This window comes from Phytophthora infestans, genomic scaffold, assembly GCF_000142945.1.
Source record: "Phytophthora infestans T30-4 supercont1.22 genomic scaffold, whole genome shotgun sequence".
Lineage (NCBI taxonomy): Eukaryota > Oomycota > Peronosporomycetes > Peronosporales > Peronosporaceae > Phytophthora > Phytophthora infestans.
This window is the reverse complement of record NW_003303737.1, coordinates 1,070,643-1,140,538: the sequence shown is the minus strand read 5'-3', so window position 1 is coordinate 1,140,538 and position 69,896 is coordinate 1,070,643. Positions and strand designations below refer to the sequence as shown.

Here is a 69,896-nt window from a genome sequence, read left to right as displayed (position 1 = left end):
AAACGAATATTTTTAAATTTTGGCCAAAAAGGATTTTCCCTTTATTTAGTAAACAAATGTACTTAGGTATTGTCTTACTACAGTAGTAAAATTGTGCTTATTCACGTACCTGTTTAGAGATTTTTTTGCTTTACATGGAATACCTGCTATTTTACGTTATTGTAACATACAGTACTAGTGCGGAGTATTACATGATGTAATGAGATGTATTACATGATGTATTAATAATGAGATGTAATTTCCTTCTCGACTATGATTTCTTGATTTCTATAAATGCCTTCAGCCCAACTCTCTGGTTTCAGTTGCTACATTCGTATTCGGGTAAGTATTTGACCAGTCAAGATGATTATCCTCAAGACCTTCAATGGAGTCTAAATTGCACGTTTGATCTGCCTCACTACTTGTCATAGACCTGTAGCTTCCGTCTTGCTGCTCCTCGTCACATTGTTCTCGCAGCACACCGACCAACCGATCGAAGCTAGACTGAAAGCCCATGCCATTTGCCATGAAATGAAACAGCTCACTGCGCACGAGTGAGTAGCGTTTGTCCAATCCCGGGCTCAAGCAATCGGGAAGATCGGTCGACCCTTGTCTTCTGCGAGCGCCATCTGATCTCGAACCAGCTCGTTACTCATTGTCTGTCTCGATACCAGCACCACAAAGCCCGAACAGCGCAGAATAGTCTCCTGTGCGACCTGGATGCGCGCGTTGAAGTCTTGATCTCCGACGTTGCGATCGATGTAGCAGGCTACACCTGCTTCTCGCAGTTGAGATGCCAGCTTCCGCACGAGAGGGATATGTTTGTCTCCGTGAGAAAAGAATACAAATTGACCCTCATGATGAGGGTCAATTTGTATTCTATGAGGCTCATGGAGGTCGTTAGGACTGGACAAGCTGAACGGATCCCACGAACTTGAGACTGGAGATAGCCGTGTATTGCCTAACGTCTGCAGCATTGTCCCTCGACTGCTCGATCTGGCACCGCCCTCGGTGCTGTCCCCATCGAGATCCAAAGTACGACTGCTAGCGACAGTATTTTGCTTCGTAAAGTCACGACGCTTCTCGACCTCATCGCGTACACCGTCTAGAAGCAGATGGAACTGAGATCGATATCTGGTTTCATCGTAGTCGTACTCGATCCTGCCTCCATTGCGACGGAGACCTACGATGGCAGGCTCGAATGGGACGATCTGTCGCGTGTACAAATACACTTGCAAGTTCTCATCGACGATGGCGCCTTCAGTCGAGACAGCCAAGATGGGAGTCCCCACCTGTTTGGCCAGTGCCAGTTCCTTCAGACACCACTCGGACGACGCGTAGTCTTCAGTCAAGATACACAACACTACCGACGCGTTGGTGATCCCTCGAGCGATCTCCTCACGCCACACAGCTCCGCCACCAATGCCGCTGGGGTCCATCAGATCTAACCACGTTGTCACGTTCGCTTCCTCCAGAGACTGACGCAGCTTTCGAGCAAACGCCAAGTGCGAGTGCGTGTAGCTGATCATGACGTCTCGTTGACCGGCAGCTCGCTTCAACTCGAACAATAACCTGGTGGACGCAGTGCAGTCCAGTGGACGTAGCCCTTCGTTATTCATTCGCATGAGATCTCCACCTGACGCCAACACAGCCAGCGCAGACGCCTCATTCTCCTCACGGACGGCAACGTGTAGCGCCGTGTCACCTGTCGTTGGTAGTTGATAGCCAATGTCGCCTCCCGCAGCTGTGAGTTCACTGACGAGTTCACCTCATGCGGCATGAGGTCGCCTCCGTTCGCAAGAGCTGCCAGTGAAGATGACTGATTCTCTCCACGGACGGCGATATGTAGCGCCGTATCGCCTGTGGTGGGCAGCTGGTAAGCGATGTCACCTCCTGCTCTAGTAAGCTCGCTAAAGAGTTCTTGAGAACCATCTAGCGCCAGCGCAGCACACATGAGTGGCGTCATGAACTCCCCATCGGCCAAATTGGGCTCAGCGCCAGCTTCAATCAATGAACGCACAGCGTCCAGCTTGTTGAGTCTTGCTGCCCAATGAAAGGGGGAGCGTCCACGTGCGTCCTGGAAGGCCGGGTTAGCTCCAGCCTCTAGAAGCACATTCACAGCCTCTGTCGAGCCGCTGATGGCTGCCCAGTGCAAAGGCGTCCTTCGGTTGAGCCCCACATACCCCATTTCGCCCAGGCAGTCGATATCAGTCTTTCGAGACAGAAACTTTCGCACGGCCAAGACGTCGTTACGAGCTGCTGCCAGGTGGAACGGAGTGAGCGCAACATCGCCGCCCCACTCTTCGAGTTCTTGAGCCACAGCATACTTTCCTCGAACATACGCTAGCTGCAGTGGTGTCATGGTATTCATGAAACCTGGGTCCGGGATAACGAGGGGGTCGGCACCATGAATTAGCAACTCGCGAGCGATTTCGGCGTGTTCGGCGAAGAATAGCGGGGGCACGCGGTTGGATCTGAACGAAGCTTGCGTCAATGTATTTGGGCAAGCACCGTGGTCCAAAAGCCATCGCACCGTTTCGGTCTGGCCCGTGGATACAGCACAGTGCAGCGGCGTCATGAGAGTTGTCTGAAAGACAGACACAGCCATGTTCTCGAGACTATTACTCGGTCGCTTAACGAAAATCCGAGCAAAATACCAGAAGAGGCTTCCAGTCGAGAAATGTACGCTGTTGTACTTGTCCTGTGCGGTCATGTCGAAGCCATACTCCTTGAGCAGCTCAAGTGCTAGAATATTGCCATGATACGCTGCCACGTGCACCGGGTTTCGACGAGTTTTGGCGAAAAATTTAAACTTAATTGTTGGTGAAGCGTAAAGTTTGCCAAATTCGGTGAGTCCTCTCGTTCCAGCGCAGTCAAGGATTGCTCGCATTTCTGGAAGGTCTCCTCGGCGTGTAGCGTAGTACAGACGAGTCCGTACAACAGACAGCATCTTCATGGTTTTATCTTGGCTTAAGTCCAAGTCATGCTTGCGAATACCTTCCGTCTGATCGCTCTCAGTAAATGCTCCCAGCTGCATCTTGATGTGTTCTCGGTATCGAGCAAAGTAGTAGATGACAATAAACAATCCAACGTAGCAGACAGCTCCCCCTACTGTAAACAAGTGCATTGCGTAGCTGTCACACGCGTAAATCGCTCCCGTAAACAGCACGACAGGGAAGTAGAATACCAGCGCTGCGTCAAAAACCAACGCACAGACCGCGAGCAACTCGCATAACTGGAAAACGAGCCGGCGTCTGATCTTCGGAATGCTAGTAGAACCACGTTCTCCCTTCTCGAGATCTACAGCTGCGTCACCACGATCAGCATTCGTCCAGGTCGCTGTAGCAGATTTCGGCTCCAGTACCTCTCGCTTGAACGGCTCGAAGCTGCGCAGACCCGACCCAGGCAAGAATAACAAGACTGCAACGGGCAACATGTGATAGATGAGACCAGAGAAGATCACCGTCATTCTGCAGTGCTCGAAGTCTTCGGGGTTGCTGGCCTTAAAGTCCGCAAGCCACTGTAGGATCTTGATATTGTACATCGATACTCCCCAGGCGAGAGCGACGCTGACCAAAAAACCTGCAAACACGAGGCGTTTGGCGAAGAAGGAATTGTAGAGAAACCGTGGCCAGAGCCAGAATCTAGGCACGCGGGAGATTTTGCCACGCAGCTCACGGAAATTCGCATAGTGTCGATGGCGGAGCCGTAGAAACGTCGAAGGCGCTGACCCGGCCGACAGAGTTTGTGAGGCGATACTACCGGTCGGTGACCTGTTGGTGGCACCACTGGAAGCCAATAACGGACTGCGAAGTGTGCGGTGGGAATCATCTTCGCGAAGGGCGCCGTGGCCTATGGCAGGCCTGCGCCGTTGACTTGTCAAAGTTTGAGTCTCGGCGTCGGTGGAGGAGAGTTCCACGACCATGAGGATGCTCGGTGAGCAGGTACCGGAAACGTTGACGCGCTGAAAGCTCTCCTACGTCGGACGAGATGGGAACGACGACAAGAGTGTTCGGTATGGAAACGCCAATGCTTGCCACAATTGAACAATGATTATCCATGACCTCGTGAACCATCTGAATTATAGGTATTCATATTTTTGTGTACTGAACCATGATATAAAAGCGGTACATGTACTGGTACAGCTGTATAAGTACAAAAGTCGCTTGAACGACAGTGGTCGAGATCGCTTTTTTGTGTAGATGGAAATTAAAGACCTTTTTTGATGGCTGAGCAAAACTTATGCTGATCCTTGTAGGTAAGAAACGGCTGTGAAAAAGCATAAGTAATGAGCGTACAAATTGATTTTGTAGCTTGCGTCCTAGATTTCCCCCTGTTTTAGCCAGTACAGTAATGTGTTTTATTTTTTCTGTATCGGTTTATGATATCTCATATTTGATGACACTTTATATTTTAAAATAAAGGTTTTAGGATTTAGACTTGAATACAGTCGTGCACCTCCAATTTGACACCGGTATCAGTCGATACCCTGCCAGATTTTATGATTACGCGAATCAGATGCGCAATTACCTTTGCCCATCACCACCTTAGCAATTAGCCTCAACGGTTTTCCCCTCCTCGTCGAGGGATGACACGCCGCATCGATCTGATTTTAAATTTTGGATCGGACGTCTTCATACAAACACACACTTTGATTTTTACCGCCAAAGACAATGGGACATCGCCCTTCCTCCTACATGTCTTACAAAAGCAGTCTTTGTGCGAGAAGCACAAGTCAGATCCTGCATGCTCTCACCCCGAACTTGCTCGTTGGGCAACGGAGCGCTTTAAGACCCCCCGAGCAGTAAAGCGCACTCCCGTCCTTGCCGGACGCCAAGATTATGCAGAAGATTGGCGTAAATTTTGTACTGAATTAACAAATAAAATATCAGTGCACTGGATTTGCGTTTGTTTTTTTGCTTTACGCTGTGCACTTATGCCCTGGCACTGTTGATATGGTCCGCCCTGTCGAATTGGAGGTGCACGACTGTAAAAGAAAGATCAGTCTTAGCTGTGTTTTGAAACAACTACAACAGATCGCACTAAAACATACACAAATAGAATCTGTAGAGCAAGAGCTCTCGATCGGTATATTTTAATGCTAGAGTAAAAAAGCGTTCTCGACGCTGTCGACACAGTCGTTAGACCAGGATGGCGGTGACAGCTTTGGTTGCTTAAAAGCAATCGCTGTTATACACATTCACATAGTTTCCCACTGCTCGAAAGGCAGCAAATTGGTACAGTAAAATCTCACCTACAGTACCTGATTTGACCGATGGACAGGAGCTCTATCAATTAAGACATTATATCAGGTCGCACAAGTTATACACAGTACTGTGCGCTCTTCTCAAAATTTCCATGCGCGGTTCTTTGCACGCATTCGACGAGCACATGGGTACACGAGCAGAAAGACCCAGATTTGTGAGCTCGGGTGCTTTGTGCGAGCTCGAAAACTGCGGTTCAATTGCTCGCGCCATTAAATACGAAGCACAACGCACGCAATCGAACGTTGTGCTCGCTCCACGTATCTGACGTTCATGTTGAGCTCGCGAAGGCGGCACTGTATTGGCACATATCCACTACTCCACTTGCGCGTTTGTAAGTACCAGCACCTTCCCGGGTCCAAAGCACCAAGAGCAAATGAGCCATAGTGAACAAACAGCGCGGAAGTGCCTGAGGACTCTACGAGCGCCGTGAACAAGTGCAGATAGGGCGTGAGCACGAGCACGGCGAGTGCTGAGACCGAGTACGTGACTAAGGACACGGTGTGTGCTGAGACCGAGCGGATTTGTTTAAATGGCGTTAGCCTCCTGTTGCGGTTTGAGTAGCTGTTTCAAACTTTGTGGTACCTGCTGACTTTCAATTACGACCACCGACTGCTTCTAAAAATTCGTTCGTCTACGAGTGGGGATTCGCGTGGAATTCGTGGAGAATGACAAGGCACACTTAAGCTGGGTATGCAGATGCTAGTTGCCGGACATCAGGCACAAATCTTTTCTTACTTTTAGCGGGTCGGACTTCAAAGGCAGCAAAACATCTACGAATGGCTCACGCAGTCGTATTTGAAAAGATCTCCGCAGAAATGGATTGGAAGCGCAAGCGTGATGTCGTGATTAAGGCATTGCGATCGTCGTCATTATACAAGAGCAACCCTGCACGTGTGAATTTAGTCGTTGAAACTCTTTGAGTGTCAACAATAACTTATCACTTTGCTGTGGCGAATATGACAAGTCGATTATTAAAATAAACGAATTGTGGGAGCTGCAGTCTGTTCTGCTTGGAACTCGAGAATTCAGCTTTCGTATAGTGACCGAGAGCGCGGCATCCAGGGCCCATTTCGAGCGTGGGTTGAACCATATTATGGAGGACTTCAATTTGAAAACCGAGCATTTTTCGTATATACTATGTAGTGACAAAGGATCTGACGTGAAAAGTATGCTGGTGAACGCACTACAACTGCGTTGGAAATGGTGCATTGCACACATGGCACACGCGGCGACGAAATATGCGTGTGGGATGGCCGATGGTGCAGGTAACCCTGATTTGACTCGGTTGATTTATTGGGTCAAGAAAACGTTTTACCGCGCTGGACTTGTTGAAAATGTGGAGATATTTTAAGGCTCTTTGTAAGAGTCACACAAGCACTGACACGACACAACTACTTGAGTTTCCCCGGCTCGAATTCTTAGCCTCACTAGTTCCATTCGACGAGAGCTCGACAAATGGGAAGTTGCTGTGGCCTGGTACATGTATCAGGAGCGGCGACGCCAAGCCGACCCCGCAGGACTTCCTCCATCTACATTCCCTTTTGAGAGTGACCAGCAGAATTTATTACAAATTCTATCACTTTTGACACCAATCGATGAAATCAAACGTACCACCACCAAGCGGAGAAGTCAAATCAAGTGGATGTTCTCTTCAAGTTATAAATCGCTCGGTTAAACACGTTAAATGTTGACAAAGCTCTGCAGCACTACATGTCGACAAACGCGCAGCCTGGGTGGATTACCATTGGTGGATTAACTCCTCTTGCTGCTTTAACGCGCAAGCGTCTTTGTGTGGCACTGGATCAACGGTTCTTCTCACGATATTTTAACCCTGAAGCTATTCGTGTAGCAGCGTACGTGGTTGAAATGCAGCAGCATTTGCATCCTACCTACTAGTGACCTGAGTGATCCTGGCACCGTGTTGTTAGATTGTGTGTACATCAGAGCACCAAACCAACAAAACAGGAAGTGGAGAGCGGTAAATCTATGCCAATGGATCAACGTCGAGTGGAGATTGTGTCTGACAAGAGCAAAGAAAAGCTCAGGGTGTTTTGATGAAGGCTACGGATTCAAGCGACTATGAAGCCCAGCAGTAGCTTCCTCATACATACAGCTTTTCAGATGAACTGGTTGAAAATATTGCTCCACCAGTACGTGAACGACCAGTTACAAACAACATAGTAAATCGAATTGATGATGAAATTTCTCGCTGGATGGACGATCCTACCGAGCTACGCGTTATTGAGGAAAAACAAGAGTCGATTTGGCACTTTTGGAAATGGATGGGGCAGTCAGGAGGAGATCTTAATAAACCGAGAGCAGTCAAACTTCTTTATGCTGTTCCAGCCTCTTCAGCTCACATTGAGCGAGATTTCAGCGTGGCGAGGAGTATGGTAACCTCGCAGCGCACCAGACTGTCCCCGCAAAACATTGACATGATAATCTTCTCAAACAGGAACAGCAACCTTGTTGACCTTGCTCAGTGCCAAGCAATTCCTCTAATCAAATTTTGGGGAGCACGTGCCGGCAAGTATGACATTTCCAATTGAAATGGTACCTGATGAGTTTGGAAAAGATTCGATTAGCGATCTTTTTTCGAGTATAGTCTAGATAGGCTGTGACGATTATATCCTCAGCCGCTCCTAGTCTTGCGCACTCGGCGTGCAACTCGTATTCATCGCCGCGATAGCTGCCCAAATAGACACGATAAAAGGTTATAAGGCCTTAGTGACGTACTTCAGTTTTTCATAAATTAGTTCTTACCACCTAATCGATGAGCTTGAACTCTGTGACCACGAGCAGCCTCTTCAGCTCTATAACGTTGCTCCTGAGCGATACTATCTTTAGTACTATCGATGGTGACTCTGCACCAGAGCGTCTCGACGCACGTGACCTGGTTAGGACAGCCCGCGTATGCGCTGATCTTTCACGAAGCCGCTCTTCTGCCAGCGCAGCGACTTTGTGGTTAGCCGCACTGCTGTTGGTGATTGTGCGAACACTTGCGGTAACCACTTTAACGAGCCCTCGCAGCAACTCCTCTATCTACTCATATAAATTACCATCTCGGCTACCATGTTGCGGTATTGATAAATGCTCCTCTGCCACTTGTCGATACTTCAGAGATTGAGCGTCGCTCTGCTTAGAACCATCGCGCTTATTATCGCCATCTGTTCTTAGTTTGCGCTCTACCGTTGTCCCCCGTACCAACCGCCTAGGCGTTCAATTTTAATACAACGCACAGTGTGCTTTGTATTTGTTTAGAGCGCCTAGGCGTTCAATTGAAGGGTAAAGGTCAAAGTGAGACGAACGCAAGGCCCATTGACCCAAATGTATTAGATGTGCATTCCTTCCACTTGCAGGCAGTAGTACAGCCCAATTCTAGCTATGGAAATCGTTCTAGAAGCGTCGTCTACGGAGTACGTGAACGTCGACACGACCTTGCAATTGTAGTTGAGTGTTTTAAGCTCGATGTTGCATCCATGGTACTGAGCTGCTGCAAAAATCGCGAGTTCGCTTCCGTCACTCTGTTCATTCCGGATGGACACAAGGTAGTCCTCGTCAAACAATCCGCTGAGCTCTTCGAGTTCTTGCATATACTGCGTCAGATCGGTAAGGTAGTCATCTTCATACCTAGCAAACGCGTGCCTAAGACAACAGAAAAGGCTCGAGCGAATATCTTCAGGCGTGTACCAAGCAGGTTTTTGGAGACAGAGTCCCTCCTTGTCATCGTCGCTGTCGTCGTCGTCGAACAGGTGCTGGTACCGGAGGTGCCATTCGTGCATGTCGATGCTAGAGTCAAGCAACTCTCGAAGTGGCGGGTGCAGCTCCGACTTGTCAAATTTGGAGCGCTCAACAATGCCACAGACCCGAAATGCCTTCCGTGTGTCCTCAGCTGTCCTCGTAGCGATCCAGTTCAAAACCCATTGTGCAACAACAGAATATTTTGGGACCTTGGTGTTTCCTGCCTTAGTCTGCAGCTTGGGGTCATCAAGTGCGCGTCCAATGTATTCGTCATACTGGTCAGAGTAAAAGGCTTGGAAGCTACGATTCACAGCCACATCAAGAGGCTGAAGAAGACTTGTCAGGTTAGGTGGTACCAACAACACGTGGATATTGTATCCCTGAAGACACTTCTCGCTGAACAGCGACACGTGGCACGCATACGAATCAACTATGAAAAGCACGTGCTGCCCGAAAAATCGTGTCTTCTTCCTGCTGCAAATGACAGTCTTCGCGTAGTCGATGAGAATTTTGTCGTTCCACATGCCGGTACTGTTAACATCCACAATAACGCCCTCAGGAACCGTCGGCTTGTGCTTTAGTTTTGAGAAGAGAAGATGAGGAGTTAGGAATTCGCCTTCACCAGTGATAGCGAACGTTGCTGTGAATCTCTTGTGGCTGCTTCCTCCTTTCCGAAGAAGCACTTCGGGTTCTCCACGAGTTGCAATGGTCCTGTTCGGCTCGGTTTCAAAGTACCGAGGAACTTGGTCCATATTAATCACGTTGCAGGGCAAAATGCCGTGCTCCTCAATCAATCTCTGAGCTGATTCGATGAATTCCAAACAGGATTCCTTGGCGTTTGACGGGATCGTTCTTGTCGTTGTATGGCGCCTTGACACGAGGTTGTATCGGGTCTTAACGCGATCTAGCCATCCTGTTGAAGCGACAAAATTCTGCTGCGGTATGTCCTGCTGGGAACGGTGGATGTTCAGGGCTTGAAGTTGGATGTATTTGTCTTTGACTCGTAGTCCCTTTTTGTTTCGGGCCGTTATCCAGAGATGGAGCTTCTTCTCGAGTTTGTCGAACTCAGGTTTACGTCCGGCAACGGGAAAGCGACGCTGCATGCGTGTAACAACTTGGCGGTCCCTTAAGGCGCCTTCAAGCTTGTCGAGTTGCTCCACCCAGCTGCGTACCATAGACGAAGACACCTTGTACTCTAGTGCCAGTGCATGATATCCGTCTCCTCTAGTGTTGGGCTTGTACTTGCTAGCGACTTATCGCTTAAGGTGAAGGCTGTAACTGTTCCGCTTTTTGTCAGGTGACATTGCGGTCGGAGCAGACAATTGAGGAATGCCGTCGAAGCCCAGGCCAGGCTCGCAAACCAAGCCGACGACGATGGGTTTCGTAGAACGGTTGGTCGAGCGCTGCTGATGAAGCCTCAGCTTGCTCTTGCAACCAGCAATTTGGTCGGGAATAGGCAGCGACTGTTGATGGTTAAGGTTCGTTCTATTTGACCATGCCTTCAAATCGGGAGAGCCGCAGCAAAAAAATAAAAAAAATACCTCGAATTAAGCGCTTAGGCGGTTGGTACGGGGGAAGACGGTAGTGCTATCACACGAGCTTCCACTTCCTTCACATTAACGTCCAGAAGCTCGCATTTACGTACAAAAGCTTCAATGGCTTCATCCTGGTGATGTAATGCTGTGCCGAGCCATTTCGTGTTTTCTACTGCATTAGTGCGCATCAGACCATGCAATTGCCTCTCCAGTCGGAGCTCTGACTTTTACGTCTCTTCGTAAGTTTCGTGGTAGATGCGCTCGTGCGCTGACTTAAGTTGCTTGTCCTTTCTCTGTGTAAGCTCGCAACCGCATTTTAATTTCCAAGCTATTAGTCTCCACACCGTACTAACACAATGATTTTTTATAGCTCAACTTGTTCACCGACTTTTGCTTCAAGGTGCTTATTCACGGACTCGCTTGCTCGCTTCGATTCTTTCCCCATCCAATAATTGCCATGATCTACCAAAGAGTCATGTACTAGACGCTCAATGTCCTGGTAAGTTGGTGTAGGTTGTGGAGGTAGAGCCGGTGCCAACAACTTTGTCAAAGCATCGTGCGACTATATTATAGCAGATTCTAACTGCGCTTTAATGCGTTTCACGTCTGCTGCTTGTTCGTGAATGCCTGCACTTGCTTGTCCCGCTTCATGCAACACATCACGACGAATGCTCTCTATTTACTTATTGTGCCTTCAAGCTGCTCAGCGTGTTCCGAATTACCTTCGAGCTGTGACTCCTTGGCAAGTGCTTGATCGGCTGTCAAATTTGCAGCTTTTTTTTTATTTGTTGCCACTATGTAGAGTCAACGCTCGCATGCTCCATACCATATTTTGCGTATTTTTAAAATGCAATTGTAAAGTGTGCCTCACTTTTTTTCATCAACATTGTAATACCGGTATACTAAAAGGCACTTTCAGCGGCTACAATTTTGAGCATGATTGCTCATTTGAAGATACTGCTGTTCAAACGCTCTTCGAAGAAGGCTCTGTAGCTCACTTGCGGGGACCTCTGTAGCATCTGGGTACGTTTGCCGCCCCATAATCGCCAGAAAATCATAAACGAATCACCTCATTGAACCAGTCGAACAGTCAGCGATCACACTTTATCCCGACAAGCATCGGATGACGCTCAATTGCTGTCACCATCAACAGTGCCATGATTGCACCCTCCTCGTGAAAACGTGATAAAAAAATGATGTCACTGGCAATGAATGAGCTGCATAATGCTTGATGTTTACACTCCCGCCCGACGGGTGGGAGACCTGGTGCAGTCCCCAAACCATTTCCAAACTTCTTCTCGCACCCATGGCCAGTCGCTTCGACACTCTCAATATGCCGGTTGACCATTTTGGCCAACCCCGTTCGAAGCTTAGTGATACGGTGATCGGCCACGTACTTCCACGCGGGCGGGCACGGGACTACCACTCGGTCAGCGATGGTACATGCAGACCCCACTTGAGACCAGTCGAGGTGCTACCCTCGCCATTGAAAACACCACAGGAAGACCAGGCCGCGTATCCAGCTCGTCGACTGCTATGAGGCCTTTATCTGATGCCACTCAGGTCGCAACTTCCTTTCTCTCTCATGCTCGCAAGTCGATGCGAGCGCCTGTAGACAACACGAGGCTCTCCGGTCATAAGCGTCTTCGAGACGTCGAGGATATGGACAAGTTCGAGAAACTCGAGATCAAGAAGGCCATCCGACGCGAGCAGTGTCGAAACAACCAGGCACGCTACCGTGATAGACAACGTGTTATCCAACAGCGCATGCAGCACGAGGTACAGCAGTTGCACGAGGAGCTGCAAGGATTGAAGCTGAAGCGTCAACGTCTACACTTCGAGGAAAAGACCAACCGCAGTTCATGGAGCATCGTGAGCGACGTGTTTCGCCTACTTGAAACCGGTTTGCGCTCTCCGTGGCTTATGGCGGATACAGACGAGATGATGAAGCATAGTGAGATGCGGCAGATTCTGACCGACCTACAGCGGTCGTTCGAGCACGACGTGGGTATGGGGGCTCTGCATGGCGTCGAAGCGCTACTTGAACAGCCACGACGTTACTCACTGTACTTTAGCGACCCCCACATGCATCTGCAACGAGTTGAGGAACAGGTTCCAGGCGTCGTGACGGCTACAGCCCGCCTCAAATTGACGGTGTTGGACTTCACAATACGCTGTGTGTTTCCTCACCTTGAGAAGCCGAATAGCATAGATGAAGACGTGAAAGACATATATCGGTCTCTGCGTAAGAAGCTGCTCGGTATGCGGCTTGACTGCCGCGCTGAAATGACGTTCTTAATGAACGAGGAGAGTGGCCGCGTGAGTCGTTTGGAGGTCGGTATCGACGTGGCTGAGTCGCTGCTTCAGTTGTTAAGGGATATAACTGATGCGTCGAACGTACTCAATAACGCGCTAATCACGCAAGGCTGCGTCGTAGGCGATTTAACAGACCACCCGCAGTTTGGGAGCTTTGTTGTCAAAAAATAGTTGTCAGGGACTTCAATGATGATAAAATCATGTACTTTGATAATTGGGGCGAAGCCCCCTCTATAATCATGCAACTAGTATTTACTTGTGCTCTTACCCTTTTTACAGTATAAGTTTTGAAAATAGGTTAGGGTTACAATTTATCATTGCGCTTCCGGGGGCCAAAATATCGCAATTTTACTTCTGTTTACGAACCAGGATGGAGGAAGAGCTATAAGCTTAGAGTATATAAATAGAAGGCTGAGGTGAATCACCTTCCGGGAATGTGCTAACAGTCGCTAAAATGAGGGTTATTTTTATAGCGACCCGTCGGAGGTCTTCAAACAGGCGGAGTAGGATTTGACCTAAAACGGTACTTTTGTAGAAGAATTAGCGCAAGGAATTCTGTAGCCATCCGGCTCTGTGCCAATATTTAAGTTCGAAGCTACTCACATATATGGATGTACTCATACTAAATGAGACTAATTCATTGCAAGAGTTTATACTGTAAAAAGCCGGCAGGGTTCGAGGCGGCCGTAAAAAGTGAGGGAAAAGTACTGACGCTGTGAGTTGCTTTATGTTAATATCGGCATGTTGAAGCCGCATGGGTCACGCTGGCACTCAACAATGACAGCTCACATGCTTCAACGCGACTCAGCACTAATGTTTTAAAGATGAGGAGAAGACAAACATGTCATCGTGTTCATAATGCGGTGGCGGATATTGCACCATGATGAGATGATGCGAATGGGGCTAGACACTTCTAATAGAAAGCAAGGACAGCAATAATAGCATACATAGTAGTGATGATGCCAAGAAGATCGTCCAGTATCCAGTTGTAAGCTGTACAGACCGGCGGGGTGCGAGCCTGACCAATCCATTTTCGCTGCGTCGGTAAAATGGTGCGCACGGTTCAATGCCATGGAGATGAATCGTATCCTTTTCACACACGTGCGCCTAGAAGTCGAACACTTCAGCCCATCGGGCACAACTCTAGCAAATCAAATGCTGCCGTGTTGGTCGAAGTAGTGCGCAGTAGTGGGTGCTACAAATCTAGAAGTCGGATGTGTATGCGGTCGGCTCAGAGCTCGCTATGACTCAAAGCCACCAAGCCTTCGCACAGCAAGCTTGCCCTGCGAGCTGGCCGAGAAAGCTCTTACTTCCGCTTTTGCAGCGTCGAGCACAACCTCCACCCATACGACTTACCCGAAAACCCAAGCTTCTATCACCACCATGGAGTTGCTCGACAATTTGCGCAGCGCAGTTTTGCAGCAACGAGAGGAAGAGGTGACCAACTTCTTCACCAATGTCAACGAGTTGAGAGAATTCATTTCTGCGCGTGAACCTCCTGCTGGCGTAAACATCACCGTCAAGATGTGCTGCTACAATGCCGAGCGATTGAGCGCGGACAACGGGTCGCGCGTTACGCTGGTCAGCTCCAGTGGTTATGCAACGTTCTACGATGTGCAAGAGGCGTTAAATGAGCTGAATTCGGTGAACCGAAAACCATTTATTGCCCAAATTACTGTCTGGGATGCTAAGAAGAAGATCGGATCACCGAGAACTGGGCGCATGCACTTCCGTGTCGGCGCCGTGTACGAGTTCAAGCAAGTGCACAGCGTCGGCTACTATTCCGACATTGCCAAGGGCAGTGTTCAACTTGACGAAAGTGCTTCGGATCGGGTCGTGGAAACGATGGGTCCAGTGCTCATACGAAAAGTTGGTCAAGTATCGTCGGGACGCCACCCCAAGGCTCGTGCCCTGCTACAGCACGACGAAAACGAGGAGCAAAAGGATGATGGCAGTGTAGAGACTGTTGCAACAGCGACGGCGCCTCGGAAGCGTGGTGCTGTAGCGTCGCGTGGGTAACGCAAGAGCAAACGGTGTCAAGGGTAGTACTGCCGCCTGGAACAATGCCGACCGCAATTCAGCCCGAAAAGTGCTGGAGCAGGAGCGCGAAATTCGCACGCTGGAGTGAAGAACGACGTGATGAATCAAGCGCGATTCATGAAAAGTTTAGTTTCGCAATGTGAAACGTTAGGATGGTTAGGAGAAAAACGATACTCGCAGATGTACATATGAATGTTGGAAAGCTCGCACTTGCATGATTAACATGATGATAACACGACACGAACATAAAACCACACTTGTAGTATTGAAGATCAATATGAAACATAGTTTTGGGAGGTGTGCTGATACAAATGATACGGGGATTATGGAGTCGTTAAAGCTCTTAATCAAAGCAGGTCAGAGGTACATTAGTTTTAGATCGCAGCGAAAACACCACCTGTCGCAACCACTTTGGAATTTGACCTACTCACGAAACGACAGGCATGATGCCGCGTCGGCAGTCCACCATGGATAACTTTTTGGTTGGTGGTGAGGCTGCGGCAAACTTTAGGCGCGATAGATGGATTGTCAGACCTGTGAGTTGATCTCGAGCATTTAGGTCCATTGCTGTGGTATATCTCGCTAATTTATGAAGAGAAGTTGGTGGAAGAGCGAACTGTCTTACAGGCCCTTACCGAGTATGAATGTGCGGACCAGAACCAATTTTCCTGTAGACCACAACGACTTCTTGACGAGGTAGGATGCTGCAAAATTGCCTCAAATGTCGGTCTTATCGAACGGTGTTTGTAGGACGAAATCCCTGAATGCAAGTGCCAGCCGGGGCAGGACTGGACTCTGACTTGCGATATCGGTTGTGAAAATCGTTCGGTAAGCTTAGAATCAACAGACAATTGACGAATCGTGTACAAAATTAATCATTGTGCAGATGCAAGTCGAATGTGTACGTGGAAAATGCGTCACGGGAGGTCACTGTAGCAATCAGCAAATACAGGATGGCAGCAATGTTTTGCTGTCAGTAAAGAAGCTTCCCGACAAAGGGATATCGCTATTTGCTTGCCAGCAAATTTTACCAGGAACGTTTGTGTGCCAATACACTGGTGAAGTAATTCGCACGTCAACGTATCGGCGCCGAGAGAGGGTAAGTCACAGCTTATAACGTCTTACAGAATCATGAATAACTTTTTGAGTGTTTTTGAAATTATCTAGGAAATGAAGATGACCACCAACTTCTACGGCATGGCCGCCGCAAATAGCGAGGTTATTGATGCTCGTGCTATCGGTGGTCTGGCAAGATTCGCGAACCATAGCTGCCGGTCCAACTGCGTGGTCGAACGCTGGGAGGTCAACGGCGAAATTTGTTGCGGGTTTTTCGCGAAGCGGCTTATTAATATTATTGAGGAGGTTACGATCGACTATGGAGGAGGAAACGCAGCAACCAAGGTGAGAGAAAAAAATCAATGCAGAATAGATGGTGGGTTTACTAACATGACTAAACTGAAGCACACGAAGAAATGTCTGTGCAAGGCACCTGATTGCCGTGGGCTGATACCGATGTAGTCAAGCTTTGACTTTGTAGTCCGATGTAGTCAAGCTTTGAATTTGTAATACATTCCAGATTTGTATTGTTCACGACCTTTTTGCACTACTCGGACATCTAGTACTACTAATATTTCAAGATTTCCTATTAAACACCGATTCACTGCAGGGAAGCATAATTGAAGTACACACGGAAACGACATCACCTCCCGACATCGTCATCATCGAATTAATACCGAGTGATTCAAGGCAGCTGCGTCCACGCCACTGTATATCTAGAAGAAAGACAACTTGGACTCATGCCTCTCCGTAGGGAAGCATACTTGAAGTACACACGGAAACGACATCACCTCCCGACATCGTCATCATTGAGTTCTCACGGAGTGATTCAAGGCAGCTGCGTCCACGCCACTGTATATCTAGAAGAAAGACAACTTGGACTCATGCATCTCCGTAGGATGTGTGTACGGGGATTCAAGTACGCCTCAGTGTAGTGCAAGCAGTTCAGGGGGGTTATTGGCCATGGTCTTAACTGATGCACGCTGTGACATACTTGCTGGGAGTCAAGCGTATGCGTGATCCGAATCTAGAAGTCGATGCAGCAAACGCTATCGTCTCACACAAGTAGAACTTGTAGTACTACGGTATCGACTTACTGGGTGATGTCTAAAATAGTTTCCGTGCAGGTGTGCGTCAAATTGGACGCTGCTGAGGACAAGCTGCGCAGCATTTGCAGATTCGACGCACATACAACAAACGTTGCGTGCCGTTCTAGAGCGTGTGGTGCTACATCATCAACTTCTTCGGGTACGTTAGTAGTATTGGCCACTAAACATGATATACTAGAGAGCAGTCCTAACTAGATATGCTCAATGGAAGATGATAAAACCAAGCCAGAATTCTCGTGCCGCAAAGGCCGCGAGGCGGGCCCTCGCAGCATTGGGAACACCACGAAAAAAACGACGAACAAATGCAGCTCCCGTCGAAGCCGTTGAAGCTGAAGACGCAAGGAAACGGCTTGCACGTCACGAAGAAACTATGAAGCGGAACGCTGCTGCTCAACTGCAGCCCCGTGGTGCGAAGCGTAGCAAGACAAAGACGAAGGATCGACCTATCGATGGCGACCGAAGTGAAGATGCAAAAGGTACGCTTCGCATACTAAAAGCGGGTTTTGTGTCCAATCGGAGTAACAAGGCTCCTGTTGTGTGGGTTTTGCAGCGTTTTACGCTGCCGTCGATGCTCCCTTACGTATGCGGTAGTTGTGGTGAACTCACCAAGTCCGAGCATGCCTCAATGAAACGATTTGATCCGCGTGCAGATCTGTACCGTCCCCTTTGTAACAGCACTGGCGAATGTGAGGTCATACCAGAAGCACTTGTGAACGACGAACATTGCGGCACATCTATGATTTGGTTTTGTCGACGATGTGAAACTTCCTTGCGAAAGAAAGAAGTGCCTAAATTTTGCAGGGCTAGTGGTTTCCGTGTGGCTCCTGTACCTCACGAACTTGCCGTGCTGAACCGGATGGAGGCACGTCTTATCGGTTTGGGTGTTTCCTTTACAACCTGTGTGAACCTCTATTGCGATGGCCAAGAATTTACCGTGGTAACTCCATCAATTACTGGAAGAGTGCTGTTGAAGTTGTCCTCGATCTCCCACGTCCCCTTCGTAGATGCGGTGTCGTTTTTCTAAAGACCAAAACAACGGAATCGTCTAGTTTTTTTCGCGTTCGACCCGACTTACTTCGACGAGCGCTATGTTGGCTTATCGAAAATAATCCTCTTTACAAAAATGTTAGGATTTTAGAGGAGAATCTAGCTGCTCTGCATCACTTCGACGCTGTAAACGACATTCCAAGTGTATCCATCACTGATGAAGAAGCCCAACAACTTCGGATCGACGAGAACCAGCTGAACCGTGAGCCAGAGCAGGAGATCCTAACGGAATCAACACCATTAACGACTTGTGAGGCCACAGCACAAGCTTCCAATTCCTTATTGTCACCTTGCGAAATATCAAACTCTGCTTGCGCTACTCGTACAGATACTATCAACAATAGAACAGATACATCTAGTTCCGATCCTGATTGCATTACTAATTAGCCCGATGTGATGGATAACTTAATTAAAACATTTGAGCTTGAGTGAGACGAGCAAGATACTCAAAGCGAGTTAGAAAAAATAGTTCAAGCTGCTAATCTAGCTTGTGGAGAATCGGATTATCCTGTACAAGAACTTCAGTGTCGTACGGATCCTATAGATGAATACAAAACCAACACTTTGATGCAGAACTGCTTTCCAACTCTGTTTTCGGATGCGAAAGCGGGACTGACTCCACTCGAAAGCGGCGAGAGTCGGATACACGAGTATCACCTAGCTGAATATTGCGCCCACCTCATGAAATGGCACGATCGCCGTTTTGTTATTCACAGCAACTTAAATTCTTCTGCCTCAACTTAATTCAAAGGAGGCAAATAGATGGACTGGTGCGAAGAGTGAGTGATACAGAACAGCAAAATGACTCACCGCAGTCGAGCTCTTCCAATGCAGATACAGATGCTGCACTACAAATATTAGAATCATTGAAGCCTTATTTTAGGGGGGTTAGAGGAAGTGGTTTGTACTGGAGCAACGTTCGAGACGATCTCATGAGTATGATAGGAAGCCGAGTTCTGCCGACACGCTGGCCAACATTTTTTTTAACTTTGAGCGCTGCTGATACGATATGGCCTGATTTTTTCAAGGCATGCAACCCGCAACTCACCTTTGATGAGTGCAGACGCTTGTCTGCGAAGGACAGGAGAAGATTACTAAATGAGAACCCCGATATCGCTGCTCGCTACTTTCATCACCGATTCAAATGTTTCTTTGACAACGTATTGTGCGGGAGCGAGAAACCTTTGGGTGAGATTGATGATTTCTTTTGGCGAGTCGAATTTCAGCAGCGAGGATCCCCTCACATCCATGCATTGCTTTGGATTAAAGATGCACCCGACGTACTAGAACTATCCAAAACGGATGAGGGTAAACGCGAATTAGTTGAATTTGTTGATCGCAGTATTTCGGTTCTTTCAAAAACCCGTGCAGATCTAGATGCATGTAATTGTTCGACTTGTGCCGTTTTCAAAGCTGAGAATCTGGATATTTTGACAGTTCGGCCTCCTGAATACGGGAGTGATGCCTGGGAGTGTGATTTGTCTAGAATAGTGCATCGCGTACAACAGCATATTTGCTATCCGGGTGCTGCATGCAGGAAAACAAGTAGCGAGTGCAGGTTCGGCTACCCCAAAGAACTCCAGCCTCACACTGAAATTGATGCATCAATTGCTAGCGATGGCACACCATCCTTCAATGTTAGATTAAAACGAGAGATCACAAGTACCAATAACTACACACCGGCCTTGCTGTCCACCTGGAGGGCTAATATGGATGTGCAACTCATCGGCAGCGCCTATGGTGCTGCAGAGTACACTGCTGCGTACGTGAGTAAAGCAGAACCGGATACAGCGCGCTTTAAAAAGGTCATCGCGGCAGCGGTGAAGCGCTGTGATGTTAATCTACCCCACCATGCCATTTTAAAACGAGTTGCAAATGCCGCTTTGTCCATAAGAGAAATTAGCGCCCAAGAAGCATTTTTCATTCTATTGCGCGAGCTACCATTGCATGGGAAGTCGCGGACGGTTGAACGTGTGAAAGTGTTACGCCATCACATGCGTTGCTATCGAGTTGACACTCGCAAGCAGCAAGAACTTGCTGTGTTTGCTGATCAAGCCCGAAGAACAACTTGTAGGTTAGAGCCTTTTGAACGAGCGTATATAGCCCGCCCAACAAATGACGCCTTCGATTCAATAAGTTATGCTACGTTTGTTGAGAACTATGATCTACATGACAAGGTTAACTTGCTCACAAAAAATCAGGATTGCTGGAAAAGAATCGATGGATGCGGTTATATTAAAAGACGCGCAAAACCCCGAGTTATTCGTGCATCTCCTTGGAAGGCTCCAGATGTACATGACCCAGATTTCTGTTACGGGGAGTTATTCCTGCATGTACCCTGGCGTACACTTGACGACGTTCCTCAAGAGGATGATGAATGCATCGAACGCTTTCTTCATGAGCAGGAGAAGAATCTTGATAACGAGTTGCTGCAGGAATCTAATGCTAAAATAGCTCGCCAACACTCGTTGGATTTGCTCAGACAGTCACACGCCTCTCCATGTTGTGAACAACTTCCTCCCTCCGAGTACGTCTTCGTTGAAAACAGTGGGGTATCTATGCAAGACGAAGATACCTGTAGATTAGAAGTAAACACAGACGATGTTAATAGAATAACTACGTGGAGCAAAGCATAAATATTCTGAGGAGGATGTTCAACGAGCAAAAACCTTCATGAAAGATTGCGTTAAGCCTTGGATGAAGGAGAGAGACAGTTTGGCGCACTCAAACCCAAGTGGACATACGTTTTATCGCTATCCTATTACCGATGATGAGGACACCTCAGTACCAAAAGAAACTATGTCGGAGTCGCAATGGATACCATTTACATTGGCAATGAAGCAGTCGCGGATTAGATTGAAAGCGGTGATCGAAGGTACGCCTTTTACGCCTAAACACATGATTATAAACGGGGAAGGCGGTAGTGGGAAAAGTTGGCTTATTGATCACTTGGTAAAAGATACCCGCTGCGTTTTCAGGGATCTTCCTTCAAGTCACTCCCAACGGATTCTCCTACTTGCTCACCAAGGTACTGCAGCTTTTAATATTAAGGGGCAAACAGTGTGTTCTGCACTAGGGTTTTCATCATTTTCCCGAACCGCGTTTTCAACCCCTTCCACGTCACTCACCTCGCAGAAGCACGGTGCAAATAAGCTTAAAAACCTTCAACAGAGATACAAGGATGTACATTTAGTGATTATCGATGAGTTCAGTGTCATATCTTGCGGAATGTTATACTGGATTGACCAACGAATGCGGGAGATTTGGCCTCAGCAGCGCAGTTTGCCTTTTGGTGGACGCGATATCATTTTTACTGGTGATGCCGCTCAGTTAGACCCCGTTGTTCCGTACGCACTGGCTACACCGCTAGAGCAGGTATACAATGAAGTGCAGCGTAAAGGGCGTGAGTTATGGGAAGGAATATCTAACGTTTGCCTGCTGACAGATCAAAACCAAGGAAAGCGTGATCCTGAGTGGTTCAATGCTTTGAGGCGCTTGCGCAGTCGTAAACCGACCGAAGCTGACATTAATTTGTTTAATTCACGATGTAGCCCTTCAGCGCACGAACCATGCTGGTATTTAAAAGCTAAACACATTGCTCACAAAAATGTAGATGTTGATGCAGCTAACGCAGAAAGCTTACTTGCCAATGAGGTACCCATCGTTCATATCAACGCACTGCATCATGTCCAGCAAAAGCGTCTCCACCAGAAACGCGATATACCTGAAGGAATAGTTAGCGCCCTTATTAGTGAGGCTAAAACGACGAGCAATGAAAGAGATAGAGTTGTCGCAACCAAAATGATGTTGTGTGTGGGTGCTCCTGTCACGTTGACTTTCAACCTTCAACAATTAGCAGGACTTTGTAATGGGACGAACGGAATCATTTATGACCTCATTTTTTATACAGGCAGCGAACTCCCAATCATTCTCATTAAAGTTACTGATTTATATCTCGGTCCCTCGCTCTTGAAAGATGTTCCTAATATCGTACCGATTGTGCCCAGGGAAATCACTTGGGGAAAGAAAAATAGCGACCTTCGAGTTGTCCGTCGCGGACTCCCCCTACGGCTAGCCTATGCAATGACAATTCACAAAGTACAAGGCTTGACTTGCGACAAAGTTGTATTTCATACCAATTCGATTCCTACTGTATCATTTGCGTATGTAGCACTATCACGGGTGAAGCACCGAAACTCTATTTTCCTGACACAACCTCTGACACTAGCAAAACTCAATACGCGACCTGAAAAAATATCTACGTTTGAAGCAGAGGAATCTCGCGTTGCTGCCGCGGTCTCCAAGACACTGGAGACTGCTCTTCCGGTGATCCAGGCGATGAAGCTGCTCGCGCAGCTTCACAACTCCGCAGTTCTCCCGCGTGCCTAGACGTAGCGCGAATAATCAGCTATAGCGCTACGCATTCCACCAAGTCGATCACGTGTGAATTCATGCCATCTCGGCTACGCTCGAGACTGCGACAGAGCATATCTCCATCAAGTGCCTATCGGACAACATGCCCTAGAAATCATGGGGCCATACAAGCACATCTTGTCGAGTGGATGAAGAGCAGAGAGGACTTGGATACAGAACGCAATATATGTACGCCAACTAATTTGTGGCACCAAATGCTGCCCACAACTCTTCAATGTGTTTGAGAAACAACTGATCAACTTGGATTCGACGAACAACTTCGTCGCGATGAGCCTTGAATATACTCAGGAGTGGCTCCGATATCGCAGCTGCATGGACCGATTCACTAGAAGAAGCATCCTTTTTGCTGGGGTGCACATTGAACTGTTCCTTGAAATAATCCGTTCTTCCAGCTCGATTGCACACCTGCGTTGCTGACTCTGACGAATTGGTGTCTTGCGTCACGGTAAGTTCGCTTCTGAGGTTGAGCATACGACGCGCAGCTGATAGCTGCCGTCGCCGCCTCCGTTGAAGGGCATTTTGCTGTTCACGGTGATGGTCACACAGCCAATGGAGCTCACCGTCATTTTTTAGTGCGCGTGGCCGATGGCAGATGCTCCGATGTCCACACTGCTGTTTCTTCTCGAGAGTTCCAGACTGCGCAACTGTCGGAACCACGACTTCATCAGTCGTTATATTGTTACTTGCACGATACTGAGACTTGTGAGATGGAGAATCACGTGGCGTTGCCTTTGCACTAGAAGAATCAACGCTGTGTAGATCTTGTTCCGTTGTTTTCCGTGAATTGGCAAATACCTTCCGGCGCTGGTATCGTTGGCACTGTTCTGCATTCTGCAGCTGGCGGTGCTGCTCGCATAGCCAGTGGAGCCCTCCATTTTTCTTTATAGCCCGCACTTCGACACATCGACTCGGATGCTTACATAAATTCTCTGGACAGTGGTGCGTCGAAGTAACTGTGGGCTCGCTAGAAGGTGCTGCTGATACATTATCAATTCCGACATCTGACGCGTGATCATGACGCGGACCTGGTGCTGAGGAGTTCAAGCCACGCCGATGCTTTTTACTCACGCGAGCTTGCCGACGATGGGTCTTGCACATGGCATGTATTAATAGCTGTCCGTTGCGAGCCGAGAGACCTGCACGCATAAACCTAACAATCAGTATTGCAATCTTCATCAACTGAACACCCGCGACTAACCTGGTATTCCCTTTGCTTCTCTCTGGCGAAGGATTCGTGTAAATGTTTCCATGTAAATGACTTGATGTTTGTAAGGGCAGATTGATTTGATTTGAGGAGAGAGGGGGCGTCGTTGGACCGGTGATAATACCGGTTTGCGTCGCCCCCAAAGCAACGATGCTCACATACTCGTATATAAATATTCAAACATGTATGCCACTATTTCTATGTCGCGTGTTTTGGTGTTTTACTTTTTCTTCCTTTTCTGTATTCTAATATTTTGCATTATACAATAGTACTTCTTTTATAATTCCTTTTTTATTATTTGTTTTAATAGGGGATAAATTGAGAAGGCCACGTAATATTCATATCCGACGTTTTGCGCTTTGAGGCAAATGAAAGTCATCTGGACCGCATATATTATAATAACTATCTGTATTTCAGTTCAATACTTTTCTAACAAAGGTTTCCTACATCCTAACGCAAGTACTCGAAAGATCAACTTGGTCGTCCTCGAGTCCATCGATAGAATCCAAATTACGTGTTTCCTCCGTCTCGCTACCAGTGACCGATCCAGCTGGCTGGATAGCGTTACAATATCGACGAAGCTCGTTGATCAGCTTGTTGGAGCTCGACTTGAGGCCCATTCCGTTGGCCATGAAGTGGAATAGCTCGCTTCGCACAAGAGTGTATCGCTTGTCCAGTCCAGGCTCCAGGTCGTTCAGCACCACAGGGAAGATTGGTCGTCCTTTATCTTCGGCAAACGCTAGTTGGTCCCGCACCAGCTCGTTCGCCATCGTCTGCCTAGATACCAACACGACAAAGCACGAACACCGCAGGATTGTCTCTTGAGCCACTTGGATTCGTGTGTAGAAGTCTTGTCCAGTGACGTTTTGGTCGCTGTAGCAAGGGATGCCCGCCTGTGACAGCTGGAAGGAAAGTTGACGTACGAAGGCGGTGTGCTTGTCTCCATGTGAGAGGAAGACGAACAGTTGCTCCTGCCAATCACTTGGACTGGATGCAGTCGGGTTCCACGTATCTGATGCCTGCGAGAGATCGGTGGCACTTAACGTATGCATCATCGTTCCTCGATTGCTTCGCACTGCAGCCCCATCGTCCCCAATAAGCGCCGACAGACGGCTGCTGGCCACGTTCTTTTGCCTTGTACTGAATCGGTGCTTCTCGACCTCATCGCGAACACCATCCAGTAAAAGGTAGAACTGAGATCGATATCTGGTTTCATCGTAGTCGTAGTCGATCCTGCCTCCATCGCGACGGAGACCCACGATAGCAGGCTCGAATGGGACGATCTGTCGCGTGTACAAATACACTTGCAAGTTCTCATCGACGATGGCGCCTTCAGTCGAGACAGCCAAGATGGGAGTCCCCACCTGTTTCGCCAGTGCCAGCTCCTTCAGACACCACTCGGACGACGCGTAGTCTTCAGTCAAGATACACAACACTACCGACGCGTTGGTGATCCCTCGAGCGATCTCCTCACGCCACACAGCTCCGCCACCAATGCCGCTGGGGTCCATCAGATCTAACCACGTTGTCACGTTCGCTTCCTCCAGAGACTGACGCAGCTTTCGAGCAAACGCCAAGTGCGAGTGTGTGTAGCTAATCATGACGTCTCGTTGACCGGCAGCTCGCTTCAACTCGAACAATAACCTGGTGGACGCAGTGCAGTCCAGTGGTCGTAGCCCTTCGTTATTCATTCGCATGAGATCTCCACCTGACGCCAACACAGCCAGCGCAGACGCCTCATTCTCCTCACGGACGGCAACGTGTAGCGCCGTGTCACCTGTCGTTGGTAGTTGATAGCCAATGTCGCCTCCTGCAGCTGTGAGCTCACTGACGAGTTCTCGTGACGCATCCAACGCGGAGGCAGCACACATCAGTGGCGTCATGAACTCCCCGTCGGCCAAGTTCGGGTCTGCGTTGGCTCGAAGCAGAGAGCGAACCACCTCCAACTTGTTGAGCTTCGCCGCCCAATGCAACGGCGACCGACCACGCACATCCTGGAAGTTCGGGTCGGCTCCTCCTTCCAACAAGGCGTCCACAGCGTCTGTGGCTCCACTGATAGCAGCCCAGTGCAGTGGTGTCCTTCGGTTGACTCCCACGTAGCCCATTTCCCCCAGACAGTCCACATCTGTCTTCCGTGCGATGAATTTGCGAATAGCTGCCACATCGTTGCGAGCAGCAGCCAAGTGAAATGGCGTGAGAGCGACGTCGCTTCCCCATTCTTCCAGTTCATGCGCCACAGCGTAGTTACCACGAACGTATGCGAGTTGCAACGGAGTCAAAGTGTTCATAAATCCTGGATCAGGGATCACCAGTGGGTCAGCGCCATGTAGCAATAATTCTCGAGCGATATCAGCGTGTTCGGCCAGGAAGAGTGGAGGTATCCGGTTCGACCTGAACGAAGCTTTGGTGAGCGTACTGGGGGGAACTCCCCGCTCCAGTAACCAGCGAACCGCTCCCAATTGTCCCGTCGCTACCGCGCAGTGCAGAGGCGTGTGGAGGTTCGTGTGGAAGATCGAGTCGGCCGATTCCGCGTCGCTACCTTCAGGTCTCTTGACGATTAGTTGAATAAAGTGCCAGAAGAATCCCCCAGTCGAGATCACACAACGCTGCACTTTATCCAGCACGGTGAGGTCGAATCCGAACTCCTCCAACAGTCCCAACGCTCGGATATTCCCGAGTCCTGCCGCGATATGCACGGGATTCTCGGTGGACCTCGCAAAGAACTTCCATCTAATCTTCGGAGGCGCGTAAAACTTGCGAGGGAATCCGATCTCGCTGTTCATCAGGCCTCTCTCCTTGGCGAACTCGAGAATCTCGCGCATTTCATTGACGTCTCCTCGTCTTGTGGCGTGATACAGTCGCGTCTGGATAACATCCAACCTCTTTTTCGCTGTGTTGAGCTTTTTATCCGAGCGCAGGTCCACGTCTTTCCTCAAGTCTCCGGTCTGGTCGTTCTCCGCAAAGGCTCCTAGCTGCATCTTGATGTGCTCCCGGTACCGTGCGAAGTAATACAAGACTGTAAACAGCCCAAAGTAGCAGAACGCAGCGCCTATCGTGAATATCTGCGTGGCGACACTTCCGCACGAGCTGAGCGCGCCGATAAAGAGCACGTAGAGGAAATACAGCACCAGTCCGATGTCGAAAAACAGCATAAACACAGCCAACACCTCGCATAGCTGGAACACGAAGCTGCGTCGGATGGTCGCCACACTAGCGGCCTGGGGCTCTTCCTCTAGCGTTGCGTCACTGTCGCTGCCGTTGTCGCTCGTACCTTTCGGCTGTCGAGAGTTCAAGGCGGTGCGTTTGAAAGGCTCAAACGCACGAAGGCCCGAGCCTGGCAGCGACAGAATGATGGCGGCCGGGAGCGCCTGGTAGATGAGATTGGAGAACGCGGCCAGAGAGTTGCAGTCGTCGTAGTCGTCCAAGTCTCTGTTGTCGTCCAGCCACGTCTCGATGAACGCGCTGTGGAAGATGACGCCGCCTACTAGAGCGGCTGACAGTAGCATCCCAGACCGCATAAGTCGACGCGCGAAGAACGAATTATTGAGGAACCGGATGAAAAGCCAATGCCGCGGCACGTCTGCGAGTTTGCCGTGCAGTTCTTCCATGTTGGCCTGATGCCTCCGCTTCATTTCCAGCCAAATTGGTCGATCGGTGGGCGACTGTGCGATATGGTACGTTGAGTGTGACGTGACGCTGGAACTGTCGTCTACAACGAGCGGTGACCGACGAATACGTCGAGAGGAGGTGGCGACATGTTCATCCGGTTCACGAGCAGCTCCATGGCCGCCGGAATGAGGCCGTCGACTGGTTTCAGTGGCAACGATCGCCTCGGTCATTAAGCAGACAAGTGTGTAAGTGGATCACTTTACTGTACGGTGGCAGATGGAGTGTGCAGACAGCAAATCGCTCGTGCTTTTGGCTCTTATTCAGGGAGGACGTTGAAGCGAGGATAGGATAAAGGAGGTAGAATAGTTCAGCTACAGAGAGAAAGTCCTTGAAGCGAGGATTACAGGATTGGATTACGTCTCCGATTTGACGGATTGTGCCCAAATGTTGATGAACTTCGCTGAGACTCTCAGCTCAGTTCATCAACACTGGTGAGACGGCCGAGGTGCGCGGCGCACTGCGCCGTAGCCTACCAATCGCTGTCTCCGCCCGCCCAGGCCCGGTCCTTTGAGTCACGGTGGCGGAACAACTCCAGAGCGAAGTCCGTGACGGGTAAGCACTAGAAACTCGGCGGTGCAACATGGCTAATAGCCATTGGCTTTCACGTTGAATTACATTAAAAAGGACAAGTGTATGGAACAATTTTATATTTTAATACATGTACGGTACTGCAGTCTTGGACCAGACTGGAGAGCGTTTAACTTACCGCGGCTTCATCTGTTTTTGTTCGGCAACCCTCGTCTGACTCTTACTCATTGAGTCATTTGGTCACGTAGGTGACTAGTACACCCTTCAGCTGCTGCTAGTCGCGGCCACCGACTGCCAGTCAGTATTACTTTTGAAGTAAGACCAACTCCAAGACTTCATGTCGAAGACCTGTTACCACAACGCACACTCCCCGTGTCGACCTCCCTGTCGGCCACACCGGTCAGGAATAAATATGCGGTGGCGCAGTCAGTTGTGGACGTTTCCGTTCCAATGGCGCTGGCTTCAGATCGTCAGCAATTCCTTTTTTGCGGGTCGACTCCTGTGCTCCGGGCTGATGCTTTCGCTGGGTCTAACAGCCGGACTCCTCGACCATAGCATGTTGCACTTTGACACAGAGCGTAGCTGTAACACGATGGTGACGCTTTCGCTTTCTATCTACAAGACGTTGCCTTTCGTGATCGTGCTGCTTTTGCCTGTGTCCGGTTTGAGTTGGTTTGAGCCGTTCAAGAAGAGTTCACAGCCTGCTGCCTACGGAAATCGTGGCGCTGGCGTTGCGCAGCTGGGAGAAGAGGGTAGTTCCTCCATGCTCTCACAGCCTCCTCTGAAGCGCGGCCTCGTGTTCCAATTGACAGAGTTATTGGCGGTGTTTGTTCTACTCCACGAGGTCACCTCTGTCACGTTCATCCCTGGTTCCCTAATTGAGTCCATCTCTTGCAACAGCTTCGTGCCGCAAATGCTCGCACTTGGAGCTGTCGCTTGTTACTCGGGGCTGTTTGTGGTGCTCTACTACTTGCTCGGTATCGAAACCACATCATGATGCAAATCGGAGCCTTCCAGGAAAGCGACCACGCCAGTAACTTCAAACGACAGGCAGCAGTCAATTCCCTCGACAATTCCAGCTCTACCCGGGAAGTGATGGCTGTCGTTCGCACCCGACTCTTTCATGCCACGTGTCGAGGTGATCTTAATGAGATGCGACAAGTACTCGAGTACGCCAACAAGGCAGGACTACCGACGATATATCCTCGAAACTACTACGCGGCCCCCAAGATCCGACTCAAGTTCTTTGCGAAATCCCGTGCACGTAGCCGCCTACCACGGTAACACCCGCGCACTGGAACTTCTGGAAGAGTACGGCTTCGACCTGGCGGCTCTGGACAAGTTTGGACGCGTGCGGTTCTCGACAGGAAGTTTCTTCTCGTACTTCTTTCGATTCTTAGCCAAACGTCCGAGTAATAGCGACGATGACAAGTCAGTGTCGATCTTCCACTCAACGCTCGTCACGCCACTCCATTGTGCTGTCGCCACGGGACAACTGGAAACGGTACGATGGCTACTCGAGCGAAGAGTACCGCCGGGAACCCTGGCTCAAGCCTCGTTCCGATCCAACCGCGTGCCCCCACTGTTTCTAGCTGAACACGTAGAAGTCGCTCGCGAGCTGCTGTTGCACGGCGCCGACCCGCTTGTGATCCCTGATCCAGGCGCCATGAACACCATGACGCCACTTCAATTGGCGTATATTCGAGGCAACTCAGCCGTGGCACAGAAACTAGAAGAATGGCGAAGCGACGTCGCTCTCACGCCATTACACTTGGCTGCCGCTCGCAACGATGTGGCAGCTATACGCAAATTCATCGCACGGAAGACAGATGTGGACTGTCTGGGGGAAATGGGCTACGTGGGAGTCAACCGACGGACACCACTGCACTGGGCTGCTATCAGTGGAGCCACAGACGCTGTGGACGCCTTGTTGGAAGGAGGAGCTGACCCGAACTTCCAGGATGTGCGTGGTCGGTCACCGTTGCATTGGGCGGCGAAGCTCAACAAGTTGGAGGCTGCTTCGAGCCAACGCAGACCCGAACTTGGCCGACGGGGAGTTCATGACGCTGTTGTCTTGGTGGGGAATTGGAAAGTGAATTGATGAATTAGACTGGACTAAAGGCTGAGAGTGCACTATGTTGAAGTAGAGGAGCGTATACGTCAACACTTCCCCGCAACATGTGCACCGACACTGCCTACCTTTTGATGTCTTGCAGACCGATGAGCTCCAGCATTTTCTTGAGTCGCAGCCGATTGAGAGCTTTTGTCAAGAAGTCGGCAACCATTTCCTCAGTAGGGCAGTAAGTGATGACCACCTCGCCTCGCTTGAAAGCATCTTTCATATCAAAAAAACATGCAGTCCACCGTCTTCTGCGCTTCAGAGCTTTTACCGTTCACGATCCGAGCTATCGTGGATTGATTGTCAACGCGGGCAGCGATGGCAGTGGCGGCTCTTCCAGATAAGGACTGTAACAGCATGCGTGTCCATCGGGCTTCCTCAACTCCGATCGAGGCTGCGATGAACTCGGCAGCTGTTGACGACTTCGCTACAACACTCTGGCGCCGAGTTACCCAAGCGACTGCACAACCGTATACTCGCACGACGACGCCACTGATAGATTTTCGGTCCTCGGTGTTATTTGCCCAGTCTGCGTCGGTGAACAACTCTACTGGCTTAGCACTTTCGTCTTGTTTGTAGACCAATGCCATGTGTAGGGTACCTGCAACGTACCGCAAGATCTGCTTGACGGCAGTCCAGTGCGAGACCGTCGGTCGATTCACGTGCGCAGCCACTTGATTGACTGCGAAAGATATATCTGGTCGAGAAACTCTACTCAGGTACAGCAGGGCGCCTACCGCGGCTCGGTAGGGATTATGGTCTGCCAATTCGTCCTTCTCGTCGCCCGAAGTTAAGAAACCTGAATTTAGGGGAAGGACGGATGGCTTGCAGTTCTCCATCGCAAAACGCTGTAGGATCTCCGTTGCGAACTGGAACTGGTCGATCGTCGTGGTGTTGGCCTCGGTGTCGACCTTGATGCGCATGCCGAGGAACCAAGTGATGTCTCCCAGGTACTTCACGTCATACTTGGCGCGCAGGGCCTCGACTAGCTTCGACATGGCCACTTGGTCTGAGTATCCAATGAAGATGTCGTCCACGTAAAGGAGGACCATCACGGAGTTGTCAGGGAGGACATATACGCATGCGTCTTCGCGGGTAGCACTGAATCCGTAGTCAATGAAGAACGCATTTATCTCGTCATGCCACTCCTTTCCAGCTTGCTTGAGGCCATATAGCGCCTTCTTCAGTCGCCACACCGTTCCTGGCTCGCCTATCTCGAAGCCGCGGAGCTGGCGCATATAGATTACGGTATCCAGCGGTGCCTTCACGTACGCGGACGGTACATCGCATTGGCACACGCGAAGTCCGAATCTCGTGGCGAGGGCGAGGAAGATCCGTACCGAAACTAGGCGGGCCACAGGCGAGTAGGTTTCACCATAATCGACGAGAAACACTTGAGAGAAGCCTTGAGCACAGAGTCTGGCGCGCAGCCGGTCGACGTTGCAATTGCCGTCGCGCTTCACCCGGAACTTTACCGTGCAGCCGATGACGTGGGCACCAGCCGGAGGAGTGACGACGTCGAAGGTGTTGTTGGCTCGCAGCGACTCGATCTCCTCCCTGATGGCGGTCTCCCATAAAGGCCAGTTTGGCGATCTTCTCGCCTCGGCTAGGGTGATTGGTTCTTTTACAACTTCACACAGGACTGCAAGAGCGTGGCCGATGAGTCGACTTGATATTCGCTCTGACCGTCGACGTCTGGTAAGCTCGGAGGTTCCGTTAATTTGTTCGACAGCAGCGTTAGTCAGATCGTCTGCATTTCTGACGACGTGCGGAGCTGGGCTTAAGTCGCTATCTTCAAGGGCTCTTTGAGGTCCACCTGCAGATTGTGGGTCGGTCACAGCAGGCCTTGTGGGGCGGCTTCCCCGTATTGAAGGTTCGGTCACAGCAGGCCCCGTAAGGCGGCTTCCCCGTGTGAGAGTATCGGTCACAGTAGGCCCAGTAAGGCGGCTTCCCCGTGCAAAGGTTTCGATTACAGCAGGCCTCATGGGGCGGCTTCCTCGTAATGCTGGCACTGCCGCGGTGGGTTTCGCTGCTTGCATTCCCCGCGAATCCGTCTCAGCTCTAAGTGGCTCGATGAACGTACGTAAAGTAGTGTCTGGAGGGTTTTCAGCAAATGTGGGAAAGGTTTGCATGAAGACGACGTCGCACGTCCGCTGAATGCGTGGGCCACCGGCACTAAAGTATATGAAGTAACCTTTGCGCTCATTGTCGTGCCCGATGAATACACCGGCCTTGCCTCGCTCTCTAAACTTGTATCGAGTATTTCTCTTTGAGCGAGGGATCTTCGCCACAACGCGCTCTCCGAAGACGTGAAGCTGGCTGACATCGGGAGCGTGGCCATAATAGCGCTCATACGGAGTTGCATTTGGATAGCTGCGGGAAAGGACTCGGTTTCGGACGTATACTGCATGGCGGGCAGCGTACTCCCAGAGGTTGTGAGGCAACCCGGAATGTACTAAAAGCGTTCTTGCCGTCTCCGAGATCGTCCGATTTGCGCGTTCCACCACCCCGTTCTGGTAGTGAGCATGGGGCTCTGAGTATTCACGCTCTATACCGGCCGCTGAGCACACACTTTGGAAGGCCGTACCCTCGAACTCTCCTCCATTGTCTGACCTCAGGACCTTGATTAAATGTGGCTGATTGTCGGACCGGCGGTTGACGATTGCAAGGTAATCCTCAAAAGCTGCAGCAGCGTCTGACTTGTTTCGTAGGAAGTAAATCCAATCCACTTCAGAGCGAGGAAGTAATGATTACCGTGGATACTTCTCTGCATTGGGCCAGCGAGATCTGCGTGGCACACCTCGTCTTTGGAGAGTTGAGGGCGAGTTGCTTTCTTAAGCGCGGAGCGAGCCGTTAACTTGCTTAATGCACACGCCTCGCATTTGTCGTTAAGTACACGAGGGCCAACTATTTTTAGACCCTTCACCTTGCCCGAGTTCTCCAGCTCCAGGATAGAGTAGTGCCTTAAGCTGTATTTCGGCGCTTGGGCGACCAGTGCAGATGCTGCCGCCGACCGGCTGGTGCCTCCTTGCAGCTCGTAAATACCACCTCGAACCACTCCAGAGAAGAGCAGTCTCCCGAATACTTCACACTTGTGCCCACTGAAGCTTACGTGCATGCCGTCTTTAAACAATGCCGCCACTGAGATGAGTGTGCGGGTTATTCCTGGCACGACTACGACATCGTGGAGAACGGTGCCGTTGTCCAGTCGCAGGCTGCCACGTGCGGTTGCAATTAATGTGCGCTCGTCCGCCACCTGGATAACGTGTTCGCCGCACGGTTCGGCGTCGTGAATGTCCGCGCAGCTTCCCATGTGGAAAGACGCACCTGAGTCGATCACAGGGGCACTGTTGGGTATACCTGGGTCAGTTATAAAGTGCTCTCTCCCCAGCAGTGCCCGTGGTCTTCATTCGTGGTCCTCCCAGTCGTGGTCCTCGACGGGCTCTGCAGCGCCCGGATCTGGAGCTTGCTGTGATTTTCCCTCTTCATGATTTTTCGTGACTGTGGTAGCGATTCTGGCCAGGCGGGCTTGCACCACGGTGCCTTGTCTGGTGGACCACTGGTCGTGGTATCCTGTGGTGTGGCCTCGCCGTTGGCAGACGCCGCACACGGCGTTTGAGTAGTCGCGTCGCGGTGCCTTGGACCGACGGCCACTGAGCTCAGAAGGACTATGGTCATTTCGCTTCATTCTCCCCACTTTGTCGCGCGGAAAATTGGGGGGTGCGCTGGACAGTTGTCTTCTCCCATCATGGCCAGCAATCTTTGCGAGGTACTTTACGGCTTCCTCCATTTCATGCCAGGGATTGTTCGACTGCGTTTTAATGCAGCTGAGTAGAGAAGCACGATGCTGCGGCCACGCTTTCTTGATGAACGGTGATAGCGCGTCTTCTGCAGTCGCTTTGGTCTCTTCACCGTCGTTCATCGTAGCAGCTATGGTGCTTAAGCGATGGGCAAAATCGGCGTAGGACTCGTTGGCCTTCTTGATGGTTCTGCCTAAGGTGGAGCTGATCTCGAGGCGATCAAGCGGGCAGCGGAACTGCTCGCGAATCGCGATGCACAGGGCATCGAAAGACACACCTTGGAGCATATCAAAGCGTCGTATGAGCCACGTCGATGCAGCACCTCCTAAGTGTGCAGCCACGACCATCATCTTGATGCTGTCGGGCCAAGCTGCCTCGTCCACCATTTCTCCAAGTCGAATCTAGATCTTGAGGCGCTTGATCCAGTCGCCGGCACCAGCGTCGAGGAAACCTTCTTTAACTTCACCGGTGAAGTTATCAATTTTCACCAGCTTCGTGCTGTGCTTCTTGGAGGTTGGGAGTTCTGGGTCCGGTTCTCTGTCTCCTAAGTTCGCCATAATGTGGGAGTGTCGATGCGGCTGTTAACCTGTTGTCTTGGTGGGGAATTGGAAAGTGAATTGATGAATTAGACTGGACTAAAGGCTGAGAGTGCACTATGTTGAAGTAGAGGAGCGTATACGTCAACAGACGCGACTGATGTGTGCTGCCTCCGCGTTGGATGCGTCATGAGAACTCGTCAGTGAACTCACAGCTGCGTTGGCTATCAACTACCAACGACAGGTGACACGGCGCTACACGTTGCCGTCCGTGAGGAGAATGAGGCGTCTGCGCTGGCTGTGTTGGCGTCAGGTGGAGATCTCATGCGGATGAATAACGAAGGGCTACGGTCACTGGACTGCACTGCGTCCACCAGGTTATTGTTCGAGTTGAAGCGAGCTGCCGGTCAACGAGACGTCATGATTAGCTACACACACTCGCACTTGGCGTTTGCTCGAAAGCTGCGTCAGTCTCTGGAGGAAGCGAACGTGACAACGTGGTTAGATCTGATGGACCCCAGCGGCATTGGTGGCGGAGCTGTGTGGCGTGAGGAGATCGCTCGAGGGATCACCAACGCGTCGGTAGTGTTGTGTATCTTGACTGAAGACTACGCGTCGTCCGAGTGGTGTCTGAAGGAGCTGGCACAGGCGAAACAGGTGGGGACTCCCATCTTGGCTGTCTCGACTGAAGGCGCCATCGTCGATGAGAACTTGCAAGTGTACTTGTACACGCGACAGATCGTCCCATTCGAGCCTGCTATCGTGGGTCTCCGTCGCGATGGAGGCAGGATCGAGTACGACTACGATGAAACCAGATATCGATCTCAGTTCCGCTTGCTTTTGGACTGCGTGCGTGACGAAGTTGAAAAGCACCGCTTCGTTACCAAGCAGAATAATTTGTCTCGTAGTCGCCGTCTGGCCCAGGATTTGGACGGAGAGCGCAGCAACCGAGGCACGATGCTACAGACATTGAGTGACATGGAGCTCTCCACCGCTTCACGGGATCCCAGCCGAACTAACGTCACCAATCCAGACGACATGAACGAGGGTCAATTCATCTTCCTCTCGCATGGCGACAAGCACGAGACGTTCGTACAGCAGTTCACAGCACAGCTCCTGGAAGCCGGAATTCCTTGTTACAGCGACCTAAACGTCATCGGACGAGACCTCTACACGCGCATTCAGGTCGCCCAGCAAGCCATTTTGCGCTGTTCGTGCTTCGTGGTGCTGATATCGAGACAAACCATGGGGAACGAACTGGTACGTGACCAACTAGCGTTCGCCGAGGACAAAAAATCGACCAATCTTCCCTGTGGTCTTAAACGACATGGATCCAGGGTTGGACAAACGCTACACGTTGGTGCGCAGCGAGCTGTTCCACTTCATGACGAACGGCATGGGCTTCAAACCGAGTTTCGACACGTTCGTAAGAGCGTTGCGACTGCATAGCACCTTTAATGACGGGCTTCTTGGCTCGACTCCGGGAAGTGAAGCTGGTCAAACCCGCAACTTGGACTCCATCGAAGGACTAGAAGACAACCAACTGAACCTCTCTGGTACCCGTGTTCGTATGTAAATATAATCCTACCTGTAAATAAAGCCCAGGAATAGCGGATACTTCATTGATGGTCGCTTGATATAGCGCTGATATTCCCGGGCTTGTCATTCTACCTCCAGGTCTCGTTCACTTGCGTTTCATAGGCGACTTTGACGATGCAGAGTAACTTGGCACCGTCCGTGACGCCGCGGCCCGTCAAGCCGTCGGCGCCGGCAGCTCGAGGTGGTCGGACGTATTTGCTCTGCGCGTCTCCCATCAAATTCTCGTCCGGCGATGCCAAAGCTCAAGCGGTGATTCGACCAGCCGAGTCGCCCATTCCCCCGACAATGCGGAAGAAGCCGCTGATCTTGAGTGGTGACATTCGCAATCTAGGGACCAATTTCCAGCTCGCGACGGCGCGTGAAACCCTCTCGCTCGCCCATTTGGGTGACGTGTTTGCCGCTCACGGCATCGTCATCACCCGTGCAGAGGCTCAAGCGCTCCGTCATGAGTTCGAAGAGAACAACGAGCGAGGGCTTAGCTACGTTGATTTCGTGGATGAACTCGCCCGGTCCTGTCGAGGTCCCGTGACGGGTACGGGCGACACGGGCCGTCCGAATGGAAGCAGTGGTCTAGTAGCAGGTGCTGCCGGTCGAACGCTCGTAAAGAAACCACAACTTGTCGAACATTTATCACGATTGAGTGCGCGTCATTCACAACTCGTTGGCGAAATTCGAACGCTGTTAGGTGCCAATTTACGCGTTTCTTGGACTGCTGTGCGAGACGCTTGTCGAACAGCAGAAACCAGTGTTACTGGCTCTGGAAAGCTGTCTAAAACCACGTTCGCGCGTGTGCTGGCAAGCCTCAATATCCCTCCATTGCCACCTGCAGCTTTGGAGGAACTTTCACAGGACGGGTCTAATATCGACTATCACGAATTCCTCGCCCAGTTCGGAAGTAGCTTCCAGCACGGCGATACCAACAATGTAAGCAACTCGTTGGTATTCGATCGACCGGCTGGTAAACCGATCGCTGAGGTCGTAATTGGTACTGGAGCTAACAACGTCACGGCTACCAACAAGACGCTACAGTCTTTTGGGGTCACCAGTGCTTTGGGAGGCCAGTCACCGAAGAAAACCTCCAGTAAAAAGTCCAACAAACTCTCCGAGACGAGGAAAGACCCCGTCCTGCTTGAACAACTTCGAATTGTTATAGGAAATCGGCTCAAGGCACGAACTGACGAGGCTTTGAGCGCTTTCAGTGCTCTTGACCCGTCTGATTCTGGCTTCGTTCCTGCCCTTGTTTTCACCCAAGCACTGCGAGATCTCCGTCTCGTCGAGTCTGAAGAAGACGCTGCTACTGTGCTGTACGCTGCTGTGGATGGAGATAATAGAGAAAACGTCGACTATCACAAATTCGTGACCAACTTTGGAGATGTGGCGCATCCAAGAGGGATAGAAACGATGAGGCGCAGCTTACAGGAGAACAGCTCACTGGTCTTCCCGGGGCACAAAGACGTCAAAGGAGCGTGCAAGAACCGCGTGGCGCTCTCGTCGCCTGGAAATGAACTAAAAGAAGCGTTTTCACGCTTACCCGATGCAAGTTGGCGAGCGATTCACGTGGAGTTAGAGCTCAGCGATCCACACAAAAGCGGACTCGTGCCTGCAGCTGAACTACTTCGTGTACTGAGTAAACACCTTGGCCCGTTGCCGTCTCGACATTTCGGCTCTCTCTTTCGTGCTTGTGGATCTCACGCACATCAACTCATGGACTACCGCTCGCTCGTTAAGAGCTACAGACCGCGCGTAGTGGACACCGAGAGTTTCTTTGCTGCTCCACTTCAGGGTGACGGTGCACGGGGTGCGATTGCTGTTGGTCTCCAGCATAGTCAGCAAGCGACTGCACCGACTGAGTCTCTAGTGCTCGTGTGGAGCGTACGAGTAGCAAGAGCTCGTCTCGGCGCAGTGGAGTGGAGAGCGCTTCACGATCGTCTCGCGGCGTGTGATCCACGTCGGCAAGGGCGAGTATCGACGCCGGCTTTTGCACTCGCAGTACGCGACGCGTTGTCCTTGACAGAAGCTCAGACTGCGTTCCTCTGCTACTTCTACGAAGACCGCAGTATCGCTACGGATTCTCCATTGATCCGATACGCGTCCTTCCTAACAGACTACGAGGATCCTGGACTTGAATCGACGGATCCCAGGGAAGAGAGTGGTAAACCTCAAGCCAGAAGTAAAGCAGCTTTGGTGTCGAACGGACCGTCACTTGGAGAAACTGAGTCCGACCTTAACACGGAATTGGAGCAACTGCGTCTGTTCTTCCGAGCGAAGGTCGATGACTTGGAACGGATGCTTGCGGCCGAGGACTCGGAAAACCGCGGCTTTGTCAGCCTCCCCGTGTTCACTCGAATATGCGCCAAGCTGAGCTCCGAAGTGGGCGCGACGTGGAAAGAATCACGAGCAACGGCCAAGCTCTTATCGAGGTATATCGCACGTGGAGGTCAGTTCTACTACCGTGGCTTCTTGCTGGATATGGACGCTAAAGTTGGTCTTCAAGCTCAGTCGCTTGTGGTTCAAGAAGATGATGAAGACGAAGAACGAGACAGCTTCAAGGTGGACTCCACCCAGAAAGACAATCTCTTAGATGTCCATGAGGCGCGTGCAGCGATCCGACACCTAATGACAAGCTCTCGCTCGCAGCAAGGCGCCGTGTACAAGCTTCTGGCGAATATGGACCCTAGCAGCTCTGGTTTACTGACGTATCCGGAGCTACGACGTGCTTTTGAGCGACTGGGAGTAAGTCTTCAAGATGGTGCGGTAGTCCATGAGCTACTGAGTTTCTACGAAGAAGAAGACGAACAAGGCGAGCGAACAACAGGCCAAGTCAAGTATCTGCAGCTGCTTCATGCTTTGGGTGGGAAGGATCCGGATAAAGTGGGCAAGGACTCGTGTATGAGTGATCTATCGAGTCACTGTTCGTACTATAGTGCAGTGGGGATCAGCCCTCGAGCTGTGCGTCGCTCTCCAGCTGCAATTGTGGCTTCTAGACAACTGACCAGTCGAGCGGGCCACGTCCTGGCGGCTCAAGCTGTAAATCACGCCGTGGAGAACTCTCGAGCGGCTCTAAACGTCGGTATTGGAACCACCGCCGGAGCCGCTGCAGTGGAGCAGAAGCTTCAAAAAGCTCTTCAAACGCAAGGGAAAACGGCGTGGAAGCTGCTCACACGTAGACTTCAGGCTCTTGACACCGAGCGTCGAGGTAGTGTGACGCCTTCCTCGCTGCGTAAAGTCCTGGGGGAGCTCGGTATCGAGCTGGATCACGAAGAAATCGTCCGTCTGCAACTCAAATACGACGCGGAACAGAATGGACGTCTCAATTACCACGCGATGTTACGCCAACTCACCAGTTGTCTGAGTGCTCTCGGGTCTACATGTAGTGCCAATGGAAGTGGAGCTGGGGACTTGTTACCCAGTTTATCGCTCGCATCTCCCATGAAGATCAAAGCTACTGGAAGCGAGAACATCCCCGAGGATCTACGACTTGGTGTTCAGGCCAAGTGGAAAGAGGTGTACGCGTCGTATAAAGCACTGGACAAGCACAATTCTGGTCGAGTGAGCGCCGCCCACTTCCGCCAGATGCTGGAGTGGTACGCGCTGCCTATTACAGACACGAGTTTGCTGGCTGTTCTTCGAGTATTTGACAGTGACGACGGCCTCGTCGACTACAACCGCTTCATGCGCGCTTGTTTCCGAGGATAAACTATTAAACCAGCCACACTTTCTTGAATCTTTTTATCAATCAGTTCAGTTTTCGTCTTGGGCTTTGAGTTGCTGCGGGTGCGATTGCAGTGTACGGAGTCATTGTGTTGCGAAGCGGGCCAGTAGATGGCGCGATTCCAGTCGTGAGACGCTGTTCTTGCTTCTCGATACGTCGCTGCTCGCGGAAGTGTGCGGCTACGATCTCCACGTCCGATCTCTCCTGTAGTAGCGTCGAGGACTGAAGTTTTCTCTGCTGATGTAGTTGCTGCATTTGAAGCAACTTCCTGGCGTCGTACGTCTGACGCAGGATCGTCTCAGCTTGACGCAGCGTCTCCTTCTCCTGTCTCTTAATCGCTCTTCTCATGACGACGGCGTCTCGCATTTCTTCTTCAATTTCCTCGTCAGATTCCGACCTGGTCTCCTTCATGCCAACGTTATTAGACTTTTGATTCGAGTCGAACTCAAACTGCTCCAGACGAGCGACTTGGGGCGCCGAGTAGTCGATCGCTGCTAGTTTCAGCCACTCGCGTTGCAATCCACGGCGTCCTACATCTCGAGCAACGTGCAACAACGTTTGTAGTGCTGGCACTACACTTTTCAGAGCTGCTTCGGCTGGGTGAGACCCTCCCATGACTGTACGCGCTATCGCCGCCACTTGACCTGGTATCACCCCTCCGGGACGTTCGTCAAGACAAAGAAGCAGCTCCACAATGTGCAGCACTCCTTGTTGGGCAAAGGCGAACGCCTTCAGCTGTGTGTTCATACGGTCTCGAGCTTGACTCTTGTCTAGTTGCTGTGCGTGTAGAGCTCCTTCCAGGCGATCTCGTAGTCGCTGACGGCGTTCTGTAATGTCGCCAGGACCCGACACTCGAAGACGCGATGCCAACGCGTTATGCGCCTGTTGCTCGCGCGCTAACCGAGCGCTTTCAGTCCGTAATTCCGCCTCAATCTCGCGCAGTCTAGCGGTGCTCTCTCTGTACGACTGAAAGCGATCCAGCACCACGTTCAGATCCACTTCTCCAGTCTCACGTAGCACACGCGCGTACTGTCCTTCGTAGACGGCAAACAGCGTCTCCCGTCTGTTTTCATCCGCATCGTCCACCAACACATTGTAGCTCTCACGCCGCTGCATTTTTCCTGCCACTCGCCCCCTCGTCATCGCAGCCGAGGCGCTTGTCAGTGACCTACTCGTGACTTTCGATCCGTCCGCTCTAGTGCCAATAAACCTCAAGAGTTCATCGCGTCGACGATCCGCATCGTTTCGTCTCTGAGTGATCACTAACCGGGAAGCCAATTCATCTCGATACGACTCGATAATAGGAAGAGCGCTTCGTTTGAAACCCGCGCGCTTGTCGTGTAGCGCACAAAGTTGCTGCTGTGTGTGTCGGTTCTTGTCGGACTCAACTTTGATGCGATTTCGACACAACGTTCGCTCTCGATGAGCCGCTCTCTTCCTCTCGGCCAGCAGATCCGCGTTTGCCTCCAAGTATCGGACTTGCTGCTCCAGACGCTCGTGCAGGTAGCGCAGACGCTTCTTGTACGCGTCTTGGTGTGCGATTTCGAGTTTCAGATTCGAGACGATTTCTGGTTTCGCGTTGGACGATGGAGAAGCGCTTTCAGTACTTGAGGAGAAGGCGTGAAGATGTCGCTGTGCAAGACTAAGCTCTTCTTCGCGACGAGTGATCGTGGCGTGTAGCTCATGAAGTTGGCGCTGCGCCTCGAGCGTCACTTGTCGCTGCTCGTCGATCTCGTCACGTACCACACGCTGCACTACCGAGTTATGACGCGTTGGCGCTTGAGGTCCAGGTTGTCGCCATAGCTGCATCGAGACGTTGCATGGTCGTGGCCTTGGACTGGTGACGACTGAAGTCGATGGAGGCCGTGGGTGTCGACTGGACCGAGGACGTTGCGAAGATTTGGGCTTCGAGTTGTCCGACGTTCGAGCTGCAACCAGTTTGCGGTTTGAAGACGGGAAGATACCGGCAGATTTGGGTCGGCCGCTTCCTCGTCCCGGTGGAGCTGCGACGACTCCTAGTGACGCCATCAAGTTTTCTTTGACAGCGTCGAGATGAGTCAAAGAGCGATGAAACCACGCGTATTAATATATTTCTACAGGTAGAGTTCATGTTCAAGACCAGATTACTATTTTTACTGATAGGATTTCGTAGATATGCACTGGCCTTCCTCTCCCCAATTGTTTCCTTCACTTGAGTCCTTCGTAGAGTTTATAGATCTGCTGCTGGAAGAAAGCCTTGAGTTGGGGGCGCTTGAGTTTGAACGTGGGGGTGATCAGGCCTTGCTCCAGAGAGAACGGCTCGGGGTGGAAGTGCACGCTCTTGACGAGTTCAAAGCCGCGCAGTTGTGCCTCCTTGGCGACTCGAGCCATGTCTGCACGTACCGCCTTCTGGAACTCTGGGCTGTTCACCACCCTCGCACTGGAAGCATCCGCCCCACTCAGTCCATGCTCCTTGGCCCAAGCCTGCGCCACTTCTGGATCAGGCACCAGCACACCGACCAGACAACTCTGAAGCGAGTCACCGTAGGCGAAGAGCTGAGCCACGTACTTGCTCTTGGCGTAGATGTTCTCGATCTTCTCTACCGCGACATACTCACCTTGAGCCAACTTGAAGATGTTCTTCTTCCGGTCGATGATACTGAGTGTACCGTCGGCATTCCAGCAGCCAATGTCGCCTGTGTGGAACCACCCACGGTCATCCATAGCCTCTCGAGTCTTCTCAGGCTCCTTGTAGTACCCAGCGAAGACCGTAGGACCGCGCACACAGATCTCTCCTCGTGGACGAGGCTTGTCGTGACTCGTGTAGCCCATTTCAGGCACGTCCTCCAGCTGCACTTGTCCGTACATGAGAGGCGCTCCAACGTGCGGCCCCATGGGCATGTCAACACCACCCACAGCCACAGCAGCAGCCGTCTCGCTCAGTCCGTAGCCCTCGGCGACGTCACAGCAGAAGACAACCTTCATAAACTCCTTCACTTCCGCACTCAGCGGCGCCGAGCCCGAGAAAATGAGACGCACACGCCCACCAAGAGCCAAGCGAACCTTGAAAAACACCAAAGCGTCCCACAACGCGTGGGTCTTGTGACCGTCAGGAAGGCCCGCGAGTTTAGCTGCAAGCGCACGATCGAACAGGATCTTCTTGAGTCCTCCGGCAGCTGCCACTCCCTGTGTGATCTTGTCATAGACGCGGTTAAACAGTCTCGGCGCTGAGACGAAGACTGTCGGCTTGAGCTCCGCTAGATCGTCCATGAGCAGAAGCAGATCGCCCTGGTAGAAGCCTGCAGACGCGCCGTGAGCCTGGAGAACCCCCAAGACAGCGCGCTCAAACACGTGAGCTAGCGGCAGATACGAGCAGTGCACGTCCGTGGGGAGAATGTGCATCCGGTTGCACATCTGTCGGACCACGTACGCGTAGTTCCTCTGCAGTAAGATGACTCCCTTGGGGTCTCCTGTGGTTCCGGAAGTATAGCAGAGTGTGGACACGTCTGTGGGCAGTGGAGGGTCGGCAGGTTGCGGGTCCGCCTCGCCCAGAAGCTCCAGTTCGTGGAGACTCCGCAGCTCGATGTTCTTCTCTGTGGCCTGTTGCAGCTGCTTCTCCGTGACGGGTTCGAACTGAATGACGATCTTTAAGGAAGGGCAGGCGGCTACACAGTCCAGGACTACCTCGAACTGCTTCTCGCCGCAGAACAAAACCCTCAAGTCGGTGTGGTTGACGATGAAGGGCACTGCATCGGGTCCCAGCGTGTCGTACAGCGGCACAAGCACGTAGCTCATGCGGTCGCACGCGTGGGAGACTAGACACCATTCGAGTTGATTCTTCGAGAAGACCCCCACCATGTCTTGACGCTTCAAGTGACCCACAGCCTTCAGGCCGCTGGCCACGCGCTCCATGCGCGTCTTGATCTGGCTGTACGTGAGCCACTCGTAGGCTCCGGCTTTGCCTGTGTCAGGGTCAATGACGCGGCGACCGTAGAGCGGTCGGTTGCCGTTCTCGATGTTGCAGCCGGCGAGGAAGTTGTGGTACAGTGTCATCTCCTCTTCGTTGATCGGGTCTTTGTCGGGCACAGTGTAGGCAGGACCGTGGGTGGCATCGCGCGTGTTGGGCACCTCGACGGTGTAGCGTTTGCCAGTGTAGGAATCAAAGTCCGTCTGGCTCATTGGAAGCTCGGAGCTGCTGCCTGCACCCATGTTAGAAACGAGAAGAGGAAAGGCAACGCGCGGTAGCCGATATCTTGAAGACTGCGCGACGGCCGCAACCTCGAGAGTTGACGTTGTGTGCGCCACGTTAATTCAAGTTTGGTGTACTGTACTATACGTCAGCTTTCGACGCTTATAGGATAAAACATACCCAAATAGAAGGCCGTTTGTCGACGCTACTGTATTTAGCTTTGAGCGATAAAATTTCAATTTTGAGTGACCAGCGAGCGTCGCTACGAGGTACTGGAGGAAACAGGAAGTATTTTCGCGCTTTTGTAGCCGGGCTACAAGCCAATGATGCACGCAAAAAAAATCGAATCCTTACTATTTATTTCAAAAGCAAAAATGACCATCAGCAATTTATTAAACAGGTACAATTTTGATTACTGGTACTGTAATAAGGTCCACCAGCGTACCGTTTTTTAAGCCATTTTTTTAAAATACCGATTAAAAACATTTTAAACGGTCTAGTATCGAGGTTTGCATTTTTAAACCATTAGATAAATTACCATTCTATGAGCTGATGGATATAAACGTTCGCTTGTACTGTACAGCATCACCGAAGCGAAGAAGGGCACAATTTCGACCAGATACAAACAAAATCTAGAGCGACCGATCCAGCTGTAGTTTTTGTAACGCGTGATTCCTCTGCAGATAATCTATCTGAAACTCGTGAGACTGTCGTCTTCGATCATACAGTACTTGCCTGAAATGCATGTACAAGTAAATGTAGCTCAGCAAATTGTAGAACCATAATTGGGGGCCACCCATAATTCTTCGACGTATTCTTTTTACATCTATTAACGTCCGTATAAAAAACGAAGAGTCACGGTTGTAATCCGTTTTGTCCGCCGAACTAATCAACTGGGGTTGGCAGCTGAGTTCTGAACGGGGCTCGACATTTAACCTCTGTAAGGCGATCTTTGGTGGTGTGACTCGATCGTGGATGCTTGCCATTGAAGGAAATAAAACAGTAGCACAAGAGGCACAACGCAATTCTCGAAGTATGAAGATCGACCCCATTTCCGATAATTTCGGCGGAAATGGGGTCGATCTTCATACAGTTTCGGCGTCCTTGTATTAATAGTTGGCAGCACAGAAGTGACAGTTTTGCTCCTGCCACCAACGGTTTCTGTTACAGCAGCCCAGCCCTGTGATGATGGCAGCCCTTCGGCTTTTTAATACCGAAGGATTCTGAAAATAATCCATCGTTTCTTTTACAGTACATGTACACTGTAAGCTGTTCGCCGAAGCACCGTATTTTCAGCAATGATTGTATTACATGTATTCTGCTTGGTATGATGAACATGTACAGTACAGTACTTGGCACTGCCAATGGCAGATCCAACTTGAAGTGCGTACCGTATATTTTAATTTCCACAATCGACTAACCACAGGGCGTAAGCTTTCGCCAAGATTTCGCCTCCATCATGTACTACATGTACAGTACATGTACCGGTATCCACAACGTGTAGTACACACGTGCGTGTCTCGACCGCCGGCCACGCAGCAATCCCCGGCTCGTCATTCTTCATTTCCCAAGCAACACCAAGTTATTAACTCCACAGAATCTATCCATTTCCATCCATTCGCCACCTGAAGCATGGGCTCTGCACAAAGCACCAGCGGTTCGCTGGCGGACGTGGACTTTGAGTCCTACACGGGCAAACGCTACACCGTCGAGGTGCCCGACACACGTGACGCCAATCACGGCCCGGCCTACGAGGTCCCGGACAAAGAACCTGTGAGCGAAGACGAGATGACGCTGCACACAACTTCCTCATCGGCTGCAGCGTCGAGGACGGCAATCGGCCGTGCTACGGACAGCGCACTATCGACCCCAGCACAGGCAAGGCTGGAGCGTACGAGTGGTTCACGTACAACCAGGTCAAGACGCGCATGGATCATGTCGCCAGCGGTATGGTTTCCATCCTTGGCCTCAAGCGGCAGGACAAGGTTGGCATCTTTTGCAAGAACCAGGTCGAGTGGTGTCTTGCGAATCACGCGTGCGACCGCATGAGTTACGTCGTGGTGCCGCTGTACGACACTCTAGGCCCAAATGCCGTACCCTTTGTGATCAACCACACCGATTTGAAGGTTTTATTCTGCGGCTCGAAGCAGTTCGATGTCATCATGAACTGCATTTCGAACTGTCCGTCAGTGAAAACCGTCGTCATGGTTGACGCCATTACCGACGAGCAGAGGCGCCTCGCTGCAGCCAACGACGTCGAGCTCAAGACGTTCGAGGAGATCGAAGAGAAGGGCAAGCAAGAGCCGCATCCAGCAGATCCACCACTCCCAACTGACATCTCTACGCTCTGCTACACTTCCGGTACTGTAGGTGACCCGAAGGGTGTCGTTCTGCTGCAGCGCAACTTCACGTACGCCGCACGCCAAGCCAGCAACCGACTCAAAATTTACCCGTGGGATCGTCACATTTCGTACTTGCCGCTGGTGCACGTACTGGAGCGTGTAGTGCTAGCGTTAATGCACCTGAATGGTGCGTCTGCAGGCTTCTACCAGGGCGATCTGCGTCTCCTGATGGACGACATTAGCGAGCTCCAGCCGACAGTCTTCGTGACGGTACCACGACTTGTAAACCGCGTGTACGACAAGATCACGCAAGGTGCTGAGGCTGCTGGGGGCCTCAAGAAGATGATTTTCGATAGGGCCATCGCCTCGAAACTTGCTGGCGTGGAGGAAGGGCGCAAAACTCACGCGTTGTGGGACCGTTTAGTGTTCAACAAGCTTCGCCAGGCGTTGGGCGGCAACGTGCGTCTGATCTTCTCGGGTTCAGCTCCTATGAGCGCCGACGTCAAGAAGTTCATGCAGGCAATTTCCTGCTGCGAGGTCGTCGAAGGCTACGGACTGAGTGAATCTGCTGCTGCAGTTTGTGTGGGCGCCATTGACATGCCGACGGAGTCGCACGTGGGCTCTCCGGTCATGTACTGCCAAGTTCAGCTGGAAGACGTGCCCGAAATGGGCTACACGAGTCACGACAAACCTCGTCCAAGAGGTGAGATCCTCGTCAAAGGCCCCGAGATGTTCACGGAATACTACGAAAACCCGGAGATGACGCGAGAAGGAGCGTGGATGGTTCCACACTGGCGACATTGGCTGTTGGAATGCTGACGGTACGCTCAGTATCATTGACCGTAAGAAAAACATCTTCAAGCTCGCACAGGGCGAATACGTCGCGGCCGAGAAGATCGAGAACGCGTAAGCCACTTGCAAGTACGTGGCACAGATCTTTGTGTACGGAGACTCGTTGAAGAGCTGCTTGGTTGGTGTCGTAGTGCCCGACGCGGAGGTGGTTAAGCTGTGGGCTCTGGAGCACAAGGAATCGAGCGGTGAAGACGCCACAAAGGGCGAGATCTTGCAGAATGCCGAGTTCCAGAAGGACGTGCGTGAGGACATAGAACGTGTGGCGGCAGAGGCGAAGCTGAGGGGCTTCGAGCGCGTCAAGAACGTGCACTTCCACCCGAAGCAGTTCACGTCGGATGACGACCTGGTGACGCCGACATTCAAGCTGAAGCTGCCACAGCTGAAGGCCTACTTCCAGTCGCAGATCGACGAGCTCTACCGCGGGCTGTAGGGCCTTTTAAACGGGTTAGAATTCTAGTGGCTTTATAGTGAACTACTTCTCACTCCAAAATGACGAGCTCAGCGAGTGCTGGCACAGCTTTATTTTATTAATAAAGTATTCAACAGCTCGCAGCTCGAAAGAAAATACCTACTTTTTAGGAGTGGGTATAGACGATTTGCAAGAAAATGGGACTGAGTTTAACTTTCCGTATGGAAATTTATCAGACTCGAAAGATGATAGGGCATTTAAGTAACCCATTGAAACCTAAACCCAAAACGTGGAGGCTAAACCCTAAGCAAGAATATTCCTCAGTAGAAAGCTTTCCATCCCTTAAGAACTAATTTAACATTCACTATCATGAGATGGGGTTCTATCATCATCAGCATCATCAAGTCTCAACTGTCTTCAGCTTCTTTTCCTTCGAGCTCCAATAGTACTGATGCTGCAATACCGAACATACCGGATTTTTTTTCTTGGGTGGCCGCACTGTATGGTACCGGAATGTCCATTGTCATAAGGGTACATGTACCGGTACAAAGTGAACTCATCCAGAGTGACCAGAAAACTTTCGTATGATAAAACATAGCTAGCGTATCGGCAAGTGCCTGAGGTTTGTTATAAGAAAGTTATTATTTATCCAGATGCAGTTGCCACCTGGGAGAAGAAACCGTGCTGTGCCTGAACAAAATCAGCGCGAACTCGTGAGGTTTACGCACCAAGCTGTGCTTTGGAAACGATGGCCGGCCCCAGGGAAAAATGGGATCTTCATGCAAACCATACTAAAGCTGTTCGTGGTGGGGTGCAGCACACTTTGAGGTTTCCATGAGGGTACGGTACAGTGTTCAGGCCACCAGGTGATAATGTCCACAGCGTCCTCAAATCTTGAGGCAGGACAGTTCTGCCATCATCACCATCGTAGCACCACTCCGACCCCATCGCAAAGATAACGCGTGACAAGAGTCATACGACTGTCGTATGACTCTTGTCGTATTACGACACGAGTCGTGTGGCTTAGAATGGTATTCAAAACAGACAATAGCTTACATGTACTGGTACCGGTAGGCTACCGGCGGTAGCACGTGTTGCTGTTCATTTTTAAACTCGCAACACTTCCGCACAGCCCCCCCACTACCATCACTTCCGTCATTCAACTTCGGCTAACAATGCGCGTATGCTACGTCCTGCTCGCAACTGCGGCTATCTTGCAAGTCCACAGCGAGATGGTGTCGGCATTGACGGACTCGAAACAGAACCAAGTCGGCGCAGACGCGTCGGTTCCCTCACCTTGGAGTCTCTGTACATCACATGACCGAGGGTTCGTCGCCTGAACATCTTGGGCGGTGTCGCGTCTTTTCGACGGACGATTATCCGCAACTATGGAGAACTCACTACACCACAATTACCCCTGTCGCAATGGAAGCCACGGTACTGGTGCCCGTTGTGACATTTCTTCATTCTCCAATCGCCACCACTCAGATTGCCAGCAAGTGTATCCGATTGGGTGATATTATTATCTTATTGTAATGGGTTGTTAGTAGTACTATGGAATGTATAGTATTGTAATGAATAAACAGGCAGATGTAGGACGGATGTGGAAGCTTCTAGAAGCTTCCATCCGTCTGAACTGCGGGGGAGGCACTTTTCTTTTCTTTTGGCGCGCTCTCCCCCAAGCTCCCCTGACTTCGATAAACCAGTAGCACTTGTTGGTCCCAGCAACCTGACAACAAAGAGCCCATGCCGACGAACGCGCAGCTTCAAGCCGAGATCGACCGGCTGAATCAAGCGATGGCGGAACGCACACGAGTGCCCAGCAACCTGCCCAAATTTCATGGCAAGAGGGGGGAAGACGTGCGCGAATGGCTGTTCAAGGTCGAGAACGCCTGCCGCATTAACGGAATCGCAATCGACAACGCGAGCCCACGAATACCAGGAATCGCCGGGTCGGCGATGGAGAAACCGGCTTTGGGGTGGTTCCTGCACTGGGCTTCGACGACGCGAGTGGAAGAGCACACGTGGGGGATTTTCCGTGAGCATGTGCTCCAACACTTTGAGGCGTCGAACTACCAGTCAGTGCTACGAGATAAGCTCCAGCGTCTGAAGCAGACAGCGGATATCGAGACGTACAACGGTGAATACTCAGCCCTCATCTTTCGAGTCGAAGGCATGAGCGTGCTTGACCAAGTCCTGCTCTACGCAAACGGTCTCAAGCCTCGCACGCGAAGCTACGTGAAGCTCGAGAATCCTGAGACACTGAGTAGCGCCATGGACTTAGCTGTCAAGTTTGAGGTGACTCACTTTGTGGAGGACGCTAGTGAGCGCAAGGTTCGTCATGAGAAGACGAAGACCTCTAATGAGCAACCTCAAGACAACAAGAAAACGTTCAAAGGAAAACCATTCCGAGGAAAGGGACGGTTTAAGCCGAGCTCGAATTTGAAGAGCAAGGAGACTCGTACCTGCCACTTCTGCAACAAACCTGGCCACATCAAAGCCAACTGCTTTGCGTGGAAGAAGGAGCAAGGGAAGCAGGGAAACGAGAAGCCACGACAGTGAAAGAGGGTCCTGTCGTGGAAGAGAAAGTAACCGGAGCAGTTAAGTTTGATAATGTCAGCCTTAATGTTCTGTGTGAAAACCCTCTAGTCTACAAGTCACGTCCACTGTTCGCCGTCGGCGGTGAAATCAGTGTGGCTGGCAAGATGAAGAAAACATCGAAAATGCTTCTAGACTGTGGTGCAACCACGATCTACGTGTCGAAGCGGTGGGTAGAAGAACACCAGCTGAAGACAACGAAGTTCAGCGACAAGAACATTCGAGTCAAGCTACGAGACAATCAGATTGTGGAGGCCCAGCTAGAGGTGCTACCTCTACGTATCCTTGTCGCCGGAATCGACGAGGCGTATGAATGCGTCGCAGCTGTCTACGCGATACCTGAAGAGTTTGACTGCATCCTTGGAATACCTTTCTTTGAGGACATGCAACCACAGATCGACTGGAGACGTCGACGAATCGAAGGAACAATAGAGAGAACTTTGCGCTGGGAACGAGCGGGTGAAACCTGTGGGCAATTGAGATAGGCGGACCGGTGATTGCCTCCGGGCTTCGGAGATCTGTCGGGGCGAAAGGCCTGTCGGCGAAAAGACCCGATTCCTGTCGAGGTGCCGCGCTGGAAACGGGTGTGAAGTCCGCGGTCAATCCCGTTCACGACTCAGAGCAGAGTGAGACCCCACGAGTTGCTTGCGAGCGACTGGAAGACGCGTCAGCTGGAAAGGGTTCAGCAGACGAAGACGAGAGGAAGTCATCGAGACGCGACGGTACTGCTGCTGGGAGCAGCGATACCAGGGGAAGAGATTCCGTCGTGGAAAAGATGTTCACGATGGGAATCACAGATGAAGCTGGTATACAAACCAAGTTCATCACGAGAAAGAAACTGCGAAAGTTCCTGAGAATCAAGACCAAGTCGATCGAAGAACCAGACTTCATGTTGGTTCTGACGAACGAAATGATCAAAAACGTCGCTCGATCCTTGGAGCGGCGAGACCAACCCGACAATATCGGAACTGCAAAAGCTCAACGTTATCTGGAGACAGACTGGCAAAGTTTCCAGGCAAACCCTGCCTTTGACTTGCTGACGAAGTACAAGGACACGGTGTTCCAACCTGAACTCCCTGAAGGTCTTCCGGAGAAGCGTGAAATCGAGCACAGGATCGACGTGAAAGATCCCAACCTTGCGATGTACCGGAAACAGTGGCGACAGTCACCTGAGCAGCAACGTGAGATCGTGCTCTGGGTCATAGACATGGTGAAGAAGAAACTTATCCGAATAAGCATCAGCCCACACGCGGCGCCAACCTTCTGCGTCCGGAAACCAGTTGGGTGGCGGATTGTTCACGATTATCGGTACTTGAACTCTAATACGATACGGCAGGGCATACCGATGACAAGGAAAGAAGACATACTGGACGCCATGGCCGGAGGGTACTGGTTTTCAACGATGGACTTGATGTCCGCGTATTATCAAGTTCGAATGCGTGCCGAAGATATCAAGTTCACAGCATTCCAGGCGCCCAACGGACTCTGGGAGTACCTGGTACTGCCAATGGGAGTCTGCAACGCGCCAGCGACGATGCATCGATTGACGTCGAAACTCTTTCGCGATCTGGAGAACACGAAGTCGTTCTACGACGACATCTACATCTTCACGAAGACACAGAAGATTGAAGATCACTTGGAAGCTCTCCGCAAAACATTGGACATCTTGCGAGACAACAAGTTATACGTGAAGCTGTCCAAGTGCGTCTTCTGTGCCGACGAGATTCCATGCCTTGGAGATTTTGTTGGGAGAAACGGCGCGCGGATGGATCCAGATAAGGTGCAGACCATCAAGGACTGGCCAATTCCAAGAACGCAAGAGAAGCTTCACAGCTTCCTCGGCTTAACTGGATACGTCCAACGATTCTGCCCAGACTACGCGAAACTGACAGCAAGTATGTTTACTTTGCTCAAGAAGAAGTCCAAGCGCAATGCGAAGATTCGTTTCGACGAAGAGCAGTCGAAGAACTTCAAGGAGCTGAAGAAACGGCTGTGCAATCCACCAGTGTTGCACTTGCCCGATTTCAATCAGCCTATGCATTTGCGTAAGGATGCTAGCAAGTTTGCAGTCGGGGGAGTCCTGTTCCAGGTTGTCGATGGTGTTGAGCTACCCATTGTTTACACCAGTAGAAAGATGAAATCAGCGGAACTCAATTACCCGACGCAGCAGCAAGAACTTCTGGCAATTGTTCACGCGCTGGCAGCTTTCCGTATTTACTGCTTAGACAAGCCACCAATCGTGGAAACGGATCACAAGAGTCTTGAAGGTCTCTTTACTCAAAAGATGGCGAAGTGTCGTCTCGCGCGCTGGTACGATATCCTCGCGGAGTATCAGCCAGCGTTCTCATACCTTCCAGGTGCGAAGAACGGAATCGCAGACGCGCTTAGCCGAAGACCAGACTTGCAACCGGAGACGAAGTACTTTCATGACTTGAGTGTGACCAGCTTCAATGATGCGTCCTTCAGTTTAGCAGTCAGCGAGGTGACCACTGACAGCGAGTTGATAGCCAAGATCAAAAAAGCGTACAAGAGAGATCGAGAAGCAAAAGCGATTTTTACAGCAATCCAGCGGCGTGCAGATAGCCAGCAGGCGAAAGCCAGGCGACAACAGAAGAAACAGTATCGCTGCTATTCGGAAGACAACGGTTTGCTGTGGTACCAGACTCCATCCGACGATAGTCCACGTATCGTAGTGCCCAACGATGTGAAGTTGAGGCAGGTGGTCATCAGTGAGTGTCACGACTCCAACTACGGGGGACATCCGGGACGTACCTGACACTGGCTAGGAGGTGGTACTGGACCAAGATGTCGAAGTCAATCCAATCGTACATTGCCGACTGTGAGCCTTGTAGACGGAACAAACCGAGGCTAACGAAGCCACCGGGACTGCTGGAACCATTACGTGTTCCCGACGAACGGTGGAGATCGATTTCGATGGACTTCATCACTGACTTACCACGAACAAAACATATTCCATCTGGGTCGTCGTCGACCGACTGACAAAGCGATGTCACTTTGTACCGACTACGAAGAAGGTAGACGCCGAAGGCGTTGCCCGGCTCTTCATCGACCATATCTGGAAACTTCATGGAATGCCAACAAGCATCGTGTCCGACAGAGACAGGAAGTTCGTTTCGACGTTTTGGCAGCACGTTTTCAAATCAATCGGAACAACGCTCAAGATGACAGTAGCACATCGAGCTCAAGAAGACGGCCAGACGGAGCGGATGAACAGGACACTTGAGGAATATTTGCGGTGCTTCGTGGGCCCTGTTCAAGACGACTGGGATATCCATCTTGCCAACGCTGAGTTCGCAGTGAATTCAACCGTGAACAGTAGTATCAAGATGGCGCCTTTCGAAGCTGATCTCGGATACGTCCCACTAAACCCGCTTTCAACTTGCGGCGGAGAATCGTGGCAAGGTTCCCACAAGTCGACGTGGTGCTGAGTTCAGCGAGCGACAAGCAGCTCTTCTTCGGCGGTGTCAGGAAGCACTAGCGGAAGCACAAGAGCATATGCGCGATGTGTTCGACCGAAACCGGGAGGAGCAAGTCTTCGAAGTTGGCGACCGAGTGTACTTGAGTACGAAACACTTGGATCAAAAACATACAGGATTACCCAACTCAAGCAAGCTTGGTCCGAAGTGGATAGGTCCCTATACGGTGGTGAAGAGGATCCATAATCACGCGTACGAGCTCAACATCCAAGCCGGAAACAAACTTCATCCAGTCTTCAACACCGGATCTTTGAAGCCTTACAAGGACGCCACTCGGATGTCAAGGCCCCATGATGTCGTTCTCGCCGATGGTACAGTTGGACAACTCATCCAGAGGATTCTCGGTAAACAAACGCACAAGCAACGAACCCAATTTCTCGTGGAGTGGGTGGGTGAGGAGAAATCTACTTGGGAGCCAGTCGAGAATCTCTCACAGGTCCCGGATCTCATTGGAGACTTCGAAGCATCCAGGAGAAGGAAACGGCGAAGAAGATGAACGACAACGGCAGGAGTAAAGGGGGCCCGAGAGCCTACATGTATTCCCGAATTACATTCCCTACAACTTCTGCTGCTTCTTCTCGCGGCGAGCTTTCTTTCGATTTGGCCTGGACTTTCGTTTCCCGCGGCGGCAACGATACCCTGGATTCAGCTTCATCAATCCCATCCATTTGACCTTGTCGAGATACGCCAAGTTGGTCAAAGGTTCCGGGGTCACCGGCAGCTCAACGTCATCCAGTACGGAAACAGCAGTGTCTGGACCCTTCGCGAGAACAGTAACGCAGTGTCCGACGAGGCCATCACCAATACTCGTGAGATACACTCCTTCACGCAGTATTTGGACAAACGTCTGGAACCGTTCCACATTCGTGTACGAAGCATCAAGTGGACTCTGGAAGAGAAGATCGTAATCCAACGGAAAATCGTTGCGCTGAAGAACGCGAAAGAATTCCGTAGCTTCCGCACGAGAAACTCCATCGACAGTGCTTGGGTGATCACGCACGAAATGCACCCATAGCGCAGTGGCCGTGGATGCAAGACCAGTATTACCAAGGTGATAAAGTGCCGCGCGGAACGCGTCCATGAAGCATCCTCCAGCAGGAGAAGCCTGATCACGGCGCGCAAAACGCTATTTGTAATAATAGGCGAAGGCACCTGGACACAGATCGTCACGCCATTGCATCACTTGATCCATGCGCCGAGCGAAGCGTCGGTCGAGTTGCTCTTCCCATACCCAGCTCAACTGAAGCGGGGAAATCTGCCATTCCACCAGGAAGCAGCGATGCGGAGATTCGCCGCGAACGTCGTGCAGCTGCTCAATATTGACTGGAACCGAGTAATCCCATGGTGCCGCCGGGTCATAGTGATTGACACGACCATGGGCGGGGTGCTTCGCCGGAGCTGACGGTAAAGCATACGGATGCCAGTCACCAGAGTCGACGCTGCCCTTCAAGCGATTAAGGGTACCAGCAGGTACAGTCTCCTCATCGCTGTCATCATCAAATAGGCCGCTCACTGAGGGAGTGGAGGATGGTGGACGCGCCGCGTGCGGACCGTACGAGCCGCCCTCGTCTTCTTCTTCATCGGAGCTGCCGAAGAGCGGACCACAATGCAGTTCCTTCAAGCAGTTTAAAAGTGACACGCCAGACACGTCTGACGCCACCGAAGCATCGTCCGGAGGTGATAGCGGCGCGGTGTTCAGCGCAGGCGGCGGAGAAACTGCGGACGGAGCAGAAGCGGGCGAGGCCGCTGATGACCCAACAGGAGACGAAGGCGACGGCGGCGACGGTAACTGCGGCGACGACGGAGGTGACGGTAGCGGAGGTGACAGGGGTGGCGACGGTGAAGCGGACTGCGCTGTAGCCTGACGGTTTGTGGCCGTTCCCAGTGACGGCCCGGCCAAAGAGGCGCGTGCCAGCCGTGACTTAGTCGCACGGAGCCCAGCAGTAGACTGGAGCCCCACCAAGAGATCACGAGAGAAAGCAGACGGGCGTGATGTAGCCATAGTGACCGCCTCGGGTTGGAACCCACTCAATTCCAGTGAAGCCAGGCCCGTAGGCGAGGATGACACCGGTTCGAGCGAGTCCCTGTTGAGACGGTCGACTTTGCCGTCTGCTGTGCTTTTTCGAGAATGAAGGCTATGAAGAGGCGGCGGCTGCCAGAGGGAGGGTGAGTGTATCCGATTGGGTGATATTATTATCTTATTGTAATGGGTTGTTAGTAGTACTATGGAATGTATAGTATTGTAATTAATAATCAGGCAGATGTAGGACGGCTGTGGAAGCTTCTAGAAGCTTCCATCCGTCTGAACTGCGGGGGCGGCACTTTTCTTTTCTTTTGGCGCGCTCTCCCCCAAGCTCCCCTGACTTCGATAAAGCAAGCGTCTTTTGCGCACAATTGATGCTAATATTGTCACCAAGGTTATCAAGGTTCCCAAAACCGTAACAATTGATGATCTGTTGAACACGAAGCAGCTCGACGAGATCCTCGACCCGAAGCGCGCGGATAAAATACTCGCTAAGAAACCCCTTGCCCGTTGGCTTGACAAGAAAACGCTGGTCGAAGTCCTCAACGGAAATTTTGCGCACAAGAAGAAAGTATTTGAAGGATGGAGCGCCGACAAAAGAACCTCTGGACATGTAAAGCGACTCATTAGATCGGACCCAGCCATTGAGAAGAAGTACAGGTCTGTTTACAAGACGTATGGCGAATATCTCTCGATGATTTACCGCAAGAAGAACCGGGCGAAACAGCTTGCTGGCAACAAATAAACATTATTAATGTGAATCGGATGGCAAACGTGTCTTTGTTGCCCTTGTCTGAGAGTGAGTAAAAACCTTAGAGTATTCCTTCAGTGTGTATAATTTAGGGGAGGTTACTCTGTGCTCGGTACAACTTGCTGTGTACTAGTATTACTACGCGTTCTTAAGATATATTGCTATTACATGTACAAGGCGGTACGAATCTTTTGTCTGCTCGGTGTGAAAAAATGGAGGACACAGTGGGCACGAAAGAGATTAAAGAATCAAGCAACTGCCGTATTTCTGTCGAGAGTTTGGCCTACCTCGACGTGAATGTTGACATTTTGTTGTGGCATGAAGATACAACTTTAAATAATCGCTCTTGGCCGGATTCTTTTAACTGGTTCTCGCTCTGACTGAAACAACTTTTGTTAATTCAAATTATAGTACAACGTTTTTTTTATCTAACCTTTTATCCATAAGAGCAAAATATCGTCTTAGGACTGCGACCCTCGACAAACAGAAAGCTTTTAAACGAGCAGCTGATTGGTTCTAAACAACAGTTTAGATAACGATTATATTATTATATATGTAAATATATTTTTTTTTGAAGTTTGGCACCTGGTATCGTACAAATAACGCAAAATTCGAGGTGAAGATGTGAAATTTGAAATGATTTTACACGAAATATTTTAAAAACGTGTAGATGTAGCGCGTGCGATTCTCTATCGAATGTTCGATAGCAATAACAGCATTTGTAAGGGCGTACTAAGGCGGCAGCCCGCAAAAAATATCAGAAATCATCAGATTATCCTCAGATTTTCGTTTCGTTCTGACCTGCTTAAAATGACACTTTGTAATAAGAGCTGAATCGCGAAATGCACGAAAACATTTTTCGAGCACCTGCATTAAACTTTATTACGAAAATAGCACTAACTCGCGTACGTTTGTCAAATCTACTACATACTAACGTTAACTAACTATAAGTTTCATGTTTTCATGTTTGCTCACTGTAAGTGCTGTTGTTAGTAACCCATATCAAATTATTTAATTTAGGTTGGAATAATAGTAAAGGTGTCCATTAACATCGGCGTTATAGACCCCTAGAAATACTAATTGGTTAAGGTGTGTACCTGCAACAATAAAAAAACTCGCCTTCCGCTTGCCCCCCCCCCCAAGGAAATATATTCGGGTCAAGCAGAATTTCTTAAAATGATTCATGTTAGCGTTTCGGACTAACTGTTATTTATCCGTACAGCTGACTACACTGTTAGTGTATAGGGGGTATTAATACACTTATCCCAACAGGACGTAGTGGTGGTGCCAGAGCTGCATCTTTGGTCTCACTGGAGATCTTTTACACAGTGGTGTGAGGAGTTCAAGTTTGCAGCAGCGAGGGTGTAAAAATTGATGTGTAATCACAAAAATCGGACGAATAAGCTTTCGTTTTACAAAACTGGCCGTACTTGGACCATTGCACAAAACAGCGACCTAAACTATGTGGTGTATTGATTGAAGCCAAAACAAATGGGGGTTTCAGCTAACTGCGCCGCTTTGAAACGTAATCAGAAGGAAAAGAATATCAAATAGCCTATCCTGTTGGACAGGCTAGCACCTGTGCTCCCTCCCTGAGCTTGAGATCTCCCGCTAGTGGTAGAAAGGGACTTGGAAGGGCTTTTGATAGTTGCAGTGCAGAATGAAAAGTGATCATGTCGATATACGTTGTATCGGTTTACCGAAGGGCTAGATACAATGTCTGACGGCGGTGTGGCTCCGAGCATCAGGATTAGTTGGGTGATAGGCTCAAAAGCGGCGCTACCTCTACCATGAAGAACTGCCGAAATCAGCCAAAGTGGACAAGCGGCTTGATATACACCACGTTTGGGCGTGGCACGTGACCGCCATCTCATACCGCTCACGTCCCTCAATGGGGGGGGGGCTTAAATGAATCGAACTCCATAGGACCACTCTAAGAAGTAAGCCTTCATGTGTGCAGCCCCGTCAAGATAATCAAGTCCGTTTCCCCTCTTTGCTGTGATAGCTCCCGAAGATGGAAAGTGGTCGATTAAGTATGAATGAGCAGAGCCACGAGTTGGAACCCAAGCTTTCGAACCGGGGAAAGATCAGCAAATTCGGTCATTTCCCGATTAAAACACAAGGAGCTAAAGCTCAAAGCTCAGAGATCGTAAACGACTCGACGCTCCACGCGTCCGGGAAGAAGCAGATCGAGCTGCGAGCGAGATTTTTTTCTCTTCTTTCGTCAACAGAACTTGATTAGTTTTTTTCAAGTAAGGTGTCCTTCTACGATGAGGTTTTCACCTTTTATTGGGATATGTCTCTTGGGTAGGATTCATAAGTAGGGAATCCCAAACGAGTCGAGCTCTTAAGAGCCGTTCCAAGGAGCCAACCTCCATGAGCGTAGCTCATCAAGCTACATTCAAGTCTGTTTTCTCTCTTTGCTGTGATGGCTCACGAAGAAGAAAATATGCTCGGCCTAGAAGGCAGGGGCGGATCTACATACAAATTTGGAGGGCGGGCGATGCCCCCCAATAGTTTGGTCTAGATCCGTCCCTGCTAGAAGAGCTATGCACCACTTCCCTACACTTTTAGCGAAGCGTGCCTTCCTGGGCAGTGTTAGATCAGCCTCAGTCGTCTTCCTTTACTTTCCACACCATGGCCTGAGCGCAATGTGGTCCCTTTAAACCTTACTTACCTTAATTCTGACGCGCGATGGCGGCTGGAACTACTTCAGTGTCAATACTGCATCTACATCGGAGATCTGTGAGCGATCCGCAGAGGTCGCTCTAATAGTCACTCTAATGAGCATCATCTGGGAGATGGATGTGACTTCCGTATATCGTTTGGTCACGTTTTGCTTAAACGTCATTTAAATTGCTTTAAGCGGATTTTTGAAGCGAGGTTTTGTCGTTCCTAAAGTCGTTTTCGTACTGTATCGGAACGAGACGGTTTTCGAGTGAAATTGCAAGAAGATCGAGTGCATGGCGTGTTTATGTTAAAACGGTGGAATAGCGAGTGCCCTTAGTAAACTTGGTAGATAGACCGAGTGTATGCAGTGTTGAGGGGATTACTTTCTTGAAGATATGTTTAAACACGCTACTACTTGCCGTACCAGCGTTACCTACCCTGGTACTTACCTTTGAGATGGTATTATACTTAGTAGAAGTACATGTATGGCGCGGATTATAATGCCAGTCTCCTGCCCAGCTTTACACCAAATGCTAACCAGCCAGTTATTTTTCCAAACATTCAGCGACTCTCACTTTGGAAAATCCTCCGCCATCATTTCTCCTCGTTCTGGCTCGAGTTCCAGACGTCCGAAACTCGAAGTGGTACGCGGACTGCTTCTCTATTGGAGAGGTTCTTTTTTTTTATATATATTAACAAATGAAAGTTGACAATGGAAGACATGTCAACGTGAAACCGACGCACGACGTCCAGATAGCCTTACCAACGAATATCGACACGCAAACGTTGCAAAGTGTCCTAGTGGCTATGCAGTTGCATGACGCATACATTTACTTGTTTGTCTACATCACTGGGAAGCGTCAAAGTCTACCGGTGCGTTGAGCATCACAGCTGGAAGCGGTATTTTCGAATTGTGGCCTTACCGTCGGTCCCTGATCCGAGTAGCATCACACATGCTATCGAGGCTCGTCCAAATCACTCACATACAACATCATCCTGCTCAAGAGTCGGTATTCATCCCATATTCAAGGCAGCGATCAATGTCGCAATATTGAGCAACTCAGGTCCGAAGAAGGTGCTGCAGACATCACACTTTATACGATGGGAGACCTAACCTGCTCGCCTTGCTACCTAATGCACGTCAGAAAAAAACGAAAGGCGTATATTATGTCTGAGCTAGCAAAGAAAACAGAAGTGAACAGCTTTGCGGGACTAAATGAGTGGGTGGGGCTACGATTGTGCCCGAGGACACGGTTGAAGACATCAAACTTCTCTATTATTGTCTACATGAAATCTCACTACTGGATCAAACTCAGCGCGCAAAAGCGTTTACTTAGAGCTGACTCATGTCATCACATTCGACAAGGTACTTTGTTTTCTTGAAATATAATCTAACTAACCATCATGCTTATTTTTTCATTAATTATTATATTTCATCAGATTCGCGAAATACGAGCGCTGTGCCGGTGCGACAGCAGAATTGTTTTGGTCGGGGGGACGGGTTTGCTCTTCTCTCATTGCGATGATGGCGATACCCAAAGACTTTACAGTCCTGGTGAATGGAAAAGAGAAAGAAAGAGATCATTGTTGTTGGGACGATTCAAGCATATTCTAACAGTTGTGGCAGATACAAGTGGTTGATGGCTTTTGAGGGCGGAAATGAACAGGTATTTTAGTGCCACGAACTACCGTAGTTCAGCTAATTGTAGAGGCAAGACACTCAGGTCTTGATATAACAAAAAATGTAGCCTTAGTCAAACCGATCAAGACCGTTTATGTCGCCGGCGGGAAAGACCTTCGCGTACATCGAGCAGGCGAAGCAGTGGATACAGGAACGGCGGGCTGCGAAGGCTGCTGCGAAGGAGAGGGGCAGCTCATCTGCCAAATGTAAGAGACCCGTGCCGACGAGGTACAGTGCCCGCCAAATCATTAAGACCCCCGATTTGGCGGGACAATTCTGACAATATCTCGGCTTCTAGCCTGAGTTGAGAGCTGCTACTTTGATATGTTCTCTCTATTAGGTGCCACTTGTGTTAACAACTTAGATTTCTATGTATCTGACAGGGCTGGTATACAAATTCAAGGTTTGGACATCAGCGTCAAATTATTGACCACATCCTTTTTATGACGAAAAAACACTTTTATGAACAGACCTTACAAATTTCTATATTAAAAATTAGTACTTAGTCAGACCACCTTTCTTCTTGATCACCGCTAGACAGCGGCGAGGCATGGACTCTATCAGCTTCAGCAAGTAGTCTAGCTGAATGGAGTCCCATGCAGCCATGATTGCTGCCTCCAGATCAGCAACGTTTTGGTACTGGCGGCCATGTGCATACACCTTGGCCGCCATCGCCGACCAGACGTTCTCGATGGGGTTGCAGTCAGGCGAGCGAGCTGGCCAAGCCATGGTGTTGAGTTGCATCTCCTGCAAGAATTGCTTCGTTTCATGCGAGGCATGAATCGAAGCATTGTCTTGCTGAAATACAAAGTCAACACCATAGTTAGCGTGAGCAAAAGGGAGTAGATATTCAGATAACGTGTAAATATAGTCACCTGAATTCTGACGTCCACGCAAGATGGCCAGCTCACTCTTACCTGCTGCACTAAAAGCGCCCCACACCATGACGCCCTGTCATCCTTCCGTCCCCGCTCCGCCTTGACTGCGTTCCGGACGGACGTACGGGACCGACCTGTCTTCCTAGCGATCTCGTGCAGAGAGACGCCTCCGTCGTGGAGACCGACGATAAACCAGTACTCTTGTTGGGAGAGGGTCTTGCCGTGGCCCATTAGAAAATGAAAGGCTCACAGCCTCCGTAGCGTCTAGCTACCCGCTCATTTCCGCCAACCATCTACTTATTTTGACCATCACTCTTTTAATATAGAAATTTGTAAGGTCTGTTCATAAAAGTGTTTTTTCGTCATAAAAAGGATGTGGTCTTAATAATTTGACGCTGATGTCCAAACCTTGAATTTGTATACCAGCCCTGTCAGATACATAGAAATCTAAGTTGTTAGCACAAGTGGCACCTCTGTAAGCCTAATAGAGTGAACATATCAAAGTAGCAGCTCTCAACTCAGGCTAGAAGCCGAGATATTGTCAGAATTGTCCCGCCAAATCGGGGGTCTTAATGATTTGGCGGGCACTGTATGTAAACGTTATGTAGTATACACAGCTTGTGAGCACAAATCTAGTGTTCTATGTTTGTGTAATGACCTCCGAGTCCGACAAAGAAGAAAATATCCAAGCGTCAGCTGTTGGTCCATGTGAGGAGCTGGTTGTTTATTCTGAATTGGAAGAACTTATCTACAGCTTACCCTCTGGCTTTGCCAGCTACCCCAGCCACTCATTCCCGCTATCCATTCACGTCCTCCGCTGGAGCACACCTTCCGGGGAGCGGACGACCGAAACGGTAAGTAATGTAACCCAGGTTACGGCTGGCTACTCTTCGTCTCCTAACACTCCTCCTCGGTCGTCCCGCTCACGATCCTCGTTGGCTACACCAGCCCGAAGGTTTTCTAAAGCTCGTCCATCCTGGGCGCCGGTAGAGCCTTAGTCAGAAAGTCGGCCATCATCAGACGTGATTCGACATAGTCTGGATTAACCACACCCCGCTGCAACAAAGTCACAAATGAACATGACACGAATGTCCACGTGCTTCGCACTGGACATGCTGTCTTCGGACTCCTGCTGCTTGGTGGCAGCCTGGTTATCGATGTGCATAGCCATCGGCTCCATCACCGTGAATTCCAGCTCGCGCACAAGCTCACGTAGGCCGAGCCGCTCTCGTCGATGTGCGACGCAGATGTGAGCTCTGTCTCCATCGTCGATAGCGACACTCTTGTCTGCTTTTGGCAGATCCACTGCACGATGGCCCCGTCGGGGGTGACCACCCCACCGGTCACCGACTTCCTTTCCCCTTTGTCTTCCGTCAAATCAGCGTCGCTCCAGCACTCCAGACATATCCTTCGTGCAATAACCCGCATTTTGAGCTTGAGAGGCTTCGTTTGCTTTAAGTACCGGGTGGTCCGTTTCGCGAACCTCCGCTCATTTATAGTCGGTTGATGCGTGCGTCTCGTGGCTTTGTGGACTGCGTAGCTGATATCCGGTCTCGTGCGGCGAGCTATCCATAGCAAGCTGCTAACGAGGGATTGGAAACGGAGGATTGTTGGTTCTCCGCAGGCTCCCGTCTGTGTCAGTTGCTGTGGTGTCTGGGGATCAGCCTCATTACACTCTTCTACAATGGTCGCTCGTACACCATTTGCGTCTACAAGGCCGTGCTGCTCAAGCGGTTCCTCGATCGCAGCCTGCTGACCCAGTCCGTAGCTGTCCGCCGCATCTGCTCCACGCGCATGCCCAAGAACTTCCTGACCACGTCGAGACCCTTGATGGACAGGATACGCATTGCTCGGAAGAAATCGTCAACTAGCATAAACTTGAACGCAGTCACCAGGAGGCCATCCACGTACACCCCCACGAGTGTCATCTCGCTGCCATGCCTCTTGTAGTACGGGCACATGTCCGTGACGCATCGTGTGAGCCCGATCTCCTCCGACTTGGCGTGGAGCAGCTCGCTCCCCAGTCTTCCAGTCTGCTTTAGGCCATAGAGCGACTTCTTGAGTCGCAGCGCCAGCGTGCTGTTGGCGTCGACGCCGAGAGTACGCAGCACCGTTTCATGCATCGTCGTGCCCTTTGGTATCGCTACGTAGATCGTCAAATGCCGCTCCTTGTCCGCCTTGCCGTACGCGTTGGGGATGTCTTCGTGCCGAGCAGGCATACGCCAGCGCCAAGCAAATACCAAGACCACCTTCACAATACTCAGTCTCATAACGGCTGCGAACGTGAGGCCGTAGTCGATACCAAACAGCTACTCGTTTTCGCAGGCAACCAGACGAGCCTTGAATAGCTCGAAAGATTCATCAGCATCAGCCTTGGTTTCAAAGACCCATTTAGTGTGCAGTACGTGGCTGCCAACCGGCGGCACCACAACCGCCCACACGCCATTTTCCTCACGAATATTGCGTTCTTCAGCCATATCGATCGTCCACTTGTCCTTAAGCCTGCTCTTCATCGCTTGTCCAGAGTACTGGGGGTCCGCCTCACGCACACTATTCATCACGTCGAAGACGGACCCATCCTGATACGCACGACTTCTGCGCGTCGCAGCCTCAGCTGCTTTCCGGGAAGCCGACCTCGTCTGGTGCTTCTCCCGCGTCCAGCGACTCTTGCCTTGTCGCTTCGACTTCGCCTTTGGCACCACTCCAGTACGCGAGGTGGCTGCGCCGTCATTTCCTTCCTTTGTCCTTTCAGAGCCATCGAAGTGTATGCGCCTCAGCCGCTCGCTCTGCACGTCCGTAAGCGTCTCCATGTTCCTCACGTGCTCTGTCACAGCAACAATACTGTCCTTGGGAATGTAAACATTGTACCCTTTCATCTCGTTGCTCTTCCCGACGATCAGAGCTGCCTTGCCGCGCTCGCCCAGCGACTTGTTCTTGGCGTCTATGTGCACTGTGCACGAACCACGATATCACTAAGTTCAGGAGTGCTCTTTGTGAGCATCTGCAGTGGCGACTTGGATCCGGGGTTTACTTTGCTCGGACACCCGTTCAAGACGTAGGCCGTGTACTCGGCTGCGTCCCCCAAAAGCTGAGTGGCAGCCCGCACGCGAACACCATGTTCCTCACCATATTCATGATGGTGCGGTGCATCCCTCGGCCTTTCCATTACAGGCCTGGTTCCTAGGCTCACTGACTTGCCTAGCTATACTCGTTTCCTTGCAGAAGAGGTCCAGCGTCTGGTACTTACCCCCACCATCGGTGCGTAGCTCGTGTATACGACAGTTGAAATGACGCTCAAAGAACGCCATGAAGTGTTTAAACGTCATGGGGGCGACATCCTTCGTCTTGCCAGGAAAACCTTGCAGTAGTTCGACCAGCGGTCTATGAAGTTCACTATGTATCCGTTGCCGAGTCTATCTCTAGGCATCATCGGCCCCTTAAGCATCGAGCAGATAACGCCGCCGATGACGTCAATGGGGGGAGTGGGTTCCCCTGTCCTTCGGACACTGTTTGTTCTTTGCCTGCTTGTCCTGTGCGCAAGCTAAATAGTTTTCTCGCTTCTCGTTCGTGAGGGATATTCCGGACGCAAGATCCGTAGCCATCTTCATGATAGTGTCGTAATTAAGATGTCCCAATCGGCGGTGGAAATGCATTAGTCTACTTGTCTGCACGTCGTCCCCGGCCACCTCATTGCTGGCCATGAGCACCGATATCAAGACATCTCCGGCGGCTCAGGCAGGATTTTGGGCTCGTGAAGGCACTAACAGCACGCTGTTGTCCCTCTCCACATCGAACACCGCAGGCCCTCCATCCACCGCAGCAATAACGCTGTGGCCCCGCTAGCTGATGGGTTGACTCCAGCATACCATAGGAGATGATGTTTCGATCCAGGTTCGCCGCGTACTGCATGTCCAGCAGCTACACCACAGCTCGCTTTCCCATAACCATGGTTTTCAGCATCACGCTTCCACGCTTGGTCACCCTCAGAGCTCGTCCATCGGCGGCAATACATTCACTGTTACATTCCTTGGGTTCTTCCAGCATACTCACGTCATTAACGAGGTGGCGGATCGACCCAGTGTCGAGGATCCCCACGTCCTTCTCGCTGATTGATCTACCCAGTGCGAGGACGAAGTCCGCATCACGGCGCTGATCATCGCCCCTCTTGTTCCCTGGGCATGATGCCCTTATATGCCCCACCTTGCCGCACTTAAAAACAATTCTGTTGTCGACGCGGTCCTCGCGCACGGCATTCACAACGTCACACCCCAGGTGCTTACCTCGAAGCTCGATCTCCGTGGACTGAGCGAAGTGGACCAGATCCTCCGCCTGTCGAAGGTAATCCGTGCGTCCGAGGTCAGTCGTAAGAGCATGGACACTATCATTGCTGGGTTTGCGTGGTGGACAGTGTTGCCCAGCACCTGGTTGTCGGCGCCTCCACATTTTTTACGGATAGCCACCAAGTAGATGTATGGTTCAGTCCAGCTGCGCTTGGAGATTTTTAGAACTGTGAATATCTTCATGCTCTGAGCAGACATGATTTTGGTTAAGAGCGTGTGCAGCAACCGCTGTATGGCGTGTTTTAATGTTGGGTCTTCTTTCCACCAGCTGGTTGTAACATCTCTCGGCCATGCCGGAGAGGTGGTGACCAAGAACATCCACCTTGACTTCCTCCACCCACACGAACCCGCTTGCACGTTCAGAAAACTGGATCTGTCACCCGAATCGCTTTCCCCACGACAGGAAACCACTACCGAGGCCATGATACAGCTCTTTCCGTCGAAGTGACGGATGCCCAGCTTACGCTGGCGCGTGTCCGGCGCGCGAGGAAAGCTCTAAACTGGTGCATGCATGCCGTGCGGTATAGCTGGCGGCTGGACGTGCGGCTGGTACATGTGCGGGGGCACGTAGTGCTGAGGCAGTACAGGCTGCGGAGCTTGGGTCATCTCCACGCTGGCCGCCGCATTATCGTGTCCGTAGCCACGCTCTTCACGCCAAAGTATGGGACATTCCAGGAGAATTTCACGGTGGCGACGTTCGATCCAGCGCCTCCCGGCCCATCGCTCTCCCAAGGCCTATGGCCGACTCTAACATTCTTGACTCACGTCCAGCGGCGCGTTGATTCTCCTCTTGTCGCTGCTGCAACTCCTCCAAGCGCTCCATGCGGTCAGCAATACCAGTGAGGAGGTCCATCAGCTTCTGCTGTGGGTCCTTTTGCTCCTTGGCTTTGTCATCGCTTCCGTACTGGCGGCAGTCCATTTTCACCCGGTCGGCGCCGGGTCACGTATTTGAGCTCATAATCTGCTGGTCAATGTGAGGGGCCGGTTGCTTATTGTGAATTGCAAGAACTTATCTACGGCTTACCCTCTGGTACATCAGCCACTCATTCCCGCTATCCATCCATGTTCTGCGCTGGAGCACACCATCCGGAGAGAGGACGGCCGAAATCATAAGTAATGCTACCCAGGTTACGGTTGGTTACTCTTCGGATTCTGTAGTGGGCCACACCATTACATAAGTAGGTAGATTTATATTACAAAACTAGGTGCAGCAGCACACGGCTAGCGTGTGCTGAACTGCCGTCATCCTATTGGTTGATATATGGGGAGCCAGACCCATTATCAGCCAATAAGGGGTTGAGATGTATTTCAGTGGTCAGGGCAAGCTGCCCTGGACCTAAATAAAAACAAAGTTGATTTTCCTTCAGACAAAGCACTTGGTTTCACAATCGTGGAACTTGCACGCTTCCTCATTATTACGTGTAAGCTAGTAACGGACACTCTAGGCCCGTTACACCTGGTAGCACTTAGTAGTCCTTCCCATGACCAAGTTCACAATGAGCCAAGGCCAGACGTCTGAAGCTTCAGGGTCAGCCCTGGAGCATGCTGCTTTCCCTCATCTCACTCGTGTCGAGCGGGAAGCCTTTCACCGCCTTGCGGCGGTGTCCGGCGAGGCTGTTGTCGCGTCGCTGCTGAGCTCAGCGACTCCCGATCAACAACGTCAAGCAGCTCAAGAGTTCATGGAACGCGAGCTCGCCGACGCGAATCGGCGAGCGACAACTCCCTCGCGTTCCTCGAAGAATGACATCGTCAAGTTGGAGACGTCAACCTACTCCGGTGAAGGAGCGAATCGCCTTCCGTTGAATCGCTGGTTTCGCGAAATCGACATCGCTATCGCCTCGAGGATGATCGAGTCGCAAGGAGCGAAAGCTAACTTCTTACTTTCCCGACTGGCCGGGAAAGCCAAGGAGTCGGCACTCGGCAAACTGGTCGTCAACAACGATGCGTTCTCCACCCTGGAGGCCCTCCAGAGTGATCTTCGTCTCGCCTTCGAGCCTCCACAAGACGAGTCCCGAGTGCGCGCAGAGCTCTTCGCTCTGCGACAAGGCAAGATGACCATGCGCGACTACGTCCAGAAGACACGCCACCTCGCGTCCTGCATCGTCACCAATCCGATTGACATGGCATTTCAAGTCCACGTCTTTGTGTTCGGCATGCGTGAAGGCATGACGCGATACTGTCTGACTCGAGCGGAACCCTCCTCTCTCGAGGAGGCATTTGCTCTCGCACTTCGTGAAGACTACGTTGTGGCGGCGTCGTACGCGCGGGCAATGTCCGCGGAAGCTCAAGCGTCAGCTCAGGAGCCGATGGAGATCGACGCGATTGACGCGTCGAACAACCGCCATCGTGCAGTCCCTCGTGCGAATGGTGGTCGTCCCAGTCGATCCCTCACTTACTTCCGCTGTCGGAAGGTTGGACATCGCGCGGCTGAGTGCCGCGCGCCCGCGCCAGTACTCGCGCATACTATCGATGCCTCTCCTACCGATCAGCCAAAAAACGGCCAGGGCCAGTAGGTGCGGGGCGCCCTACTGGCTGGAATGGAGGTCCGGGTCCCCAGGTGGCAACCCAACCTTCTAGCCCTCGTGTGCTACACGCACACTTCAATGCCACCACAGCGTCGGGCGACGCAGGACTGATCATCATCAGCCTCCATGTCACCGGCGCCCGACGTCCACTACGCGCGCTTGTGGACTCAGGAGCGACAAACAACTTCTTCCGTGAGTCGTGTCTGTCGACGCTACCCAGCGAAATCGCTGTCCGCAACGGTCGCGGACAGGTTGTAGTCAAGCTTGCTGACGGAAAGCCGCGCCACGTCGCGCGGCGCGAGATTACGTTGCCGTACACTTTCGACGGCTTTCGCAGCAATGACGACTTCCTCGTGATTGAGATGAACTACGCATTCGATTGCATCCTGGGCATCCCGTGGGTTGTCACGGTATCAACCAGAGATTGACTGGTTGGCCCGCTCGGTTAAACACCGCACCGGTTTCGACGTGAGCGAGGTGTTCACCCACCTCCTGGTTGCCCAGAAGGACTGGCCCCACGTCACCGTCGTGGACCGGTCGTCCACGACGCAGGCTGGACACAGAGTGAGCGATGGCCCTCTCTGCACGGCTTGCGCTGTGCTGTTGCACGAAGGCTCCTCGCCGCGAGGCGAGGGCAAGAACACGATGGCGGTCGAGCAGGGGCTCCCGCAATACGAGCAAGCGGTCGAGCATGGGTTCCCGCAATGCAACACGGCGGTCGAGCAGTCGAGGCTCCCGTCACCCGAGCCGGTGGTCGAGCAGTTGGAGCTCCCGCCGAACGACCACGCGGTCGAGCAGTGTCCCCCGCGTGTGACCGGAACAGTCGAGAGTGAGCTTCAGTGCCTAGAGCGGGGTGATACATCGTCCAGCGAGAGCGATTCTTCCTAGCTCACACATGAGCTCTGGCGCCGAGAAAAGAATTCGAAGCGCCGTCGTTTGAAGCCACGACGTGAAACTGCACCGAACGGCATCTCACAGACGGAGTCGGTCTGTGTCATTGAGCACGTGGACGACGGCATGGGCCGTCAGCGCACCGTTGATCTTGCGTGTCCACCTCGAGACGCTCAATCGATCACCCGGCTTCCAGGTCTCTCCTGGAAGAACTTCCTTCGTGGTCTCAAGGTTGGCGAGGTTGAGCAGGTCTGCCTGACCACAGACACTTCGTCTACGCCACTCGAAGGGAACACCGTCAGTGATGACGACGGATCCACCCGTTCCAAGAGCGCCGAACCGAAGTCCGCTCGCGAGGCGCGATTCGCAGCGCAGTCCTGGGAGTCCTTGCGCAAATCTGGTAATCCAGTGTACGAGACCGTCCGCGAATATGCGGACGTCTTTCCCGATAAGATTCCAGCCGAACTGCCTGCCGATCGGGGCGTCCGCCACGAGATCGATCTCGCGCCCGGTTCGAAGTACTGTGTGACGCGGCAGTGGTCGCTGCCGCGAAACCAAGTCAAGGCCATCGACGACTTCT

The 69,896-nt window shown here is 51.1% G+C and overlaps 12 protein-coding genes across 12 annotated transcripts; 6 read left to right on the top strand and 6 right to left on the bottom strand.

Annotated features, from left to right (window-relative positions):
- Positions 1-560: 560 nt before the first annotated feature.
- Positions 561-3,904, bottom strand: PITG_11666 (uncharacterized protein; the record flags this gene model as incomplete). The annotated part of the gene is made up of 6 exons (XM_002901160.1): positions 561-608; positions 657-833; positions 921-1,643; positions 1,748-3,248; positions 3,357-3,508; positions 3,572-3,904. 6 exons carry the CDS (start codon positions 3,902-3,904, stop codon positions 561-563), a joined length of 2,934 nt encoding a protein of 977 aa, XP_002901206.1.
- A 4,674-nt stretch (positions 3,905-8,578) lies between these two features.
- On the bottom strand, positions 8,579-9,028 carry PITG_11665 (uncharacterized protein; the record flags this gene model as incomplete). Its single annotated transcript, XM_002901159.1, has 1 exon — positions 8,579-9,028. The coding sequence occupies one exon, from the start codon at positions 9,026-9,028 to the stop codon at positions 8,579-8,581; it is 450 nt and encodes a 149-aa protein (XP_002901205.1).
- Positions 9,029-11,965: 2,937 nt separating this feature from the next.
- Positions 11,966-13,011, top strand: PITG_11664 (bzip transcription factor; the record flags this gene model as incomplete). The annotated part of the gene is made up of 1 exon (XM_002901158.1): positions 11,966-13,011. One exon carries the CDS (start codon positions 11,966-11,968, stop codon positions 13,007-13,009), a length of 1,044 nt encoding a protein of 347 aa, XP_002901204.1.
- A 7,977-nt stretch (positions 13,012-20,988) lies between these two features.
- PITG_11663 (uncharacterized protein) lies at positions 20,989-21,599 on the top strand (the record flags this gene model as incomplete). Its single annotated transcript, XM_002901157.1, has 3 exons — positions 20,989-21,370; positions 21,425-21,519; positions 21,582-21,599. The coding sequence occupies 3 exons, from the start codon at positions 20,989-20,991 to the stop codon at positions 21,597-21,599; spliced, it is 495 nt and encodes a 164-aa protein (XP_002901203.1).
- A 2,718-nt stretch (positions 21,600-24,317) lies between these two features.
- Positions 24,318-26,550, bottom strand: PITG_11662 (ankyrin-like protein; the record flags this gene model as incomplete). The annotated part of the gene is made up of 2 exons (XM_002901156.1): positions 24,318-24,396; positions 24,467-26,550. The coding sequence occupies 2 exons, from the start codon at positions 26,548-26,550 to the stop codon at positions 24,318-24,320; spliced, it is 2,163 nt and encodes a 720-aa protein (XP_002901202.1).
- An 82-nt stretch (positions 26,551-26,632) lies between these two features.
- On the bottom strand, positions 26,633-27,567 carry PITG_11661 (uncharacterized protein; the record flags this gene model as incomplete). Its single annotated transcript, XM_002901155.1, has 2 exons — positions 26,633-26,666; positions 26,726-27,567. The coding sequence occupies 2 exons, from the start codon at positions 27,565-27,567 to the stop codon at positions 26,633-26,635; spliced, it is 876 nt and encodes a 291-aa protein (XP_002901201.1).
- A 950-nt stretch (positions 27,568-28,517) lies between these two features.
- On the top strand, positions 28,518-30,026 carry PITG_11660 (transient receptor potential Ca2 channel (TRP-CC) family protein; the record flags this gene model as incomplete). Its single annotated transcript, XM_002901154.1, has 2 exons — positions 28,518-28,902; positions 29,194-30,026. The coding sequence occupies 2 exons, from the start codon at positions 28,518-28,520 to the stop codon at positions 30,024-30,026; spliced, it is 1,218 nt and encodes a 405-aa protein (XP_002901200.1).
- Positions 30,027-34,540: 4,514 nt separating this feature from the next.
- On the top strand, positions 34,541-35,956 carry PITG_11659 (uncharacterized protein; the record flags this gene model as incomplete). Its single annotated transcript, XM_002901153.1, has 4 exons — positions 34,541-34,544; positions 34,625-35,601; positions 35,657-35,802; positions 35,869-35,956. 4 exons carry the CDS (start codon positions 34,541-34,543, stop codon positions 35,954-35,956), a joined length of 1,215 nt encoding a protein of 404 aa, XP_002901199.1.
- A 137-nt stretch (positions 35,957-36,093) lies between these two features.
- PITG_11658 (uncharacterized protein) lies at positions 36,094-39,675 on the top strand (the record flags this gene model as incomplete). The annotated part of the gene is made up of 3 exons (XM_002901152.1): positions 36,094-38,131; positions 38,189-39,349; positions 39,422-39,675. 3 exons carry the CDS (start codon positions 36,094-36,096, stop codon positions 39,673-39,675), a joined length of 3,453 nt encoding a protein of 1,150 aa, XP_002901198.1.
- Positions 39,676-39,715: 40 nt separating this feature from the next.
- PITG_11657 (uncharacterized protein) lies at positions 39,716-41,719 on the bottom strand (the record flags this gene model as incomplete). Its single annotated transcript, XM_002901151.1, has 1 exon — positions 39,716-41,719. The coding sequence occupies one exon, from the start codon at positions 41,717-41,719 to the stop codon at positions 39,716-39,718; it is 2,004 nt and encodes a 667-aa protein (XP_002901197.1).
- A 58-nt stretch (positions 41,720-41,777) lies between these two features.
- PITG_11656 (long-chain-fatty-acid-CoA ligase, putative) lies at positions 41,778-43,920 on the bottom strand (the record flags this gene model as incomplete). Its single annotated transcript, XM_002901150.1, has 1 exon — positions 41,778-43,920. The coding sequence occupies one exon, from the start codon at positions 43,877-43,879 to the stop codon at positions 41,879-41,881; it is 2,001 nt and encodes a 666-aa protein (XP_002901196.1).
- A 1,867-nt stretch (positions 43,921-45,787) lies between these two features.
- PITG_11655 (long-chain-fatty-acid-CoA ligase, putative) lies at positions 45,788-47,483 on the top strand (the record flags this gene model as incomplete). Its single annotated transcript, XM_002901149.1, has 4 exons — positions 45,788-46,241; positions 46,287-46,915; positions 46,977-47,081; positions 47,124-47,483. The coding sequence occupies 4 exons, from the start codon at positions 45,788-45,790 to the stop codon at positions 47,481-47,483; spliced, it is 1,548 nt and encodes a 515-aa protein (XP_002901195.1).
- Between the last annotated feature and the right edge of the window lie 22,413 nt (positions 47,484-69,896).